Raw genomic sequence first — 51,302 nt, 5'->3', positions numbered from 1 at the left:
GGGGGGGGGGTGCTAGAGGGAAAGAGAGAATCCCAAGTAGAGTCTTGCTGAGTGCAGAACCCAATGTGGGGCTCAATCCCATGACCGTAAGATCACGACCTGAGCCAAAACCAAGTGTTGGACGCTTAACCAACTGAGCCCCCCAGGAGCCCCCAAATATCTCCTTAAACTGTTAAATTCACTTCACATAGCTTACTATTCTTCTTTTATCATTCTTTCTTTTTTTAAGAATCACTTGTTAAAAATTTTATTTCATTATTATTTTTTTTCATCATGGTAAGTGTACTCATTAATCCCCATCACCTATTTCACCCATCCCCCTACCCACCTCCTCTGGTGACCATCAGTTTGCTCTTTATATTTAAGAGTCTATTTCTTCGTTTGTCTCTCTCTTTTTTTCTTTGCTTGTTTGTTTTGTTTCTTAAATTCCACATATGAGTGAGATCATGTGGTATTTGTCTTTCAATGACTGACTTATTTCACTTAGCATAATATACTCTAGTCCTATGCAAGTTGTTGCAAATGGCAAGATTTCATTCTTTTTTATTGCTGGATAATATTCCATTATATATATAATATGTATGTACAATATTATGTATATTATATGTACATAATATGTATATTATATTATGTGTGTGTGTGTATATATATATGTATATATATATATATATACATATATATATATATGCCACATTTTCTTCATCTATTCATCTATCAATGGACACTTGGCTATTTCCGTAATTTGGCTATTGTAAATAATCTTGCTATAAACATAGGGGTGCATGTATCCCTTCAAATTAGTGTTTTTGTATTTTTGGGTAAATACCTAGTAGTACTGTTTTTAAGTTTTTGAGAAATCTCCATATTGTCTTCCATGGTGGCCGCACCAGTTTGCATTCCCACCAATAGTGCAAGAGGGTTGCTTTTTCTCCACATCCTCAGCAACACTTGTTGTTTCTTGTGTTGTTGATATTAGCCTTTCTGACAGATGTGAGGTGATATCTCATTGTACTTTTGATTTACATTTCCCTGATGATGAGTGACGTTGAGCATCTTTTTATGTGTCTGTTGGCCATCTATATGTCTGGAAAAATGGGTGTTCAGATCTCCTGTCTCTTTTTTAGTCAGACTGTTTCTTTCTTTTTTTCTTTTTCTTTTCTTTTTTTTTTTTTTTGCTATTGAATTATATGAGTTCTTTATATATTTTGGATACTAGCTCCTTATCAGATACATGATTTGGAAATATTTTCTCTCACTCAATAGGATGCCTTTTTATTTTGTTGATTTATTTGGGTTCTTAAAGCTAGGAAACCAAAGCCAATAAATTCCACCAGATTTTACTTTGAATATGCATAAATTTGGGTAAATTCCTCTTTTTTTTTTTATGTCTCCCAAATAGCCTAAGTCTCTTGGCCTTATTTATGCCTTGTGAAAATTAATCAGAGCAGCATTCCTTTAATTTAAGAGAATTCATTATCCACTTTATTAATACCCTTCAGAGATAGAAAAACATTGTACATTCACAGAGAGAGGTAAAGTCTTTCCAAATTACAGATATATAGACATACAAATTGCTTAAAACTCCAATCCTATAATTTCAGCCACAGTTCAAGAATTGATAGAGATACACCAAAACATATGGTCTAGATAGCAAAGAGTTGTTTTCCTTCACAGTGAGCATGAGAACAGAATAAACAAACAAACAAAACAAACAAACAGAAACAACCAAATTCTCTGTCTTCTTTCACTTGATGAAAAAAATTGATCACCAATGTTGGAGATCACCAAATGATCATACATTCAAATGAAATTATCAGTTTTTGCTGACACTAAGAGGAAATAATTTCTCAACCACAAATGCAATACACACACACATACATGCAGTTAGTAGAAAGAAAAAAAGCTAACTAGAGAAATGGAGAGTCAATAAAGTTCAACTTTTATTGTTGCTTGGCATTCACCTCTGGGAGCAAAGAGAATACGTTCCTAGGCTTAAGCCACTTACTGGGTACGCTTCCCAGTAATACAGTTTACTTGGCTCTGTCAGGTAAATTCATTGGGCATCTTGGTGGAAGACCTCCAGAAAGATAATTTTTAAAAACGTAAAATCATGACTCCAATACAAATGTAAAATGAACATATGTCAAGATTTTATTAAACCCATTTATTAATGAGGGAACCAGTAAGCTATTACAACCAGTTCCTTCTTCCCAGTAATGAACAAAAAACCCCCCAAAATTCAGACTGGGTCTCATTGGTCTGCCTGAAGTCATTTATGCCCGTATTTGAACTGATCACCATAGCTAGGAAAATGGAATGCTTTGATTATTCATAAGTTGGCTTTATGTCCACACATGTACGGAGAATGGGGGAGGGGTGGTTCCCCAACAAAAAATGGGGCATTGTTATTGACAGTAAGGAAGGAAGGTGGATGCTGGGCACACAGAAACAACAATTGTCTGGTCTGTCAGTATTTGGCTGGGTAAGAGAAGTAGAAAAGCTAGAGATTGGGAACCTAATTTGTCTACTATCATATCCTAGGCCATCTAAAAATGGAGAGTCTGTTAAGAGAGATATTATAGATGTAGACTTGACCAAACTTGGCAAAAGGACTAATATCGAGGAAAAGGTATCAACATCTTCTAGCCTGTGGGTCTGGGATGATTATGGGAGTCATAATAAAAATGCAGAACACAAAGGAAAAGCAGATGTGGGGAATAAGATAAGTGCAGTCTGAACACTTTAAAGTGTGTTGGGACATTGGTGTCTTTCCAGGCTCGGTCAAAGAAGTTAACAGAGCAGAAAAAAGTGAGATAAATAAGAAATTGTTGGAGGGGTGCCTGGGTGGCTCAGTTGGTTAAGCGCCTGGCTCTTGATTTTCACTTGGGTCATGATCTCAGGGTTGTGAGATCGAGCCCCGCATCAGCTCTGTGCTCAGTGCAGAGTCTGTTTGGGATTCCCTCTCTCCCTCTTTCTCTGCTCCTTTCCCAGCCAGTGCTTGCGTTCTTTCACTCTCTCTCTCTCTCTCTCAAAAAAAAAAAAAAAAAAAAAGTAAATAAATAAAATCTTAAAAAAATTTGTTGGAGCAAGAGGTCAGCAGAGATGGAATTAAATGGAAGAGTTGGTGTTGCAAATGGCTTGATATGATATTCCTTTAGAAGCAAAAGGGAAAGGTTAGAGGATAGCTAAAGATCTGGAAACATTTTGAAATAGGAGGTGAGAAATTGAAGAAGTTTATGTAGGATGACTCCAAATTCCTTAGAGGAGTGGAAAGAGAGAGAGGTGGATTTACCATGAACCTAATGATGCCTAAAGCTGTGGAACTCTTATTTTCATGGGCCTCTCCCTTTTCTAGCAATGTGTTCATATGTTTTTATAAAATTTGCAGAACTAAGATATTTAAACTGCAGTTGGTTTAGATTGCTGTTTCTCTCCACTTCACCTTCTTCTTTTTTTTAATAATAATATTTTTTATTATATTATGTTAGTCACCATACAGTACATCCCTGGTTTCTGATGTAAAGTTCGATGATTCATTAGTTGCGTATAACACCCAGTGCACCATGCAATACGTGCCCTCCTTACTACCCATCACCAGCCTATCCCATTCCCCCACCCCGCTCCCCTCTGGAGCCCTCAGTTTGTTTCTCAGAGTCCATAGTCATCTTCTTCTTTATCATACCTTGCCCTCATCTGGATTGGCGCTGGAGTGGCAAAGGCATTTTTGGGATCTGGCTAATGGGAATTGAGTTGGGGATATGTTTAATTTGGGTTTAGTGGGATATATTTGTTTTGTTCTCAGTTATTTCTGTGTATAGTTAAGCCATTTCCAGCAATCCTGGTATAGGAATGGCTTCTGGAATACTCTATTGGCCATTGAACTGACTTAATCTGGCATCATAACGTATAGGTACAGGACAAAAGGTCATAGGCCAATATGAATATTTTCTACAGTGCTTGCCATCAGAAGTATGTGGATGGTGGAAGAGAAACAAACTTTGAAAAATATGGAGTCAGAAGCTAATCTGTAGGAATTTCTTCCATATCTTATAGGTTTTATATGAAAGAAAATTAACAGTTTTTTCCTAAATTTGACAATAATCCTAAAAATTTATGGGACATCATCAATAACAGAATTAGGAAACTGAAAGAAACTTTCAAAAATATTAGTTAAAACCTCCCAGAAATTTTGATCAACGAAGCTAAGGGAAAGACTGAATTATCTTTCTGTTCTCTCTGTAGAAAATAATATTATAAAGACATTATCATATGAAGAGATGATCAAAGAGTATGCAGGCAAAAAAATCGCAAGAAAAAATATTATAGAGGTGTGTCAGGCAGTTAAATACTAAAAACATTGTGTAATGTTTCTGTATATTATGACATTCTGGTATTTTCTGCTTTGAAACTTTTGTGCTCTGTGTTATTTCTTATGAACACAAAATATTGTGTTCACGGTTTTGTATTATTTTCCTTAAAGAATTCCTCTCTCCAGGTTGTGTGAGCTTTAGGTCATGTGTGCATTTGAAGGTGGGGGTGTGGGAGAATGTGGTGCAAATTTCTATTTGAGGGCTTAAAGAGAGGGGAAAATGTCTGGAGTGAAGACTGTATAGCTGGGCTGGAGAGTCAACAGAGGAAGAGAATGAAGGGGCAGGAGAGCTGCTTAGTTGTGGCTGAATAGAGTTATCTTTATTTGTGATATGGAGAACAATGGATTATAGATTTTGAGTGGGCAGTGTAGATCAATGTCAGATTAAGATTTAAAAAATGGGGGCGCCTGGGTGGCTCAGTCATTAAGCGTCTGCCTTTGGCTCAGGGCATGGTCCCAGGGTACTGGGATTGAGCCCTACATCAGGCTCCATGCTCTGCTGGGAGCCTGCTTCTTCCTCTCCCACTCCCCCTGCTTGTGTTCCCTCTCTCACTGGCTGTCTCTCTCTCTCTGTCAAATAAATAAATAAAATCTTAAAAAAAAAAAGATTTAAAAAATGGATCTGACAGCTGATAGTAGGACTACAGCTTGCTCCTCTGGCAGAATTTCAGGAATCCTTTGATGACTCATTAACATGTCATCCTGAGGTGATCTCACTTTTCGCTGGGCTTTTGCCTTGTCCATCACTGCTTTATCTTTTGTTGACACACCTGCACTTACAATGTTGGGATTCACAGTTTATGAGTCATCTGCTGTTGTTCCACTAATGTACATCTTTGTGCAGCCTCCTCCATGGGGATAGGTCTCTTTTCTCTCTTGGGGTGATCTGAAGGCAGACATGTTATCTGATCTCAATTAGTGTTCTTAAAGCATTTTTTTTTAATGTTCAGTTAGCCAACACATAGTACATCATTAGTTTTTGATGTAGTAGTGTTCAACAATTCATTAGTTGTGTATAACACCCAGTGCTCATCACAACACATGCCCTCCTTAATACCCATCACCTGGCTACCCCATCCCCCCAACCCCCTCCTTCTGTAATCCTCAGTTTGTTTCCCCCAGAGTCCGGAGCCTCTCAGCTGGGGCAGCTTCTTTCTTCTGGGGCAGTGTCTCGGCAAAGTTTTGGGACCAGCCCTGCTAGTGAGTAGAGAGAAAACACCCTGTTTGCCTCTTGGCAGTCCTTTGCCTCTAGGCAGTCTAGGAAACCAACCCAGTGGGTGGCACAGTGGGTAAGTCTTTGAAATACAAAGGGCAGCTATTGCTTCAACAATACACTGAATGGAGACTGATGACTGAACTCATAGTCCATCTGGATTACTAAACTAGCTCTTGATAAGGTTGCTGGAAAGATTCTACAAATGTTGCTTCATTTGATTGGGCTCCCATTCTGAATCTGTTTATAATATTTTATTGTTTTCTTTACCAGAGAGTTCAGAGCATAAGCTTCACTCCACAGTAACACAGCTCATGAAAAACTGACAGAAGAGGAGAGTGGAGAAAGTGGATTAGATAGATATGGGATGAAGTAGTAAAAATATAGTTAAGATTTGTTCAGTGGTTAATGCGTGCCAGACATTGATAGCTTGCATACACAATACCTATCTATCTACTCTTATCTATCCATCTATATCTGGCTATATTTATCTGTCTATCTTCATCTCCACTTAGTTTTCACAGGAGCATATGAGACAGATACTCTTTTTTTGTTTTGTTAAGATTTTATTCATTTGTCAGAGAGAGAGTGTGAGCACAAGCAGGGGTTGCAGCAGGCAGAGGGGGAAGCGGGCTCCCCGCCAAGCAAGTAGCCTGATGCAGGACTCGATCTCAGGACCTTGGGATCATGACCTGAGCCAAAAGCAAACGCTTAACCCACTTAGCCACCTGAGTGTCCAGAGACAGATACTCTTACCATCTCCCTTTTACATATGAGATAACTGTGTGCCAAGGTCACACGGTAAGAAAGTGTCTGAGCCAAGATGCAGAACCAAGTATGTCTCACTCCAGATCCCATGCTCTTTACCCCCATGAGATGCTGAGAGGTTGGTAGATGAAAATGAGCTTGGGTGGGTGTAGATAGGACACCATGGTAGGTATGAAAGAGAATAAGATGGGACAACAACCCTGATATCAACTTCTGGTGACAGTTTGAGACTATATTGCAAATAATTTGTGCTACTAATAATTTGTTATTACTAATAATGCAATGTTTGTGAATGACTTACATGAAAATAAATTGGAGCTGATTTTACTATCATTCTTAATATTACTCTTACCTGGATTCTGCTATGTTCCCTTTAAGTTAGAAAGAAAGGACTGGAGTTACAGATGGGTGTTCCTTTGAAGGACTGGAGTTCCAGATGAAGTGATCCCAGGTGTACATCGGCCATCATGGAATTGAAGTGGAAACCGGGTAAGAACCACCAGAGTGAAAATGCTATATGCAGAAGGATGTTGCAACTCTTGTGCTTATGCTCTCAAATCTCCTTTCCTTTGGGTTCCAGACTCTTTTAACAGAGGTGGGATATGTTTATATCTGGGAGCAAAACTCTATGCAGAAGGTAGTTTGGCCCACGTACAGGGCAGGAACCAAAGTAGACACAGAGGTCAGAACCAGGTTGAAGCTGCTACCCATTAAGCTGTATGCTCTGAGTCACTTAGTTTTCCCCAGCTTTAGTTCCCTTATTTTAGTGGGAGTAATGGGTGATATACTTGCTTCACAGGCTTGTTGGGAGAACCAAAGGAGATTTTGATGTCACTTGTGATTGCTCTTTGAAAATCTGGTAGCAAGCAAGACCTTTAGTGGCAGTGGACTAAGGTCCCTGGAAAATGGCATCCTGACAACATGTTGGAATCCCCTTAACTCACAAGTCCTTTCCTCCTTCCGTCCCACACACTGACACACACACTCTCAGGAACCCCTCCACCCAGACCTCTGCTTCCCAAAATGCTTGAACACATTACTTTCCAAACAAAAACTATCAGGAAAATTTTAGAGGAGTTGAAGTCCCTGATAGGGCTGGGCCCCAGTTTTGGTAACATGTTGATAGGATGTTTGAGAATTAGTTCTGAAAGTCATTACTTTCCCCCTAAATGGAATTTTTCCTGGGAGGCCATAAAAATGGAAGGGATTACAATTTTTTACTAGGTTGATCAGGTTACACACATCCCATCCTCTGGCCTGATACATCACAAACAAGAAAATAATAAAAGGCATTTAAACAGAGGCTTTTTGCCAGGGGTCTTCTCAACACATCGTAAAACATTAGGACATGACAAGTAAGAGATTGGAATCAGCCGTGCGGGTAACCTAGCACTCATTCACAGCCTGTGCATTCAGGGTGGGAGAAAACTTGAAGGGCATGAGGGGTTGCATAATCAGGCCTTGTGAGCCAGCAAGAGTGTACTCCGGGCTGGGCTTCTGCCCTGAGCCTATTTGGCTGTTCTAGTGCCCTCTACGAAGGAAAATTGGAGCCTAGTTTGCTCATGGCTGCTCTGACCAGCTGCTTCAAGCCCCATCTATTCCTGATACTGAGGACATCCAAAATGCTGGGCATGACATGTTACCCAGTGCCTACAGCCCTTAGTTCAGTCTGTGAGAAGACAAGGCTGAAAGAATGATGTCATCAATAAAAGTGGAGATTTTCTTTGGAGGAAGTTGAAAAGTTTGGACTGTGATAATATTTCATACGTCGTTCAGGTTACATTTGTTGGCCCTTATTCGCAGTCCATCCCACGTGACTGGATGGGAGCTAGGAAAGAAAGGGATGCTGTCTCTCACCCCCCCCCCCAACACTGCTTTGCCCATATTTTCCCACAGCATTTACCATTGACTTGTCTTTCCACCTAGGCTATAAATCTATTGAGTGCTTGATATGTTGGGCTTCAATAAATGTTTGCCTTTATATTCTCCACCTGACCAGGCTGATTAATTCCTCTGGATTTAAAAACCATCTTCTTATTGAAAAAATTTCATCCCAAATTATATGGTCTCTCGTTGGCAGTTATCTACTTGATACATTCATGAATTTCTCATAGAAATTTCAAAGTCAAATGTAAAAACTGCCAATGGAAGTTTATTCCCCACCATCTGCCCTTCGTGACACCCACCCTTAAGTTTTCTCTTATCTCAGTGAGTGACACCACATCTACTCACTTACTCAAACTGGAAATGAGAAGTCACCTGTGGCTCTTTCCTTTCCCTGATTCAGACATTCAGTTCACCATCAAGGCATGTCCCAGATGTGTCTCAAATTCTTTCCACTTTGTTTCATTATTTTAGTCTGAGTCACCACCACCTCTCATCTGGATACAAGAGGCTCCTGAATGGTCTTCTTGTCTGTATTCTAATTCCCAACCCATCATCTCATTTTCTACATGATATTCTTTTTTTTTCTTTTTTTTCTTCACACCCCTATCTACTTCTCATCTTCCTTTGTTAGTTTAAAGCAAATCTCAGACACCTTAATTTTCATCCATAACCATTATAGATCTGTGTACATATATGCGTATGTGTCTATAGTGTAATATATATATATGCACACATATTCCTTTTTGGTAAACTTAACCACAATAGTATTATTTACTTAAAATGTAATAATACTTAAAAATACCATCAGTCACTTTTGAGACACTATTCACATTTTCAATTATATCATAAGTTTCATAGTTTTAACAGTTTTTAAAATATCAGAATCCCAATAAGATCTAAGCTTTGTGATTCTTTGATATGTCTCACAAATCTATTTTAATCTGTAGGTTCACCAATCCTCTTTTTTCCCCCTGTAATTTATTTGGTAAAGAAATCAAGTTGTTTCTCATGACTGTCTCACAGTTTGGATTTTTCTTATTGCATCTTTATGATATATTTAAACCTGTTGCTTTGTCTTTAGTATTTCTTATAGATTGGTAGATAGATCTAGAGGCTTGACCAGATTGAGGTTTGAGTTTTTAGAGATGGCTACTTCATAGTGGCATTGTGATTTTCCACTAGGGGACTTGTGATGTCTAGTTGTCTCTCTTTTTGTCATATTAGCAGACATTAATTCAATACTCAGATTCATTACTTCACTAGGAGTTATAAAATAATGATATTCAAATTTGTTATTTCTTTTTTATTAATTAGATGGGCTACATCTATAAAAAGAAATATCCTCTAATCTGCTTTTTGGAGAGCAGTGTTACCAGAATGAAAAGGAATCTTCTAACTTTGGTAATAATCTTCCCTCTGAAGACAACTAAAAAAGCTGGACAGAAAAAGAATAGTCTTAAAAGTAACAATGAGGAAAAACAGTAATGATAATTATGAGGTTGTGGTTAGCTTGAGAAAAACAGTTCAGAGAGATGAACCTCAGCTGCTTCTGCCCTTGAGGTGTTCAATGCTTGGGACAGAGGTACATTTTTGGCAGTTTAGTGTGGGAAGGAGACAAGGGTTAGAGTCTGGAGGTTGAGATCCCTAAGAGTTGCACTGTTCAAAAATGTTTTTGCCCTGGGAGCATGTGCCCATTCCAGGGAAAAGGATGAAAGACAGAGATAAGGATTGGAGTCTAGCACTCTCCAAAGGGGAAAAAACTTGAAACATTCCCTACTCAGGCCTGAGAACTCAACAGGATGTGCCTTGGGAATGGGGTTATGACTTAACCTTGGGAAGTCATCTTGGTGACTCAGAAAACCTTGGTTCCCAAAAGCTAGGGCCCTCGGGTACCTGTTAGAAGGAGAAAAAACAAAAATACCTCTTGGAAGGAGATAAGACCATCTAAGGTCATCTAAGGTCTCAAATTATTTCTGTAGGTAATTGGAAAAAAAGAAGGTCAGAAAACTATCAGAAACAATGAGCTACACCAATGGATAAACGATGTAAGCCAGAACCAGCAAAAAAAAACAGACCCCAGAGACACCAGTTTTGGAATTATCAGATATGGACTACAGAACTACTATGCTTACTAAATTCATGGAGATTAATTTGAAATGTAAACATTCCAGCAGGGAGCTAGATACTATAAAGAGTGAAACTCAATGTTTCCCTCCCAACATCACGAACAAGAAAAGGAAATTTGCTCTTGTCACTTCTATTTATCGTTGTACCAGAGGTTCTAGCAAGTGCCATTAGGATAAATAAGTAAGTAAGTAAATAAATAGCATCTGTATTGGAAAGGAAGAAGTAAAACTATCTCTATTCATAGATGCAGTGATCTTGTGTATAGAAAATCCTAAGGAACCCACTAAAAAACTATTAGGACTAAACAAATTCAGCAAGGCTGCAGAATATAAGATCAATACATAAAAATCAATTGCATTTCATGCACCAACAATGAGCATTCTCTGAAAATAAAATTGAGAAAACAATTCAATTTACAATGGCATCAAAAAGATAAAATAGATACAAATTTAACAAAGGAAGTGCAAAATTCATACACTGAAAACTACAAAAACTTTGGCTAAAGAAATGAAATAAAATCTAAATGAATGGAAAAATATTCCATGTTCATGGGTTGGAATACTTAATGTTGTTAAGATGTCAATATTCCTTAATTTTATCTACAAATTCAACACAATCTGTATCCAAATCCTAGCTGACTTTTTTCCAGAAATGGACAAGTTGATCTTAAAATTCATATGGGAATGATTAAGAGTACGCTTATCTTGATGAGCACTGAATAATATATGGAATTGTTGAACTACTATATTGTACACTTGAAACAAATATCACACTGTATGTTAACTACACTTGAATTTTAAAAAAACATGATAAATCAATTCATCTGGCAAAGCAAGGGACTCATAATAGCCAAAACAATCCTGAATAAGAACAAAGTTATAGGACTTATACTTTCTGATTTAAAACATTACTATAAAGCTGAATAATGAGGATAGACATATAGATCAATGGAACAGAATTGCAAATATAGATATAATACCCTACATTCTGGTAAATTGATTTTTGACAAAAGTGTCAAAATAATCTAATGGTAAAAGGATAATCTTTTCAAAACATGTTACTGGGACAATTGGAAATCCACATGCAAAGGAATGAATTTATACTCTCACCTCACACCATACATAAAAATTAACTCCACGTGGATTATAAAAATTAAATGTTAGAGCTAAAACTACAGAACTCTTAGAAATAATAGAAGTAAATCTTCATGGTCTTGGATTAGGCAATAATTTATAAAATATGACACAAAATGCACAAGTAAAAACACAGATAAATTGGACCTCACCAAATTTTTAAAAAAGATTTTATTTGTTTATTTCACAGAGAGAAAGAGAGCACAAGAAGGGGGAGTAGGAGGGGGAGAAGTAGGCGCCCGATGAGCAGGTAGCGTGGGCTCCATCCCAGGATCCTGGGATCTTGACCTGAGCCAAAGGCAGATGCTTGACCTACTGAGCCACCCAGGTGCCCCTGGACCTCACCAAAATTTAAAACTCTTATGCTAAAAACAGTCTCATTACAAAAGTGAAAAGACAAGCTACAGAATAGGAGAACATATTTGTTCTTTATATATTCTGGATACCAGTCCCTTATCAGATTGGCACTTTATATATTCTGGATAGCAAACTGAGAAGGGATTGGTATCCAGAGTATATAAAGAACTCTTACAACTCAATAATAAAGAGAGAAACAATCCAATTTAAGAGTAGGCATTTCTCTAAAGAAGATATATCAATTACTAATAAACACATGAAAACATGCTCCTCATCATTAGTCATTAGAGAATGAAAATCAAAAGCACAATGAGATTCCACTTTATACCCACTAGGATGGTTATAATAAAAAAGATGGATATTAAGTGTTGGAAAGGATGTAGAGAAATTGGAACCCTCATAAACTGCAGACAGAAATGTACAAGTATTTCCAACAGACCCACAGCTGAAGAAAAATTTAAAGAATATTGTTCAGTAAAAAGGAAAATGATGCCATATGGAAGCTCTGTGATGTAGCAGGAAAGGAAAGCAAAGAAGAAGGTAAATATGTAGGTGAATCTAAATGACCATTAACTATATAAAGCAATAATAATAATATCTTGTGGGGTTTTGAAACTATATGCAATCGAAATACATGACTATGTCACAAATAACTTGGGGAAGAGGAGGTAGTTAAAAGTCTAAGGTCCAAGGTACTCCAGGGTCCTTGCATTTTTCAAGGGGAAGTTAAAGGAAAGATTAACATCAGACTTTGATATGTCAAGCATGCACTAGGATAAACATTAAGAGCGTGGAAAAAGTGTGTGTAACTTGCACACTGATAGATGGAAAACAATGATAAAAAATAATCAATTCAAAGGAATGGATGAAAGGAGAGCATAAGGAACAAAGAACAGGTGGCTTAAATAGAAGGATAGAAGAAGATGATAGGCTTAAATCCAACTAGGCTAAGGCTAGGACCTAAAGGGACCAAGTGTTCCAGTTAAAAGATGAAGGTTTTTTAGATAGAATTTAAGAAATATCACTATAGGCTGTTTATAAGAGAAAGATTGAAAACATAAGGTTTTAAAACGGTTGCAAATAAATGAATGAACAAAGATACCATGGGAAAAACTGCAAGAACACTGGTGTAGCTCCTTTCAGGCAAGTAGACTTCAACATAGAGAGCATCAGAGGTGCCTGCGTGGCTCAGTTGGTTTAGCATCAGCTCTCAGCTCAGGTTACGATCCCAGGGTCCCGGGATTGAGCCCCGCATCAGGCTCCCCTGGCTCCTTTCAATTGCTTGAATGCATCAAGTCTTGGGGCCTTTGCATATGGCTGGACTAGGGTCTCCTCATCCTGCAGGTCTCAGCTCAGGTGACACCTACTCAGAGTACCTTCTCTGGCTACTCTGATTCTCCACATAAATTATAAAACCCCATTATTTTTCATCTCAGCCCTTTTTTGAAGGGATAACCTGCCTTCAGTTACAGAATATAAGCCCTATGAGGTCAGTAACCATATCTTGCTTACCATTGTATTTCCAGGATTTATAAAAATGTTGAAGGAATGAATGGGGAGGAGTGAACAAAGAAGAAAGGAGAAAGGGAGGTCGTGGAGCTAGCATGTACCTGCTCAGGGTGGTCTAAGTAGGCGTGATGAAATCTGGGGCCAGAGTAAAAGGCTTAGACTTAGGTAAGAGGTGACTCCAGGCAGGGTACGCAGGAAACCATGGAGGTTCAGGGGAAGAAGACGATCCCATGCCCAGGGCAGATCATGAGCAGCACAGAGGGAGAAGGAGAAGCAGGGTGAGCCCCCCCCAGGGGCCAGATGTGATTCTGCCTAGGCCTGGTGCTGTTCTCCATCCCTGGGTGTTTCCATTCCTGGCCTTTAATGTGATGAGAGAGCCCTGTTCTAAGAACTCTGACTAAAAGCAAAGTCCTCCTGTTTTCTCCAGCACCACATTTTGCCTGGAGTCATCAACTGTAAAACTGACTACTTGGACAAGATAATCTGTAAGGAATTCTCCAGATGTAACAGTTTATTTTTCCCTGTCTCCTCCTCCTCCTCCTCCTCCTCCTCCTCCTCCTCCTTCTTCTTCCTCTTCTTCCTCTTCTTCCTCTTCTTCTTCTTTTTCTTTTTCCCCCTCAGATCTTAATCCTTCCAGTCATGTAAGCTGGAAACCTTTAAATCATTTTTGATATTTCTCTGTTTCACCTCATCCTTACCAAGTTTTAATGGCAATTCAGTGTCTTTCCTCTTTCTGGTTTTCTTTGTAGCCTCCCTGGTCTAGACCTCATTATTTCCCACTTTCTGACTAGTCAGTCTGATTCCAGTGCAGTCCGCTCACCTTCCTGGTTCATCTTTCAAAATTACCATCTCGTTCAAATCAACTCAATATTAAAGCATTTTAAGAGAATCTCAGTGTCTCAGGATAGAGTCTGAATTCTCTGATCTTTAAGGGGCCCCAGATTTGACCCCAACCTACCCTTCCAGCCTTATCTCCCACTATTTCCCTTAAAGAAACTTCTGTCCCCTCCATACTTAGTTATCGTTTTCCTCAACACACCATGTTTTTTTCTGATTGCCACACTTTGGCTGATTCCCTTCTTCCTTCATGGGATGCCTTACTCATGCTCTTCCATCAAAATCTGGTTAAGTACTACCTTCTCAGATAATGCTTGGCCTCTTCCATGCTGACACGACACCAATTATTTATATGGTCCTCCACACAAGTTATCCTCTTGCATTTCCACCTATCCAACTCTAAGGCCCTTTTCTATGAAATAAGGTGATGACTTATTTCTATGACATAAGGGAAGATGACTTGTAAGTTTCCTTCCCACAATAATAGTCTGTAGTTGGCTGATTTCTTTGTGTCTGTGTCTTTTTCTTCATATGGATCGTAGTGCCTTTCAGTTTGCCAGATATTCTTGCGACTCTGCCACGTGTCCAGATTTGTGTTAGGCCCTGTGAGGTGGGCAGAGGTGAATAACAGAGAGCCCTGGATTCTTAAGGACCCATAATCATGTGTGGGGTGTGTATGTGGGAGTGATGGGAGATGGACAGAGAGAAACAGAGACAGATCTACTCATGAGAAACTATGACATAAGGCCAAGTAAGAAAGGTGCTATTGAAGAATTATGAAGTGGGATTGGAAAGGGGAGGAGGGAGTAATTTTGACTAGGATCATCTGGAGAGGCCCCAGAGCACAGAGGTCATGTTGCTAGACTTTGGCTGATGAATGACTGTAAGAGCAGACATGGAGTTTTGAGGAGGGAGGGTGAAAAAAAACATAATAATAAGGGCATGAGCATAGGGGTGGGAGACACAGGGAGAATCCCGGAAATTGTATGGACTTCAGTGTGGCCAACACATGGGGGACGTGGAACATTCTTCTCTGAGATAAGGTTGGAGAGGCTCTGCATCAGTGAGAGAGGCTGACTCCTCTCCTCCCACAGCCCTCTCTCTTCCCTGGCTTCACATTGGTTGCAACTCTCCACACTCACGGACCAAGTTCCTGCTTTGTTTATGTTGACAGTTTTGCCCCAGTGCCCTCCCAGGCCTCTTGCTGGCTCCTTCTTCCACCCTGGCTGCCATCGTTCCCAATGACACTCAGGCTTCAGTTCCTCCAGGAGTCCAGGCTGGGTTTGGCAGCTATGTCTGGGCTACCTTAGCATCCCTCTTGTAGCACTCACTGCTTTAATGTGATCTCCTCATGTCGTTTTCTCTACCAGTCTATGAGTGCTTCTTATTTTAGAGAAATGCCCACATTGCCAATGTGTCTTGAAGGCACAGTGTGTTGTACTAGAAGAAAGCACTGATCTAAGAGTCAGAAACTTTGAGTCCTAATCTCAAGTACCAGTTGGGAAGCATTGTCTCTGGGCAGCATTCTGGATGACTTCTGGGGTTGTTGTGGTAATACATGGAAAATCCTTAATGAGCAAGGTACTAAACAGATAGATAACCACTAGTTACTTCCTAAGTCTCACATTTAATAGCTTTTCTTTATTTCTCATCATATAGAACCTTTCTGCATTTGACAGGCTTATAATCACTGTGGCCTCTGCCTTTTATATGTTCTTATTATGTTCCAGTCCTTGGATCATTTTTCTCAATTCTCTGGTTCTTGTTTTTCCACCCACATCCTAAGTGCTCTTTCATTAGCATTATTTCTTCCTGTTTCCAGGTTTAACTGGAAGCTTCTATGGCTTCTATTTCCAGTTATAGGCTGATGAATCCTTGGTCTTTATCATCCAGGCTGACCTCTCTCCTAAGCTTCACATCCTTCTTTCCAACCGTATGCTCACTATCTCCACCTGTGATTTGTCCCTTAGGCACTTTGGAACTAAGATGTCTCAAAAATAACTTCTCATATTAAATCTGGACTTTCTCTTCCGTGTTTCTATGAATGGCACTCTCCACTCTATGAGTCAAGCTAGAAACTTCAGACACATCTTTAGCTTTTTGTCTTCTTCAACAGCGGCAATGTGATGGAAAAGAAGGGGAAAAATAGAGATGGGAGTTTGGGAGGCAAATCCTTCAGTAGGACAAAGAATACAAAGGGAAACAGGGAGAGGCTGAGTGGTGAAGGAAGGTAGGCAGAGGCTAGATCTCAAAGGGCCACATAAGTCATGGTAAGGAATTTGGACTTGATCCTGAGGCAGCAGGGATCCATCCATTGGACGGCTTTAAGGAGGGGGCATACATGCTGAGCTTGAGGCTGTGGAAGGCTTAATCTGATTGCAGCATGAAGAATGGATTATAGGGCTCCCATGTGAGAAAGGAAGAATGTTAGGACCTGGATGCAGGAGAGGAGATGATGAAATGATGAGAAGATGAGGTCCCGAACAAAGGCAAGGTGTGGGGCAGCAAGATAAAGTTGGATTTTTAGGTGAAAAAGAATCCTTGGAGGATGGCCACTTGGAGAACTACTCCTCCCTCATCTAGGGAGACACTGAAGGGAAAGGAAAGGAGAAGGCTGTGTGGGGGTGAGAACACCTGGCAGCAAATGAACTAGCCCATGAGAGGGAGGGCAGGTCTGGGTTCTGACCGCATTTCCCCTCCTCATGGTTGAAGTTTATCTTGCCTGCTGAGCATGTGAGAGAAATAACCAGGACATGATGAATAAAAATAATTTTGGAATAAATCACAAAGAACAAACTTATTAAAAATCAGTGCACAATGATTGAAATAGGAACTGAAGGAAAGCGAGGCTTCTTTTCTTACAAACTATAGTTGTTGATTATTCACAAGTCCTTAATGTCTTCTTTGAGAAAGTGATTTCATTTTCCAGCTGTTGTTCATTACACTGGAGAGTGGTTACAAGGGAAAGTAAAGAAAACAGCAGGTTGTTTGATATTGCTCAAAAGCCTGTCTATGAACCATTCACTAAAGATAACCGATTCTTCCAAAGGAGTAATGTTTATAAATTTGCAGTTCTTCTCTGCTTATAAAAAGTGAGAGGAGAAACTAAAAAGTCAGGAAAGAGGAATTACTCAGATATAGTGCCCCTGCTAATAGAGACTTGGAATTGTAACAGCCAGGACACATTTGTGGGTTTTTTTTGGAATAATTGAAATAAGGGAGGAGAGAAAAGTCAGTTTCTTTTTCATTGTAACCTTGGGACTGATAAAGGGAAGTGTGATGTGGCTGAGGGTGCAAAGGATCAGGTCAGTTTCCATTAGGCTCGTTTATGTTCTGGAAGAAGTTACTATGGGTGAAACTTAACTACTGGTGAAATGATTGGAGAATCCACCCCCTTCCCATGAGTAAAGTGGAGGCTTTCCCATTAGGTTGTTTAAGTGATTTAATAAGCCTTTCCTTAAAAATAAATGATTTGATGGGGCACATGTACCCCAATGTTTATAGCAGCAATGTCTACCATAGCCAAACTATGGAAAGAGCCCAGATGTTCATTAACAGCTGAATGGATAAAGGAGATGTGGCATGCATATATATATATAACTTAGCCATCAAAAAGAACGAAATCTTGCCATTTGCAACAACATGGATGGATCTAGAAGGTATAATGCTAAGTGAAATAAGTCAGAGAAAGACAAATACTATATGACCTCACTCATACGTGGAATTTAAGAAACAAAACAGATGAACGAGAGTGAGAGAAGGAAAAATAAAATGAGATAGAAATTGAGAGGGAGGCAAACCATCAGAGTCGCTGAACAAACTGAGGGTTGCTGGAGGGGAGGTGTTTGGGGGAAAGGATAATTGGGTGATGGGCATTAAGGAGGGCACTTGATGTAATGAGCACTGAGTGTTAAATGCAACTGATGGATCACTAACTTCTACCCCTGAAACTAATAATACACTATATGTTAACTAAATTGAATTTAAATTAAAAATTTTAAAAAGAGGTCAATATAAAACTTAGAAACTTTTCTTCCTTATAAGAAGCATTCGATGAAGATTAAACTTCATTTACAAACTCTTCAAATTGACATATGATCTTTGTTAGTGTGCGTCCGGTCATGTTTGCCTTGTTGCCTGGTTTTGTGCACTGGACTTTAGAGTCCTTCAAACATCACCTCGTTATTGCCTACTGTGCTTTGCAGGTGCACTACGAGAAATGGATCCTGAGTCTCACTTAAGTGGTCTAGTCATTTCAGCAGCTGAGAGTTTGTTCCATTTAAAGGCAGCATCTTCATCTCCATATACTTGATGCAGTTGTTCAGAACTATCTTCTTATTAAGCAACCAGACTTTCTGTTTATTGATACACTTTCCATAAATGCATCTAAACAGACATGGAGAAATAGGTCCCAGAATCAGTAAGTGAGATGCCCTAGAGTAGGAAAAGAACACAAAGATTTCCTAAAAGGCAGAGGACCTAGGTCACGGCTAAGTTTTAAGAGAGGATGAAATATCATTAAAAATGGGATCTTGCTGGCCTCACTGAAGTACACAATGATGCTCATTGTAAGTGAAGATTTATTTTATGGTTTTAATATTACAGATGTGGACAAAGTGTTCCGAAGAGCTAGTCATCAAAAATGCCAAAGATCTAAATCCTAATGAGTTTGTCTCTGAAATTCAGTTAAAAAAATCAATGATTGTCATTAACTTTGGGAGAGAAAGCCCTCAAATATGACTTCCCTGTAGCTTCTACAGTTTATCACTCAGGAGTCTAAATTTTATTGATGCCTCATCCTGACATCATCAGAAGTGCCCCTCGTACATTTTTGTTCCTTCCCTGCCTCGTATGCTGAAATTAATGAAAAGGGAAAAACTAAAGAAATGACACGAGACAACAGGCCTACTAGATCTTGCTACTTTGTTAAGTGAGAAATCAGCAGCTGGTGCTGTTGCCTTTCATGGGAAGATGAAGGGGCTCAGGTGAAAATTTCCATGTCAAATATACTTTTCTGAAATGAAAGTGTGATAATTTTTTTGTCTTCTATTTAAAAAAATTGTTTACTGAAAAGATGAACAAGTGTGCAACCTGGGATGGCATGTAGATTAGCAAGGGAGCTTGTCTATTTTCTACAAGCTTCTGTTGTGCAGCACAATACAGGCCTATCCTCCAGGGCCCCACTTTGGACAGAACTCGACAATGTCTTCAGAAGTACTGAAGGCTTGTGCTCATTTCAGAATGCAGAACACCTCCCTTAGTCCAATTTTGCATCATCAACTGAAGTTGGGGTCAGGTTGAATGTTATGTTTTGCTCCTCCAAAGCTTGGTCCTCACCAGGGAACAGAAGTTTTCAAGCCTGAGGGGGATTCTTGGGGCCTATAGTCACCGTTGCTGGAGTAAGGAACACTGCAGAGTGTGTCAGAGAGCCACCTGTTCTCTCATCTCAAAACAAGCACACTGATTCAGATCATTGCTAATTTAACACAAATACAGTTCCAAATGAGGGACCTAGAGGTCCTGTTGGCAGGTAGAGGTTGTATTTACCACTCTAGATGGTCCATAATGTCAAGAACTGGTTTTGGTTTAGTGATTTTAACCTGGCACTGAGATGGCAATCCATACCCTGCCCTGGAAAAAAAAAACAACCCATACCATTTCAAATACAAGCTGTTGCTGCCCCATCTCCCACTTTCCCCATTGAATAATATTGTTTTATTCATTTAGCCAATAAATAAAAATCAAATATAGTGTGCATCCTGCATTGCGCTAAGTGTGTAGACATCACAAATATGTAAAGTCTGTTCTCTGCCTTTCAGGAAGTTGTCAATCAAATTGGGAAGATGAATCATGTATTCAAATATTCACACCCATGGAAGAGTTGAAGGAGAGGCAGGGAGGAGACAGGTGCACTATGGGGGATGGTTCTAAAGGGTGTGAGGGAGCCTCCAAATGGGAGGCAGGAGCAAGTCAGCATTTGGACAGCTGCGATACAGTAGTGGATACCAAAGACACCCCGGGACATAGAAGATATATTCCCTTTATCTTCTTTTTTTTTTTTAATGTTTTTTTATTACATTATGTTAGTCACCATACAGTACATCCCTGGTTTCTGATGCAAGGTTCGATGATCCCATTTCCCCACCCCCACCCCTCTGAAGCCCTCAGTTTGTTTCTCAGAGTCCATAGTCTCCCATGCTTCACTCCCCCTTCTGATTACCCCCTTTCTTTATCCCTTTCTTCCCCTACCAATCTTCCTAGTTCTTATGTTCCATAAATGAGAGAAATCATATGATAATTGTCTTTCTCTGCTTGACTTATTTCACTTACTATTATCTCCTCCAGTGCCGTCCATGTTGCAGCAAATGTTGAGAACTCGTTCTTTCTGATAGCTGAGTAATATTCCATTGTAATATGTCCACACTGTTTTCCAGAGTGGCTGCACCAATATGCATTCCCACCAACAATGTAGGAGGGATCCCCTTTCTCCACATCCTCTCCAGCAATTGCTGTTTCCTGCCTTGTTGATTTTTGCCATTCTAACTGGCGTAAGGTGGTATCTCAATGTGGTTTTGATTTGAATTTCCCTGATGGCTAATGATTTTGAACATTTTTTCATGTGTCTGTTAGCCATTTGTATGTCCTCATTGGAAAAGTGTCTGTTCATATCTTCTGCCCATTTTATGATTTGTTTATTTGTTTCTCGTGTATTGAGTTTGAGAAGTTCTTTGTAGATCTTGGATACCAGTCTTTTATCTGTAGCATCATTTGCAAATATATTCTTCCATTCTGTGGGCTGCCTCTTAGTTTTTTTGATTGTTTCCTTGGCTGTGCAGAAGCTTTTTATCTTGATGTAGTCCCACATGTTCATTTTATCTTTATTCCCTTTATCTTCTATCTCTTTCCAGGCCCTATTTATCAGAGCACTCACTGGGTGCCACGCATTGAACTGAACAAGATGTATCCACCTAAAACTCACAGTTGACCTGAAAGGTAAGTGTTATTTTCTCTATCTACTCAAAGAGCTTAAATAATGTGCCCTCAATCATATGGCTAATAAATATCAGTACTGGAATCTGACCAATGGAGGGGCTTTCTAAAAAAGAATGGCTTCAGCTGTGTCCACATTCCAGGAAAAGGTATTAAGCCAAAGCATGCTCAGAGGAGTGAGTCAGGAGTAGGGCAGTAGCAAAGTGCCTCTTTCTTTTTGGCTGATTACATTTCATAGCACCACATAACAGGGAACAGGAAGTGGGTGAGATCATGGTGATGCCACCTTTTAATGATCTCATTTAGTGGTAATACAGCCTAAGGAAAGTTTTTTTCATTGTCCCATTAAGTCTCCGTTAAGGATAGTATACCTTTTCTAATATGTCCCCATTCTCCAGAATGCTATACTTCCTTTGATTTCATAAAACTATATCCTGACAATGATATTAAAAGTGTGATAATTTTTAAATTAATAAATTGTGTATAGTTTGAATTAAACAAATATTGATAGATGGTCAATACTTGAACTCATACCAGTACTATGAAAAGGCCAGAGACATGATGTGAATTTAAGGTAACCAAATTTTAATTTATGACTTATTCCTGTAAGAATGGAAATTACTGCTTGTGCATCTGAAATAAAGGGGAAAAAATGCCCTTGGAAGATGTGGTGACTCCCACCAGTTGTAGGTATTGCAGACTGTCTGGTGGGTGTCAAGTGTGGCACTGGTTTGTGGCAGATGCTTGGAGTGTTGTTGAGACTGTGTCAGAAGGTTAGACACATGGAATCCTTTGATCATTGTATAATTTTTGTTTTGCCACTTAATAAATTCCCACAAACTTGGCAGCTTAAAACAACACACATTTATGGTCTTACATTTCTGGCTTCCAGAACTCTGAAACCAGTTTCACTGGCCCCAAACCAAGGTGTTGGCAGGACTACATTCTCTGCAGAGGGTTATGGAATCAGTTTCCTTGGCCTTTCCAGCTTCTAGAGTGGCATTGCTTGTATTCCTTGGCTCATGGTCCTTTCTTCTATCTTCAAAGCCCACAGTGTTGCATCCTCAAATCTCTGTCTGTCTTTCCGTCTCTCTCTGTTTCCTTTCTACTCTGCTGAGTGGAAACACGTTGCCTTCTCTCTTCCATAGGATACATGTGATTACATGTGGGGCCCACCTAGATAATCCAGGATAATCTCATCTCAAGATTCTTTTTTTTTTTAAAGATTTATTTATTTTTTTAATAAAGATTTATTTTATTTATTTATTTATTTATTTATATATTTACTTATCTGGGCTGGGGGGCCCGCAGAGGGAGAGAGAGAGACTCAGACTCTGTGCTGAGCATGGAGCCTGATGTGGGGCTCAATCCCAGGATACTGAGATCATGACCTGAGCCAAAACCAAGAGCCAGCTCCTTAACCACCTGAGCCACCCAGGTGCCTTTCATATCAAGATTCTTTTTTTGAAAATTTTTATTATGTTATGTTAGTCACCATACAGTACTTCATTAGTTTTTGATAGAGTGTTCCATGATTCATTATTTGCATATAACACCCAGTGCTCATTGCAATATGTGCCCTCCTTAATACCCATCACCGGGCTCAAGATTCTTAATCACATTTGCTAAGTCTCTCTTACCGTATAAGGTAACATTCATAAATTTAGGGATTAGGATCTGGATATATTTGGGGCCAAAATTCAACCTATTACAACTATGAATCTTCCTTTGTCCTTTTTTTCCTTTAATGCCTATAATGTGCCTATAATATGTTCAATGCTGTGATAATCCCTAAAGACATACAGATCAATGAGAGTTTACCTCTACCCTCAAGAAATTCAGTTTAGATGGGGAGACATATATGCATATAGAAGGACTGTAATGTATGGGCACCACCAGAGAGGTTTACAAATAGGGTTTTCACAAATAGATATTCACAAATATCAAAGAAGAATGATTCTCAGTGAGAAACTGAGAAAGCCTTAGAGATCTGTCTTATGAGAATATTTTAAGTGGAACATTAACACTGCAGTACAAAAAAGGGTGATGAGGATGGAAAGAAATCTGAAAACTCCCATCCAAGAAACAGTTAAATAACCTACAGAGAAGAAAACTTGTAAGAGGGTATTGATGGAAGAAGAATTGTCCTTAGTTTCTGTTGCATAGAAGAGAAGAACTAAGGGTAAAAGGTAGACCTAAGGCCAGGAACAAGAAAGACAAGGATGTCCACTTTCACCACTTTTATTCAGCATAGTACTGGAAGTCCTAGCCACAGCAATCAGACAACACAAAAGAAATAAAAGGCATCCAAATTGGTAAAGAAGAAGTAAAACTTTCACTATTTGCAGATGACACGATACTCTATATAGAAAACCCTAAAGATCCCACCAAAAAACAACTAGAACTAATAAATGAATTAAGTCAAGTCACAGGATACAAAACCAATGTGCAGAAATCTGCTGCGTTTCTATACACTAATAACAAAGCAGCAGAAAGAGAAATTAAGAAAAAAAATCCCATTTATGATTGCACCAAAAATTATAGCATACCTAGGAATAAACCTAGGCGGTGAAAGACCTGTACTCTGGAAACTATAAAACACTTATGAAAGAAACTGAAGATGACACAAAGAAATGGAAAGACATTCCATGCTTATGGTTTGGAAGAACAAATATTGTTAAAAATGTCTATACTACCCGAAGCAATCTACAGATTTAATGCAATTCCTATCAGAATACCAGCAGCATTTTTCAGAGAACTTGAACAAACAATCTTAAAATTTGTATGGAACCACAGAAGACCCCAGATAGTCAAAGCAATCTTGAAAATGAAAAACAAAACTGGAGGTATCACAATTCCAGACTTCAAGTTTATTATAAAGCTATAGTAATCAAAGCAGTATATAGTATATACTGGCAAAAAAATAGACACATAGATCAATAGAGCAGAAAAGAAAGCCCAGAAATAAGCCCACAATTATATGACCATTTAATCTTCTACAAAACAGAAAAGAATATACAATGGGAAAAAGTCTCTTCAACAAATGGTGCCGGGATAACTGGGCAGCTACATGAAAAGAATGAAACTGGACCACTTTCTTACACCATACAAAAAAATAAACTCAAAATGGATTAAGAACCTAAACGTGAGAGCGGAAACCGTAAAAAATCCTAGAAGAGAGCACAGACAGTAATTTCTTTGACATCAGCCATAGCTAATAACATCTTTGTAGATATGTCTCCTGAGGCAAGGGAAACAAAAGCAAAAATAAACTATTGAGACTACATCAAAATAAGCTTCTGCATAGCAAAGGAAGCAACCAAAAAAACTCAACCTACTGAATGAGTGAAGATATTTGCAAATGACATATTGGAGAAAAGGTTAGTATCAAAATTTTTAAAGAAGTTATACAACACAAACCAAATAATCCCATTAAAATTGGGCAGAAGACATGAACAGACATTTCTCCAAAGAAGACACAGAGATGGCCAAAAGACACGTGAAAAGATGCTCTATGTCATTCATCATCAGGGCAATGCAAATCAAAACTACAATGAGATATCACCTCACACCTGTCAGAATGGTTAAAATATAAAAACCCAAGAAACAAGTTTTGGCAAGGATGTGGAGAAAAAGGAACCCATATATACTGTTGGTGGGAATGCAAACTGATACAGCCACTGTGGAAAACAGTGTGGAGGTTCCTCAAAAAAATTAAATAGAGCTACAGTATGACCCAGTAATCACACTACTGGGTATTTACCCAAAGAATAGGAAAACACTAGTTCAAAAGATATATGCACCCCTATGTTTTTTGCGGCATTATTTATAATAGCCAAATTATGGAAGCAGTCCAACTGTCCATCAATAATGAGTGGATAAATATTACAAAGCCATAAAAAAGAATGAAATCTTGCCATTTGCAATGACATGGATGGAGCTAGAAAGTATAAGGCTAATAAGCAAAATAAGTCAGTCAGAGAAGGACAAATACCCAAATGATTTCACTCATATGTGGAATTTAAGAAAGAAAACAAACAAACAGGAAAAAAAAAGACAAACCAAAAAACAGACTCTTAACAATGGAGAACAAACTGATGGTCACCAGAGGGGAGGTGGGTGGGGGATGGGTGAAATAGGTGATGGGGATTAAGAGTGCACTTACTGTGATGAGTACTGAGTAATATATAGAATTGTTGAATCACTATATAGAATTGTTGAATCACTATATTGTGTGTCTGAAACTAATCTAACACTGTACGTTAACTACACTGAAATTAAAATTCTTTGAAAAAGAGTAAGGGGTAGAGATAATAGGGAAGCAGATTGGCTGTACATTAGAAAGCACTTTACCATACTGTCTTTCAAGATAGTGCATGCCCGTCACTGAGGGTGTATAGGCAGGACAGGATGGTTGTCTGCTGGAATTGGGGCACAGAGCATTTCTGTTTTTCATGGGAGACTGGGGGGTAGACATCCTCCAAGGAAGATTTCTGAATGATACAAATTGAGAAGATTTCAAAATAACTTGGAGAACTCACATAAGAATGCTAATTCAGTCATGATATGCTGTATAAGGCGATGATAACAAAAACACCACAAAATGGGTTAATTTTTTGCTTGTGCTACATACCCATTTCAGGTTGACAAGGGCCTCTGTCTTATATTGCCCCCAGTCAGGAACCCAGGCTACAGGAGCTCCATCATTTGGAATGTTGCTAGTTGTTGAAACAGGGAAAGGGGTTCTACAGTGTCTCACACTGGCAAGCAATTGAATATCCCAGCTCCCAAATCAATGCTCTATATTACATGTGCCCCTAAACTATTGCCCAGAACCAGTCACATGGTCAATCCTGTCATATATATTGAAGGAGGAGAGCTAGAAATATAGGTGAATAAACTAATACCCACTATAGCTCACTTTCTGGATGCTGAATACTTGGTTCACACTCCTCCCCATACCCAGAATGCCTCCATGCCCTCCACAAGGGGGATAACCCCAAAACTAAGGATCCCTGGATGAAGACTAGAGTCTCTACATGTAGTGGCTCTTGAGTGTGAGATTTATGAGCTAAAAAGACAAGTGTCTTCCCCCTGTCCTTTGCAACTTAGCCTGTGTCCGGTGGTGGAACAGGGATAGGACCACCAGAATTAACATTTCCATTCTGAAGGGGAAAAAAAGTACAAACAGTAGATATTGATCTGTAGCAATTCTGAAATCCACCTAGGTAGATATTTTCGAGAGCCCTTTTCCTAAAGACATGTAGATAAATGAGAGTTTGCACTTACCTTCAAGGAACTCAGTTTAGATGGGGGACATACATGGACATACATGACTATAATAGAGGAGAGGTGTAAAAGTAGTGTTTTCACAACATCAAGGAGGATGGTTAATTCTTAAGGAGAAATTGGGAAGGTCTTAGAGATCTGTCATGTGAGATTATTTTAAGTGGAACATTTCCAGATTGGCCCCAGGTAGGCTCTCTAAGAGGACTGTAGAGTCCAGTTTCTGTAGTCCTTGCCTCTCCCTGAGAAAAAGTTCTCTTGACATCAGTCCCATTGGCCACACGTGAAATGAGCAATGGGACAAGGTGTGACAGCCTTCTTGGACCACTTGCTGTCTGTATATATTTGGAATCCAAGGGTTGTTTTAAATTCTGAACCAAGACTCTTTTAGTACTAGCCATGGTTTCTTGGGTCATTCAGTTATCTCAAAATCTTAGGAGTCTCTTTATCAGTGTGATTAAAATTAGTTCCATGTGTCAAATAGTCACATCCACAATTTGTTTAAGACACAGTTCTCAGATTTTCTGTATTTGCTTTCTCATCCTGATCTCTGTCTTGACTTAACTGCAATTGCAGATGCCTTGAGTTTATTGGACTTCAGTGGGACAAACACACTTTTAGCACCTTTGCCTGAGTTGGTTTGTCTAATTGAAAGAATTTCCTTGATGGAACACTTTCATAGGATTTTTTTTTGTTTGAGATGACTTAATTCACTCACAGGTGTTAACTCTTGGTATAATGACTCTCGAATCTATTCTTTCTTTAAGCCCGATTTTAATTAACTTTTGTTTCTTAAATATGTCTTTCCTGTTGGAGTTGGGCAGCAGTTGCCTCTTCCAGTCCTTCTAGACCCCATATTCTTTTTGTTATGGTTTGCAAACAAACAAAAGCCAAATGCTTTATGAGCTCATTTCCTTTTTGCAATTCTTTGCCAAATGCAGCAATAAACACACACAACTCTGGTTCTGTTTTCAAATTCTGTATGCAAGTTCACTGAGTACATAATTGCCTCCTCCCAACTTACTGTTAGCTACAGTCTTACCAAATGATTTGCCACTGGATAACTTGAATTGCCATCTCTCCAGCCTCCGGTATCCATTTCCTCTCTTCCCATGGCATGATTTTTCAGCCAAGGCCACAGGTTTTAGATTATTGGTTAGCAATATCCCTTACCCCTTCTGTTATCAATAAATGCGTCAGTCATAATAGGTTAGATTATGTTACTGCAATAAACAATCCCCAATCTCTATGTCTTAAATCAATAAAGATTCATTTCTTGCTCTAGAAAAGTCCACTGTGAGTTGGGAAGCTCTCCAAAATATGTCTTCCATGTGATGGCTCAGAATTTCACCTCCAGGTCAACATTTGCTGCTTCTTCTCCCCCCTCCCCACTTTTTTTTTTTTTTTAAGATTTTATTTATTTATTTGACAGAGATAGAGACAGCCAGCGAGAGAGGGAACACAAGCAGGGGGAGTGGGAGAGGAAGAAGCAGGCTCATAGCGGAGGAACCTGATGTGGGGCTCGATCCCATAACGCCGGGATCACGTCCTGAGCCGGAAGGCAGATGCTTAACCGCTGTGCCACCCAGGCGCCCCCCTACTTTTTTTTTTTTTTAAATTCTAGTTAGTTGACATACAGTTCAATATTGGTTTTAGGGGTAGAGTTCAATGGTTCATCATTTACATATAACACCAGTACTCATCATAACACGTGCCCTCCTTAATACCCATCACTCACATATCCCATCCCGCACCTACCTCCCTCCATCAACTCAGTTCGTTCTCTATAGTTAAGAGTCGCTCATTGTTCCCCGACCTCTCTCTTTTTTCCTCCCTCCTGAATGCTCATCCATTTTGTTTCTTAAAAAATGGTGCTGAATTTTCAACAGGTGAATTCGTACATAACGGTAAGAGGTGATTTCTTTAAGGAAATGATGGTGAATTGTTAGAAGATGGGATGGTGCGTTTGTGTGCACTAAGGAACACACTTTCAGTTATGGAGATCAGACCTGGTTAAGTTTGAAGCAGTAATGACCACATCCATTGGAGAAACACAGATATTGGCATATAGTGGCAAAACAGCTACTTTAATTACTAACTGTAGTTGTCTTTTATTTTATTTTATTTTATTTTATTTTATTTTATTTTATTTTAAAGGTTTTATTTATTTTATGAGAGAAAGAGACAGCCAGCAAGAGAGGGAACACAAGCAGGGGGAGTGAAAGAGGAAGAAGCAAGCTCCCAGTGGGAGAGCCTGATGCGGGGCTCAATCCCAGAACTCCGGGATCACGCCCTGAGCCGAAGGCAGACGCTTAACGACTGAGCCACCCAGGCACCCCTAACTGTAGTTGTCTTTAATAAAGTGCATGTTGAAGGCAAGGCTTTGGGGTCCAAGTGCTGCTTCAATAGAGTATTATCATGGATATGAGGAGCACAAGGACTATGGAGTGGGATAACTGCTTCTGACTGCATTGGAGACATTTAAAAAGAAAAAATTTAAAGCTCAAGACTTAAATTTCTTGGCTGAAAGCATCTGTATTTCTTTTTTTTTTTTTTAAGATTTTATTTATTTATTTGACAGAGAGAGAGACAGCCAGTGAGAGAGGGAACATAAGCAGGGGGAGTGGGAGAGGAAGAAGCAGGCTCGCAGCAGAGCAGGGAGCCTGATACAGGGCTCAATCCCAGGACCCTGGGATCACGCCCTGAGCCAAAGGCAGATGCTTAATGACTGAGCCACCCAGGTGTCCTGAAAGCATCTGTATTTCTGACAGAGAGCTTTTATGACTGCCTTCAAAGAACCTTTTATTTCTATCCATAGCCATCATTAATGTATCAAAAAAATCAGACTCAGAATTTGATGCTCTGGTTGCAGAATTGAAGGAAATTTGGCTTCAGGGCTCACTAGATTTTTTTTTTTTTTTTTGTAGAAGTCAGGGCATTGATTGGAAAGAATGGGATCCTAATAAATGAAATAGAGAAATCTAGGTGGATTTTAGTGATCTGAGTTCTTGTAATAACTCCATTGCTTGAAGTCTCTGTCATGACCTCATTTATATTTATTTCACAGGATGCTCATTCATCTCAAAACTTATCTTAATACCTTTTCTTACTTCAGACCCATAACCAGAGTTAGATTATCAAATTTCAGGGGACAGGTAAAAATGTCTGACATTGGAGGAGAATTATAAGATTTTACCAATTTCTATCAGCCTGCAAAGGGAATGCAGCCTTGCTGACACTTGATTAGTCTTGCAAAGCACATTTTCAGGTTTTTGATCTCGAGAAGTGCAATGTAACAAATTTGTGTTAAGCCACTAAGTATGTGGTTATTTGTTACAGCAGCAATAGAAAACAAATACAGTGACCTGTTAAAGTTTTATTTACTATGTATCATCAAAACAATTATAGTTCTGGTGAACAGAGAAATAATTTAAGTAGTCACAATCTATCATTTAATTCTAAGATCTAAGCCAGCTCTGAGAGAGGAGCCCATTGAATGAAGTGAAGAACATGTCTTTTCAAGGAAGGACCCTGCAACACCCCCACAAGTATGTACCCTAAATCTTTCTCCTAGCTTTCCCCTAAAAGATTTATGAACTGGAAAATGGGAAATACTTAAACTTTTCAGGGGTTATTGTACAGGAGCTCTGAAGCGACACTAATCCCTGATGACCAAAAATGCTACTGTGGTCTGTCAAAGTGGGTTTTATAGGTGTCAGATGATAAATAGAATATTCACCAGAGTCCTTCTCACAGTGGGCATTCGTGTATTAGTTTTCTATGCTGTATATCAAATTACCACAAAGTGAGCAGCTTAAAATGACGCTCATTTATTAGCTCACAGTTCTGTAGATCAGCCATCTGTGTAGGCTTGGCTGGATCTCAGTTTAGGGTTTTCCAAGGTCAAAGGTATCATGTGGGCTAGACTCTTACTTGAAGGCTCTATGGGTAAGCCCACTGCAAAGCTCATGAGGTTGTTGGCAGAATTCCGTTCCTTGTTCTTGTAGGACTGAGATTTCAGTTTCCTTGCTGGCTGTTAGCCAGGGAGGTGCTCCTCTGTTCCCAGAGGTTGCCTGCATTGCTTTGCATGTGACCACCCCTTTCCATATTCAAAGCCGGGAATGGCACATTGAGTTCTTCTCACACATTGAATCTCTCTGACGTTTCCTTATGCTGCCAGCTGGAGAAAGTGCTCTGCCTTTAAGGGCTTATGTGATTAGATTAGGTTCAGCCAGATAATATTCTTGTCTTAAAGCCAACTCTGCCATGTAACTATCATAATCACGAAGGTAATAACTCCTCATATCCACAGGTTCCTGGGATTAGAGTGGGACATCTTTGGGAGACCATTTTAGAAATTCTGCCTATAATACTGGGCCAAGTGGATCTATGAACCCACTCAGCAATTATTTTCTGTTTCATAGATGGAATAGATATTCTTGGCTACTGGGAGAATCCCAACAATGGGTATCTGATTTGTGCAAGGGTTCTATTACCATTGGAAAGGCCAGTTAGAAGTCTTTGTAGGTATGGTAGAGAATAGTGCCAGCATCAGTCTCTGGTACCTCATACATAGCTTTAATTCTGGCATATGCTTTATTCTCTAAATCAACAGAAAAGAACACAAGAAGTAGGTAATTATTTTGCCTTTTTTATGTTGTTGGGACAACAGTATAGCTTTACTGTTTTATGCAAGTGCCATGTCAACTGTCAAAATCGAATCTGCAGAGACCTTGAACTTGTCAATTTTCTGTAGAATATCATGCTCTCCACTACACTGATAACATGGTGTCGATCGACGCAGTAATATACCTAGCAAATATCCTAGGTAACTTTGCTAGACATATAATGCCAGAGGGTGGGAGATAAATTACAACACTAGTGAAATTTCTAGGAATTCTATGGTCTGGGGTTTATGGAGATCATTTCCTTCCAAGTGAAAGACACATTGCTGCATCTTGACTCCTATTACTAAGAAAGAGGCACAGCACTCAATGGGATATTTGGATCCTGGGGGCAACATAGCTCTTATTTGTGTTTGCTGCTCTTCTTTATTAAGTAATCCATAAGCATAAGCTGCTTTGCTACTTGGATCTTATGATCCAGCTGGTCCAATCAGGCCTAAAGAATCTGGTAGGAACCTTAGCATGCACACACATGTGTTGCACACACATATATACATTATATTATATTATAATATATGATGTTAAATATTATATTGCATTATAATATATAATGTATGTTATACTACATTATAATATATACATTATATATGCACATTATAACATGCATTATAATATGTAATATAAATGTATAATATAAATTATCTATCTATCTATCTATCATCTATCTATAAAATCAGGCTTGAACAAGGGCTAAAGTTACAAATAAATTGTGCAAACAAGTAGCTCAGACTCTTGGGGAGTTCCTTTTGACCAATTAATGAAGGAGAAAAAAAGCTGGCTTAAAGAATATTCCACATATTCTGGAAAGACTGGAAGGAAAGAATGATCTATTGTTTACTCATTTATGCGTCTACCAGAAGACAACACCTGATGGGTTAGGGTGCTGTCCTGTAAGATATAGTATATGCTCTGAACCAGTAAGTTATATAAGGTGCTGTTTCTTCCATTTTCTACCATAGTCCATAGTCCATCAAAGAGAGGAAGTGGCTTGGCTTCTCTCTCTATTGTACCTAGTAATATACATTTTGCTTCCCATTTCTGCAACATTGGGATCTATTGATTTAGAAGTCTTAAGTTTAGTTTCCAGTGGAAGCTTATTTCCACTACTGGACACAAAATGGCTCAATTAAGCTAGAAGTTGAAAATGCCACTTGGTCTCCTTGGATTCATCATGTCACTGAAATAACAGGCAAAGAAGAGGATTTCTGTACTGTATGGAGTTGTTAATCCTGATTTTTAAGGGGGAATAGGGTTGCTGCTATACAATGTAAGTAAGAAGGAGTATATCAGGAATCTTAGAGGTTCTTGGGCATCTCAATGCCCAGCAGTAAAAATTAATGGTAGACTATAGCAACCCAGTGCAGACTAGTGCCTCAGACTCTTTGGGAATGAAACTTTGAATTATCCTATTAGATCAAGAAACATTTCTAGCTGTGGGTCTGGCTGAGGGCAACAGGAGCAATGGAATGGATAATGGAAGAAGTTATAGAGATACCTATGATGGACCTTGTAGAAACAAGGATTGTAACAGTTGTACATACTTTCTACTGGAAAACCTCCAAAGTAGCTTCCATATCAGTTTAATTTTACAGATAAGGAAACCAAGATAAACAGAAGTTAAGTTACTTGCCTACATTCACACAGATGCCAAGTGGCAGGGCCAAGCTCAGACTACATCTGTCACACTTCAAAACCCATGTTTCTTCAATCAGACTCTGAAGAAGACAAGACAGGAATGCAATTTATTTTTTATTTCATTTTATTTTATTTTTTAAGATTTATTTATTTATTTGAGAGAGGAGAAGAGTGCAAGCTGGGGGAGGAGCAGAGGGAGAGAAACTCAAGCAGACTCTCTGCTGGACAGGAAGCCTGACGTGGTGCTCAATCCCACAACCCTGAGCTCATGACCTGAGCTGAAATCATGAGTTGTATGCTTAACCAACTGAGCCACCTGGGCGCCCCAGGAATGCAATTTAAAAGAAGTTAGCTAAATGGTTGGCATAATGATGATAATAAGGAAAATGGTCCATGTAGCATTTCAGTTATCTGGGAAAATCAAAATAAAATTCAGTAGGATAATTTTGTCATAATTTCAAATCCTGTAGCAAGGAGCACAGAAGGAACACATGGAAGGAGACTCTAGGTGAGGAGCCTTCTAGCATGAAAGGCAAGTGTACTCCCTCTTTCTCCCTTCCCCAGCAAATCATTTTTGTGTGTGTGGTTCTTAGGGAGGTAATTCCAGCACGGAGCCCACAGAGCAACAAAGCTGTGTCTTTCACGCACTTTGCAATTCTCAAGTGCTGTGTCATTGCTAAGTGAGTGGGAGGCTAAGTGCTTACTTAGGACATTGTGGGATGAGACTTCAAGGGAATCTGTTAGGCACAATTCTGAATTTTCTTCAATCAGGGATGGGGCTTGGAAGGATCCAAGACCACAAAGAGCATTTTTGGGTCTCAGCCTACTATTGTTTGGAATCCAGGGCTGCTGGTGTTCTGGAGGAGCTGGAAGTGCATCTGGAGGGTTGCCTTGCTCCTCAAAATGCTCAAGAAAGCTCTGCCATTTCTTCTTCTCAATGTGCTGCAGAATAATTTCCCAAGCCTGTGAATGGAGTGCCAGTTCCAAACTGGGACAGCATAAATCTTTGAGCCCTCTTTAAAAGCAGAGCATTCAGAGTGGAGGAACAGAAAAACTAAAATCAGGGGTGCCTGGGTGGCTCAGCGGTTAAGCGTCTGCCTTTGGCTCAGGGCGTGATCCCAGCGTTATGGGATTGAGCCCCACATCAGGCTCTTTTCGCTATGAGCCTCCTTCTTCCTCTCCCACTCCTCCTGCTTGTGTTCCCTCTCTCACTGGCTGTCTCTATCTCTGTCGAATAAATAAATAAAATCTTAAAAAAAAAAAAAAACTAAAATCAGGAGAAGTCCTCATAAAAAGCCTCTTTCAGAATGGAAGATGCTGGGTATGAACAGTACTGAGGTGCCCTTGTCAAACTCCTGTTCTCTATACAAGGCCATGTTCTGGTAGGTGCTCGAAGAATAGGACTAACACAAGTGTAAAGGGAATGCTGTCATCTGGAAGAGCAGCACCACCTGTCTCCAGCTCTCCTCCTTTTGGGGTTTGTCCTTACAAGTTGCCTATCGGTTTTCAATTGGGCTGGGGAGTTGCTGCCATTACAGGTAGCCTTGAGGGGAGGGTTCCTAACAGGGTGCTCTCAGACCACCTGCATCTCTGTCACCCAGAGTGGCACTAAAAATGTAGGTTTCCTCATATCAAATCTGAATTCCCTTGACATTTATATTTAGAGGAGGTTCTTACACATTGAATTTGAGACCCACTTCTTTTCTTTTTTTCTTTTTCTTTTTTTTTTAGGATTTTATTTATTTATTTGCCAGAGATAGAGAGAGAGAGAGGGAGAGCACAAGCAGAGGGAGTGGCAGGCAGAGGCAGAAACAGGCTCCCTGATGAACAAGGAGGCTGATGTGGGACTTGATCCCAGGACCCTGGGATCATGAGCTGAGCCAAAGGCAGATGCTTAACCGGCCGAGCCACCCAGGGGTCCTGTTGAGACCCACTTCTGCAAGGGCTTCTCCTTTTTACCCAATAGAAAAGTTAACATGTAGGGGTGCCTGGGTGGCACAGTTGTTAAGTGTCTGCCTTCGGCTCAGGGCGTGATCCCAGCATTCTGGGATCGAGCCCCACATCAGGCTCCTCCGCTAGGAGCTGCTTCTTCCTCTCCCACTCCCCCTACTTGTGTTCCCTCTCTCGTTGGCTGTTTCTGTCAAATAAGTAAGTAAAATCTTTAAAAAAAAAAAGAAAAGTTAACATCTAATGAATGCTTATTATATACCAGGCATCATTCTAAGAGCTCATCTGTCTTATTTTATTTAATGTTTATACTATTTCTCAAGATGAGAGCTATTATCATCCCCAAAATTCTTGTAGAAGCCAAACCTGAGGCACAGGGTAAATAAATAACTTGTTCCAGGCACACAGTCATTGACGGAGTCAGGATTTGAACCCAGGTAGTCTAATACAGAAAGCGTGTTCTTAATCACTATGCTATACCCTATGAACTTGTCCTTTTCCTTACTTTGGTCAAGACAAATTGGATTTTTAAAAAATGAACTTTCATAAGAAATGAAGGGAAATCGTGTTTTCAGAGAAGAATTTCTGTATCCCTACATCACAAGACCATTCATTAGATGTTATCTTTTACTGTTGGGTAAAAAGGAGAATCTGGACATGGTTGGTTTGGTTGGCATAGTTCCCTGGCACAGAGTCCCCATCTCCCTCTGGTCCTTCACTCATGAGGAGACATGTTGCCCCCACTCTACTTTCCAACTTTCCTTCTGCTCTCCTGCAGGAACCCTGGCTCCAGGTGGGCAGGTCTGTGTACTTCCTCATGCCTATATCTTGGCCTAGGGTGGTTGCTTCGGTCTTCCCACCTAGTGAAGGACAATATCCTCATACAACCTCTAAAGACCGGCCAGCTCACAACCTCCTTTCTCAAAGAAGCTACCAGGAAACCCACAAAGGCCCTTCCTCCCTCAAGCTTTCGGCCCACTTTTCAGCCCTATCATTCTGGGTTCTTCTTTTCTCTCCCATAGTAGGCGGCAAAAACTTGGCTACTTCTCCTCCTAGAGCTTTTCTAACTGGAAGGGTTCTGTTCTCTTCACGACAAGTGGAGCATTGAACACAATTTCCTCATTATCCTAAAGGCAGACACACAGCCCTGTGAACAGTTTCAGTGCCATTTATAACATAAGCACGGCAAATTGTGCAGTTTAAGGAGCCTTACTCTATTTGTGTTGTTGTGCCTGGTGCACAGCTCTCAATTTTCTTTCTGAGATGGGCTTTCTGCTCCCTGTGTTTCCTCTGAGGGGTAAGTTGCACCAACTTCTCTTGTCAACACCAAGAGGTTGCATAAGCGTCTCTCCTCCTCTTGTCAACACCAAGACTCCTAGTTAGTGCAGCGCTATGTCCCGAGTAGGGCATTTACATTTCAACTGCTTTAACCCATGTCACCAAGCTTATGTCCTGCTCAGGAAGGGCTGCTTTGGGGGATTTCCTCTCAGAAGTCTTCCCTGCCCATTTCTTCCTCAGATGAACTTAATTCTTAGGTCATGTATGGGAGGACAGCTATACTCTACAATCACTGTTACTGGGTGAGTACTTCACTTTGATATTGTGATACATAACCACTAAGATTCTTCAAAATTAAAAATTAAATTGAACCAAAATCAATTAATTAAATTAATTAAAATGAAATAAAATGAAATAAATTAAATTCTGTAAAATTAAAATTCTGACTATTCCCCTGAAAGGCAGCCAAGGACAGTAGAGAAAAGAGAGGATTGATAAGGCCACATCAAGGATCATGTTCTAGCCATTATCTCCTTCGGCCACAAGAAAGGAACTTAACACCATTTGTTGAAGAGACCATCTTTTTTTTCCTGTTGGTTATTCTTTGTTGCTTTGTTGAAGATTAATTAACCATATAGTTGTGGGTTCATTTCTGGGTTTTCTATTCTGTTCCATTGATCTATGTGTCTATTTTTGAACCATTACCATACCATTTTGATTACTACAGCTTTGTAATATAACTTGAAATCTGTAATTGTGATGCCTCCAGCTTTGCTTCTCTTTTTTAGGGTTTCTTTGGCTATTTGGGGTCTTTTGTGGTTTCATACCAATTTTAGTATTGTTTTAACACTGTGAAAGATGTTGGTAGTATTTTGATATGGATTATATTAAATATGTAGATTGCTTTGGGTAGTATAGACATTTTAATAATATTTGTTCTTACAGCCCATGAGCATAGAATATCTTTCCATTTCTTTGTGTCACCTTCAATTGCTTTCATCAGTGATTTATTGTTTTCAGAGTACAGGTCTTTCATTTCTTTGGTTAGGTTTGTTCCTAGATATCTTATTGCTTTTGGTGCAGTTGTAAGTGGAATTGAGTCCTTAATTTCTCTTTCTGCTCCTTCATTATTGGTGTATAGAAATGCAACAGATTTCTGTACGTTGATTTTATATCTTGCAATTACTGCATTCACATATCAGTCCATCAACTGAGGAATGGATAAAGATGTGATACACACACACACACACACACACACACACACACACACACAGGAATATTACTGAGCCACAAAAAGACTGAAATCATGCTGTTTGCGATGATATGGATGGAGCTAGAAAGTATTATGCTAAGCAAAATAAGTTAGAGACAAATACTTGATTTCACTCATATGTGGAATTTAAGAAACAAAACAAATGAGCAAAGTGTGAAAAAGAGAGAGAGACAGAGGCAAACCAAGAAACAGACTCTTAGCTATAGAGAACAAACTGCTGGTTACCAGTAGAGAGGTGGGTGGGAGGATGGGTTAAACAGGTGGTGGGGATGAAGGAGGGCACTTGTTGTGAGGAGCACCAGGTGTTGTATGGCAGTGTTGAATCACTATATTGTACACCTGAAACTTATGTATTACACTGTATGTTAGCTAACTGGAATTTAAATAAAAACTTAAGGAAAAAAGAAGAGAGGAACTTAGTAGATATTTCTCAAGTCAGGAAAAGTGGGAAATGTGCTACTGTTCTAGCTGTGGAGATTAGTCAGTGATGTGAGGCAGAGGCCCCAGGGAAGATGGAGTGGGGCTTGGGGGCAGTAGAGTGTATGGGCTGAAGAGTGGACTCTGGAGTCAAACAAGGTAGTTTGAATCGCGCTGTCTGACTTACCAGCTCTGAAAACTTAATATGGACAAGTTAATTAATTGCTGTGTCTCAGTGTGCTTATCTGTTGAAGGATAATAAACTACTTTATAGGGTTGTTGTTAAGACTAATGAGTTAATATAAGTGAATGGCAAAGGGCAGTGCTTGGCATGTAGAAAGTGCTATATGGGTGTTAACTACCTGAAGGCCATAAGATGGGGTGGGGGAGGGGAGAGAGAGAGAGTATGGATGTGCCTGGGGAAGAAGACAGGACTGTAAAGGTGGAGGCACTTTCCGGAAGATCAGAGGAAGCATCTGCTCAGCTTCTAGTGCAGAAAGTTAGGAAAGGGTGCTTGGAACAGGGGGGAAATGTCTGTCTGGGGGAAGCAGGGCCTGGGACTCTCATGAAAGGAACAAAGGGACAGAGAAACCAAGTGGTACACCTGCCTGACTGGAGGTGTCTGGGGAGACCCAATGAAGAGAAAAAGGAGGTGTTGAGGATCTCACCAGACCTCGCAAGTGGAACCTGGCCAGAGGCCCTTCAGCTTGGGCATCCAGACACTTGGCCTAGGGTGCAAATGGGATATGGGTGACGGGGCCCTTGGTGCCCAGGATGTTGTGCCAGCCTCGCCAAGTTTCAACCAGGTTTTTGTTACTTTAGGATGAAGAAAATGTATTTGATAACTTTTTTAGTGTTTAGGAAGATATTTAAAATTTCCCCTTTTCCTTGATAAATTAAAAAAAAATCTACAGTCTCATCTCAGCCAAAGTTAAAATCATGAGCAGAAGCCATTGGGGTAGTTGTTTCTTTTTTTTTAAATGAATTTTAAAAAAAGTTTTAATTTAAATTCCAGCTAGTTAACATACAGTGTGATATTAATTTCAGATGTAGTGCTTCTTAAATTTTGTCGTGCATCAGAATCACCCCCTCGTCTGGGGTGGAACCTGGCAGCTGCATGTTTAAGAAGGCCCTGCGTGATTTCGGTGTTTACCAAAATGTTTGGGCAACACTTCTATCTCAATGCTTCGTACTCTTCTGTGGAGATTATATATATGTATATATCTCACCTGGGGATCTTGTTAAAGTGCAAATTCTGAAGGTCTGTGGTGGAGCGTGAGATTCTGCCTTTTTCTCAGGCTCCCTGGTGAAGCGGCAGCTGCTGCTGGCATGAGGACCACAGTCTGAACAGCAAGACCGAGAGCACGTACCAGAGTCTGAGGGAGAATGCAGGGAGAGCCTGGAATGGCTGCAAGAGGAAATGAGGCATGAGAGAGCAGGAAAGAGCTATATCTGCTGTTTTCCTCTGTCGTATCCGCAGGTAAATTAGCTTCTTGCAGAATCACCTGAGGCAAACAGGCAGGTTGTTACAGAGTCTTGGGTCCCACCCTGGACTTACTGAATCAGACTCTCCAGAGGAAGGTTTTGGGATTTGGCATTTTTTATAAACACCCAAAAGGATCTGTATCATTAGACAAGTTTAGGAAACACCGACAAGAGTGTCAAGGAGAAAGACAAAAACTACAAAGCTACCTGAAAACTTTGGTCTTACAATGGAACACTGAAAGTTATGTGTGGTATCAGGGTTTCCCAGTCATCTGTAATTGTTTCCCTTGTTGCTTGAAGAAATTTTCCATTTTACCGAATGTTAGTTTAATGATTTACAAGCAAAATTCACAATATTTTATTTTATGGTTTCAAGTTCAGAGGACAACAGGAAAACTTTGGAGATGAGAGAAAGTGGCAACAAAAAATTGGAACAAGATACCTGAAAAAAATGTGAGTTCCCAGAACAGTGCCATGAGCAAATGAAACATTAAATGCCTACCACATGTTGTATTATGAAATTATTGAAACTCGGGTAAACATTGATTTTTAATTGTAGACTTCGAAAATCAGCATTAAACATTAAACACCGGTGTTAAACACCAGAAAAATGTCTCCAGGCACGTTTTGCAAAGTTGAAAATCTTGATTAACGGGGTGGCCAATTTCATCATGTTAGGAGCCACAGAGAGGTTTTTATTTATTTACTTATTTTTTTTAAGTTTTAAGTTTTTACTTAAATTCCAGTTAGTTAACATACAGTGCAATTATTAGTTTCAGGTGCAGAATTTAGTGATTCATCACTTACATACAACACCTGGTGCTCATCACAACCAGTGCCCTCCTTAATCCCCATCATCCAATTAGCCCATCCCCCTCCCGCCTCCCCTTCAGCAATCCTCAGTTTGTTTTCTATAGTTAAGAGAATTATATGGTCTGCCTCTCTCTCCCCCCACCATGTTCCTTTGTTTTGTTTCTTAAATTCCACATATGAGTGAAATCATATGTATTTGTCTTTCTCTAACTTATTTCGATTAGCATAATACTCTCTAGCTCCATCCATGTCATTGCAAATGGCAAGATTTCATTCTTTTTTATGGCTGAGTAATATTCCATTGTATACGCATGTACCACATCTTCTTTATGTATTCATCAGTTGGACATTTGGGCTCGTTCCATAATTTGGCTATTGTTGATAATGCTTCTATAAACCATCAATATATATCCCTTCGTATTAGTATTTTTATATCCTTGGGGGAAATACCTAGTAGTGCAATTGCTGACTTGTAGGGTAGTTCTATTTTTAACTTTTTGAGGAAACTCCACAGTGTTTTTCAGAGTTGTTGCCCCAATTTGTATTCCCACCAACATTGTAAAAGCATTCCCCTTTCTGTACATCCTTGCCAACATCTGTTTCCTGTGTTGTTGATTTTAGCCATTCTGACAGGTGTGAGGTGGTATCTCATTATAGTTTTGATTTGTATTTCCTGATGTTGAGTGATGTTGGGAATCTTTTCATGTGTCTGTTAGCCATCTGGGTGTCTTCTTTGGAAAAATGTCTATTCATGTCTTCTCGTTTTTTAACTGGTTTATTTGGTTTTTGGGTGTTGAGTTTGATAAGTTCTTTATATATTTTGGTTACTAACCTTTTATCAGATATGTGATTTGCATATATCTTCTCCCATTCTGAAGGTTGCCTTTCAGTTTTGGTGATTTTTTGCTTCACTGTGGAGGAGTTTTTTATTTTGATGAAGTAGTAATAGTTAAAAAAAAAAGCAATAGTGCTTTTGTTTACCTTGCCTCAGGAGATGAGTCTATAAGAAGTTGTTATGGCCGATGTCAAAGAGGTTACTGCCTGTGTTCTGCTCTAGGATTTTGATGGTTTCCTATCTCTCATTTAGGTCTTTCATCCATTTTGAATTTATTTTTGTGTAGGGTGTAAGAAAGTGGTCCAGTTTCATTCTTTTGCATGTTGCTGTTCCATTTTCCCATCACCATTTGTTAAAAAGACTGTCTTTTTTCTGTTGGATATTCTTTCCTACTTTGTTGAAAGTGAGTTGACTATATAACTGTGGGTCCATTTCTGGGTTTTCTGTTCCATTGATCTATGTGTCTGTTTTTGTGTCAGTACCATACTCTCTTGATCACTACAGCTTTGTAATATAACTTGAAGTCTGGAATTTTGATGCCTCCAGCTTTGTTTTTACTTTTTCAAGATCGCTTTGGCTATTTGGGGTCTTTCATGGTCCATACAAATTTTAGGATTCTTTGTTCTAGTTCTGTGAAAAATGCTGGTGGTATTTTGATAGGGATTGCATTAAATGTGTAGATTGCTTTGGGTAGTATAGACATTTTAACAATATTTGTTCTTTCAGCCCATAAGCGTGGAATATTTTTCCATTTCTTTGTGTCATCTTCAATTTCTTTCATTAAGTGTTCTATAGTTTTCAGAATACAGCTCTTTTACCTCTTTGGTTAGGTTTATTCTTAGGTGTCTTATGATTTTTGGTACAATTGTAAATGGGATTGATCCCTTGACTTTTCTTTCTGCTGCTTCATTATTAGTGTATAGAAATGCAACAGATTTCTATACACTGATTTTTTTATCCTGTCACTTCACTGATTTTGTGTATCGGCTCCAGCAATTTTTTGGTGGAGACTTTTGTGTTTTCTGCATAGAGTATCATGTTGTCTGCAAATAGTAAAAGTCTGACTTCTTCCTTGTGGATTTGGATGCCTTTTATTTCTTTTTTGTTGTCTGATTGCTGAGGCTTGGACTTCCAGCATTATGTTAAATACTAGTGGTAAAAGTGGATATCCTTGTCTTGATCCTGACTGTTGAGGAAAAACTGTTTTTCTCCATTAAGGATGATTTTAGCTGTGGGTCTTTAATATGTGGCCTTTAAGATATTGAAATATTGTCCCTCTATCCCTACTTCATTGAGGGTTTTTATCAAGAATGGATGCTGTACTTTTTCAAATGCTTTTTCTGCATCCATTGAGAGGATCATATGGTTCTTATCCTTTATTTTATTAATGTGGTGTATCATGCTGATTGATTTGCAAATATTGAACCACCCTTGCAATCCACCAATAAGTCACACTTGATCATGGTGAATAATTCCTTTAATGTACTGTTGGATTTGATTTGCTAGTATTTTGTTGAGAATTTTTGCATCCATGTTCATCTGGGATATTGGCTTATAGTTCTCTTTTTAGTGGTGTCTTTGTCCAAGTTTTGGAATCAAATGTAATGACGGCCTTGTAGAATGAGTGTGGAAGTTTTCCTTCCATTTCTATTTTTTGGAACAGTTTGAGAAGAATAGGTATTAACTCTTTAAATGTTTGTTAGAATTTCCCTGTGAAGCCAGATCTGGCCCTGGACTTTGGTTTGTTGGGAGATTTTTGATTACTGATTCAATTTCTTTGCTTGTTTTCAGTCTGTCCAGGTTTTCTCTTTCTTCCTGCTTCAGTTTTGGTAGTTTATATGTTTCTATCCATTTCTTCCAGATTGCCCAATTTGTTGGCATCTAATTTGTCATAATATTCTCTTATAATTGTTTGTATTTCTGTGGTGTTGGTTGTGATCTCTTTTCTCTTATTTGTGATTTTATTTATTTGAGTCCTTTCCCTTTTCTTTTTCATAACTCTGACTAGGGGTTTATCAATTTTATTAATTTTTCAAAGAACCAGGTCCTGGTTTCATTGATCTATTCTACTGGGGTTTTTGTTTTTGTTCTATATCACTTATTTCTGCTCTAATCTTTATTATTTCCCTTCCTCTGCTGTCTTTCAGCTCCATTTGCTGTTCTTTTTCTAACTCCTTTAAGTGTAAAGTTAATTTGCATATTTGAGGTTTTTTTTTTTTTAAAGCAGGCAAGAGAGAGAGAGATTGGTGAGGCGAGGAGAGGAGAGGCAGAGGGAAAGAGAGAATCCCAAGCAGGCTCTATGCCCAGTGTGGAGCCCGACATGGGGCTCAGTCTCACAATCCCGAGATCATGACCTGAGCTGAAATCAAGAGTTGGGTGCTTAACCAACTGAGCTATCCAGGTGCCCCTATTTGAGAGTTCTTGCATTTTGAGGTAGGTCTGCTTTGCTATATACTTGCCTCTTAGGACCATTTTTGCTGCATCCCAAAGGTTTTGAACCATTGTGTTTTAATTTTCATTTGTTTTCATGCATTTTTTTTATTGTTTCTTTAATTTCCTGGTTGAGCCATTTATTCCATAGTAGGATGTTCTTTAACCTCCATGTATTTATGGTCTTTCTGAAATTTTTCTTGTGGTTGGAAAATATACATGGCATGATCTTAGTCTTTTTGTACTTTTGAGGCCTGATTTTTGACCTAGTATATGAACTATTCTGGAGAATGTTCCACATGTGCACTTGAAAAGAATGTGTATTTTGCTGCCTTAGAATGAAATGTTCTGAATTTATCTGTTAAGTCCATCTGGTCAAATCCATTGTTGATATTCTGCTTAGATGATCTGTCCATTGCTGTAAGTGGGGTGTTAAAAGTCCTGTACTCTTATTGTCTATTATCAATGAGGTACTTTTATATTTGTTATTGTTTTGTATATTTGAGTGCTCCCAGATTCGGGGTGTGAATATTTACAATTGTTAGATCTTCTTGTTGGATAGACCCCTTTATTATGATGTAGTGCCCTTCTTTATCTCTGTTACAGTCTTTGGTTTAAAATCTAGTTTGTCTGATATAAGTATTGCTACTCTGGCTTTCTTTTGACATCCATTTGCATGATAAGTATTTCTCCATCCCTTCAATTTCAATCTACAGATGTCTTTAGGTCTAAAATGTGTCTCATGTAGGCAGTATACTTATATCTTTTGATTGGAGCATTTAATCCATTTATGTTCAGAGTAATTACTGATAGATATGAATTTAGTGTGATTTTATTACTTGTTCTGTCATTGTTTCTGGAGTTTGTCTGTTACTTTCTTGTCTTTGTTAGTTTTGGTCTTTCTTTCCCACTCAAAGAATCCCCTTTAATATTTCTTGCAGGGCTGGTCATGAACCCCTTTAGTTTTTGTTTGGGAAACTCTTTATCTCTTTTTGTATTCTAAATGATAGCCTTGCTGGATAGAGTATTCTCGGCTGCATTATTAGTCCCATTCAGCACGTTTAATATATCATGCTGCTCTCTTCTGGCCTGCTAAGTTTCTGTGGAGAAATCTGCTACTGACCTCATTTGTCTTCCCTTGTAAGTTAGGGACTTCTTTTGTTTTGCTGCTTTTAGGATTTTTTCTTTATATTTTGCAAATTTAACTTGGTGTTAACGTGCTTTTGTTGATTTTAATGGAAGTCCTCTGTGCCTCCTAGATTTGAATGTCTGTTTTCTTCCCCAGATTAGGGAAGTTTTCAGCGATAATTTCCTCAAATAAGCCTTCTGCCCCCTTTTCCCTCTCTTCTTCTTCTGGGACTCCTATGATATAAATGTTACTGCGCTTTATGGAATCACTGAGTTCCTAAAGTCTACATTTGTAATCTAATATTTTTCTTTCCCTCTTCTTCAGCTTCATTATTTTCCTTAATTTTATCTTCTCTATTACTTATTCCTTCCTATGCTTCTTCTATCCTTGTGGTCATTATATCCACTTGGTTTCAAAGCTCAGTTATTGCATTTTTCATTTCAGCCTGACTAGTTTTTAAGTCTTTTATCTCTGTGGTAAGGGACTCCCTGGTGTCTCTATGCTTTTCTCAAGCCCAGCTAATAATCTTATGATTGTTCCTTTAAATTCTGGATCACACATATTACTTATATCTGTTTTGATTAGATCCCAGGCCATGACTTTTCCTTGTTCTTTTTTTGGGGGGATCTATTCCTCCATCTTGGCATTTTGTCTAGGTCTCTGTCTTCTTTTCTGTGTTAGGAAAGCCTGTTATAATTCCTGCTCCTGAGAGTAATGGCTTTATGAAGGAGAGGTCATATACTGTCCAGCTACTGGCACTTCAGGAAGTGTCTCTGGTGTATGCTGGGTACACTCTGCTGCTGTGTTTTGGCTGCTCTTTCCCTCAGGTCGGTTCTCTGCAGTTTTTCCTTGTTTGTAGTGGGGAGTGTTTGGATCTTGGCCAGAATGTGGTGAGTTTTAACTAGGTGTGCTCTGGTCTGCTTTTTGAAAGAAACCTGATACCATTTCCACTAGAGCTGAAGCTTTGCAGAACTTTATGCTCAGTGGATATGGTGCCTGCTGGGGTTTGTGCTAGTCTTCTGAGAGAGGAGCCCACTGCTCCAGTTCTCAGGCATACTTGCCCAGGAGGAGCAGCACCTGCAGAATGCAGGGATGTGGGGCTTGGTGTAAGTGGTTTAGGCTGCCACCATTGGCACTGTGCTGCTTACTGAAGTTAGTTTATGCTGGGGGGGGGGGAGGGAAATGGTGCTAGCCAACTCTTTTGTTCCTGAAGAGGCAATGCCACCCCTCCCAGATGTGCTCCAAGAAGTGGGAACCATCTCTCCCAGTGCATCCCAGGGGATCCTCAGATTGTGCCGTATGCTCCCAGGCTCTCTGCTCTCCTTCATAGGAGCATGCAGCACCCTCAGGGCTCCACACTGGCCATGCCACAGACCTCTAAAACGCCAGTCTTTGAACCCCACTGGTTGTAAAAAAAACAAAAACAAAAACAACCATGAAAATCAGCCCTTCTCATTTCCCCAGTCAGTGGCTTTGGGGAAGTGTTTCCCTTATGCAGTCCCCTGTGTGCTCCTCTCTCTCTTTCTCTCTCCCTATCCTCTCTCCATGACCAGGGCTTCCTCCCCTCTGCAGTACCTGTGATCCATTTCTCACCCAAACCACATCTCTGCATCTCCTACCTTCCACAACATTTACTATCTGAACCATTTTCAAGTGTGTAGTTCAGTGCTATTGAATACATTTGCATTGTTGTACAACCATCACCACCTTCCATCCTTAGAACTCTTCATCTTGCAAAACTCAAACTCTGGGCCCATTAAAAAAAAAAAAATCCTCATTTCCCCTCCTCCCAGTCCCTGGCAGTCACCATGCTACTTTCTGTCTCTATGATTTTGACTGCTCTAAGTACCTCATATAAATGGAATTGTGTAGTATTTGTCTCTGTATGTTATCTTCCACTTTTAAAGTAGGGAAAATTTGTTTTATACACTAGCTTTTCTCTATTGTCTCCCTCCACCTCTCTCTCTCTCTCTCTCTCTTTCCATATATACAAATATATATCCTACATATATTCCTCTAATATATTCCTCTATATCCATATGTACATTCTCTATTATATTCCTCTCTCTATATATGAATATAAAGCAATATATATATGCAATATATATATATATGTATGTTAGCTTATATGATATATATGGTAGTTTATATTAGATATATATGATATGTATAATATAAGCTATCATATATATATATACACACACATATATATATACACACACACATATATATATATATATATGCATGCTATTTTTTTGGTGGTTATTTCTCTAATACATAGATTTATTTCTTTTTCCCCACATATGAAACTTTTCAGAATGGTCATGCAAAAGACAGATGAAACTCATTTTTGTTCTCACTAAACTGTCCAAGAGGGATGCCCGATGGCTCAGTCAGTTAAGCATCTGCCTTTGGCTCAGGTCATGATCCCCTGGTCCTGGGATGAGTACTACATCAGCCTCCTTGCTCAGTGGGGAGCCTGCTTTTCCCTTTGCCTGCCCCTCCCCCTGCTTGTGCTCTCTCTCTCTGACAAATAAATACTTAAAATCTAAAAAAAAACCAAAAAAAAAAACCCCAAAAAACCCTCTTTTTAAGAATTACAAATCTTAATGCCTATTTTCTTTTTTAAAAAGATTTTATTTATTTTAGAGAAAGAGAATGCGAGTGGGGGAGGGAGGGAGAGGGAGAGGAAGATAGAGAATCCCAATCAGACTACACTGAGCACAAAGCTGGATGTGGGGCTTGATCTCATGACCCGGAGATCACGACCCGAGCCAAACCGAAGAGCTGGAGGCTCAACCCACTGAGCCACCCAGGTGCCCCTTAATGCATATTTTCTTAATGAGGTGTTACTATTTTAACAAAAGCAAATTCTTAGCAAAGAAGTAAATCTCAGACATCAGTGAGTAGATAAATGATATTTATATTGGGTGGGGAAGTGTGGGTAGAGATAAAAATTCCAAAGCCCAGGCCACAACCCAGACCAATTAAATGAGAATCTTGGCAGGGTGGGCTCCAGACATCAGTTTTTTTACATCTCCATCGGTGACTTAAATGTGTAGCCGAAGTTGAGAGTCGCTGTCCAAAGTAGGGACTAAGGCAGTGACTCACAGTCATGCTTACATGTTAGAATCAACTGGGGAGCTTTCAAAAAAGAAAAAAAAAGTCTATTGCCTGAGTTCTGTCTCAGACCAATTAAATCAGAACCTTTGAGGAATAGAGTCTGGGAAATAGTGTCTTTTAAAGAAACTTCCAGGAGATTCTAATATAAAGGAACTGAACTCCTCTCCAAACGAGGGGAACCACTGAACTAAAAGATGGACATTCTGAGAAAATAGCAATAAATTTATCATTGTGTTCTAAAGTAAGACCCATAATTCAGTTTATGGGTGAATTTTTTCAAACTTAAAAAATAATTGTGATACTTCATATATAGTTTCTGCTTATGGAAAAAAGTAGAATGCTACTATAAAGCAAAATGGTGAACATGGTGTGATACTGGAATATAGTGGAAATATGGAGAAATAGCAGAGACTAGAGAACTCAGAAATAGGCCATAGTCTATATTAGAATTTTGGAAGTTCTTAGTGTAAAAGTAATTTGCATTTAATGCAGATCATTTAAAAAATAGAAACAAGCAAATGATAATAAAAAACGATCAGATATAACCATTCTTTTTAATGTGTATCATTTATTTTTTTCCATTTTTAATTTCCATATTTAAATGCATTCTACATAGTTTAAAAAGAACTTTATTGTGGAGAATTTTCAGCATATGCAAAAACAGTCTGAATAGTATAATGATCTCCATTTCCCAATTACTTCACTTCTGTAAATATCAACCCATTGCCCATCTTATTTTATCTAAACCCTCCTCCACATCTCCCTCTCATAAATCATTGTTAAAGAAAATCCAAGATATTATATCATTTTATCCATAGTTATTTTTTTCAGTTATTATGTTGTGAATATTTTTCCATGTCACTAAATATTTTCCTATTACTTAATATTTAAAGGCTATATAGTATTTCATCACATGAATGTATCATTATTTATTTGGACAAGCCTCTATTGTTGAACATTAAAGTTGTTTCTGTATTTTATTATTAAACACAGACCTTTAGTGACTATCTGTTTAAAAAAATACATTCTTGATTGTTTAACAAAATCAATTATTAGAAGAGGAGCTGTTGCTCAGAATGTTGCATGTTTTAGACACTTTTTGACACATTCTATCAAATTGCCCCCTAGTAAGCTTGTATCCTATTGGCCCTCTATGAAAATGTCCCCTCTTGCACATCTTTGCCAATATTGAGTATTATTTCAAGAAGCCTTTGCCAATTTGGTAAGTAAAAAATAGTCTTTTACTATTGCTTTAATTTATATTCTTATTTCTAGTGAGAATAGACTTTTTACAGAAAACAACTTAAATGTAATTAGATTTTATGTACTGATGGTCACAAATGACTGTCCCCATGCTTAAACACTTTCCCATCTACAGGGCTGCAGAGGCAACTAATTCTTTTAGCTCTTTCTTCTGGTGGTTACTTCTGTATCTCTAAATGATTCAACCTCTATTTGTTATTTGTTAATGATAGGTCTTTTCCATTAGTTTTCTGTTATGAGAGTTGAGAATTCATATTTCATTTCCCATCTTAAGTATTTATATCACTCTTTTTTTAAGTTTCTCTATCAATTACGTATTAACCTTTTGGTTTCTGGTTCCACTAACTAGCAATTGCTCACTTCGTATTTGCTTGCTTACAGAATTCAAGATTAGAAATCTTTTTCCCTCAGAGCTTTATATACATTGCTCCGTTGTCTGTTGGCATTTAACGTTGCTGATGTGATAACCTGATATCATTTAATTTTTTGTTCCCTTTTGATGACCTGTTTTATTTTCTTTTTCCTCTCACTCTGGAAACATTGAGGATAATTCCTTTATCATTAATATTATTATTATTTTTGATACCTTGAAGTTGTTTTTTTTTTTTTTTTTCCTTCACATTGCCATGCACTTAGCAGCTCTATGAGTTTGGTGGAGTGCCATTCCCTCTATAACTTTACTTGAGTTTTCTCACTTTTTTCTGTCTAGGACATCTTTTCCTAATACTTTATTTACCTGTTACCTTTAGTGTCTCTGAGAAAAGCACAAGATCAAGCAATCTATCACTGTTTATAAGCTGCTACTGTCAGGAGATTAAAAAAAAAACAGGCTACATAATCTCTCTAAGAGACTTTCATATTGTAACTATATTATTTGGAGAGATGCTCTAATATCAGTAAGTGGCCATGATAAAGTAGAAAATGTGTTTTCCTTAGGATCAGGGACTATGTATCATATGAAGGTGACATTTGAGATGGAGCAGTAGTATTAGGATGTACTACTACTAGTTGTATAGTAAGTAGTATTTGGAACATGCGTTTGTGCCAGTGGGTGAATCCTGTGTTAATCCTCAATAAAGGAGAGGCCACAGGTTAATCATAACTAAGTAAGATAAATTCTTGGAGGGACTGAGGAAATGTGATTTTTGTATTTTTTCCTGGTGGTTTGATGTAGTCTGGGACAGAACTAAATGAGAGAGTGGTTGACAGTGACAATGAACTTTCCCCACATGTTTGATGTCTTAAATGAGTTTTGGAAGTGGCTGTTTCCTACTGTATTTGAAATTAGCCAAAGCTTCTGGCTGCCCACAGTAAGCTCTGCTGTTAAAATTAATGGACATAATCAGCAGTCCCTTGGGCATCATAAAATATAATTTGTCAAGCTTCTACAGAGAAAGAAGAGATAAGATCTGAATGCAAATAAAACAACACAAGATAAGCTGAATCTTTATCAATTTCTTTTTAAACATTTAAAATAATCTATAATGTTTATTTTTATATAAACTGTTGGATACATAGAAAAATCTTTGTAACATGTACGTAAGTTATGAAGCATATTAATAAAGTTAACAGCCATGAACCCATCACTAAGTTTAAGACCTAGAACATTACCAATACATTGCAGTTTCCCATGTCCTTTTCCCTCTTGTCCACGTCCCTGCCTCTCCCCTCAAAAGTGAATGTGATTCTAGATTTTAATTTATCATGTTAATTTTGAAAAACTTTTTTGGGGTCAAGAGGTAAAATATTGGAAGAACCTCAGAAGCTTTCCTGAGCCGTTTCTTGGTCATAAACTCCTCTCTTTCCCCTAAAGATAATTATTAACTTTAATAGTCGTCACTCCCTTGCTTTTCCTGTTAGTTTTACTACTGAGGTATGCATCTTTTTTTTTATTTTATTATTTATTTATTTATTAATAATATTTTTTATTGTGTTTTTCACCATACAGTACATCCCTAGTTTTTGATGTAAATTTCCATGATTCATTACTTGCGTATAACACCCAGTGCACCATGACATACGTGCCCTCCTTACTACCCATCACCAGCCTATCCCATTCCACCCACTCCCCTCTGAAGCCCTCAGTTTGTTTCCCAGAGTCCATAGGCTCTCATGGTTCATTCCCCCTTCTGTTTACCCCCCTTTCTTCTTCCCTTTCTTCTCCTACCGATCTTCCTACTTCTTATGTTCCATAAATGAGTGAAACCATATGATAATTGTCTTTCTTGGCTTCACTTATTTCGCTTAGAATTATCTCCTCCAGTCCCATCCATGTTGTAGCAAATGTTGAGAAATCGTTCTTTTTGATGGCTGAGTAATATTCCATTGTATATATGGACCATTGTTTTTCCTTTTCAACAGTTCCTTGGAGATTCGGGGCCTTTTCTGGTTCCATACAAATTTAAGGACTATTTGTTCCAGTTCTTTGAAAAATGTCCTCAGTATTTTGATCGGGATAGCATTGAAAGTGTAGATTGCTCTGGGTAGCATGGACATTTTAATGTTAATTCTTC

At 38.8% G+C, this 51,302-nt stretch overlaps 1 long non-coding RNA gene across 1 annotated transcript; it reads left to right on the top strand.

Moving 5' to 3' along the window:
* Positions 1 to 6,297: 6,297 nt before the first annotated feature.
* LOC103671604 lies at positions 6,298 to 39,249 on the top strand. Its single transcript, XR_570978.1, has 3 exons — positions 6,298 to 6,839; positions 21,109 to 21,193; positions 39,010 to 39,249. It is a non-coding gene; the product is annotated as an uncharacterized LOC103671604 (long non-coding RNA).
* Positions 39,250 to 51,302: the final 12,053 nt, after the last annotated feature.

This window comes from Ursus maritimus, unplaced genomic scaffold (assembly GCF_017311325.1).
Source record: "Ursus maritimus isolate PB19 unplaced genomic scaffold, ASM1731132v1 scaffold_6, whole genome shotgun sequence".
NCBI classification, from domain to species: domain Eukaryota; kingdom Metazoa; phylum Chordata; class Mammalia; order Carnivora; family Ursidae; genus Ursus; species Ursus maritimus.
The sequence above is the reverse complement of the archived record's forward strand: the minus strand, read 5'-3'. Positions and strand labels throughout refer to the sequence as shown.